Source organism: Pocillopora damicornis, chromosome 14 (assembly GCF_964200805.1).
Source record: "Pocillopora damicornis chromosome 14, jaPocDami1.2, whole genome shotgun sequence".
Classification (NCBI taxonomy): Eukaryota; Metazoa; Cnidaria; class Anthozoa; order Scleractinia; family Pocilloporidae; genus Pocillopora; species Pocillopora damicornis.
In genome coordinates this window covers 19,226,280-19,278,316 of record NC_142683.1, presented here as the reverse complement: position 1 = coordinate 19,278,316, position 52,037 = coordinate 19,226,280, and the positions used below count along the sequence as shown (strand labels likewise).

The 52,037-nt window shown below is 37.9% G+C and overlaps 8 protein-coding genes and 2 long non-coding RNA genes across 18 annotated transcripts; 5 read left to right on the top strand and 5 right to left on the bottom strand.

The window, feature by feature from the left end:
• Window positions 1-366: 366 nt before the first annotated feature.
• On the bottom strand, window positions 367-6,273 carry LOC113681865 (galactosylceramide sulfotransferase). Of its 2 annotated transcripts, XM_089194805.1 has the most exons (3): window positions 5,140-5,277; window positions 4,619-4,922; window positions 367-1,619 (listed from the first exon to the last, which is right to left on the bottom strand). In XM_089194805.1, exons 2-3 carry the CDS (start codon window positions 4,777-4,779, stop codon window positions 482-484), a joined length of 1,299 nt encoding a protein of 432 aa, XP_089050931.1. In that variant the 5' UTR covers window positions 4,780-4,922; window positions 5,140-5,277; the 3' UTR covers window positions 367-481. The 2 variants fall into 2 exon arrangements, with proteins under 2 accessions (XP_089050931.1, XP_089050932.1); XM_089194806.1 differs by lacking the exons at window positions 4,619-4,922; window positions 5,140-5,277 and adding an exon at window positions 6,163-6,273.
• A 616-nt stretch (window positions 6,274-6,889) lies between these two features.
• On the bottom strand, window positions 6,890-13,892 carry LOC113682069 (uncharacterized). Of its 3 annotated transcripts, XM_089194798.1 has the most exons (7): window positions 13,694-13,892; window positions 12,502-12,601; window positions 11,768-11,855; window positions 10,731-11,308; window positions 9,916-10,111; window positions 8,260-9,032; window positions 6,890-7,651 (listed from the first exon to the last, which is right to left on the bottom strand). In XM_089194798.1, exons 1-7 carry the CDS (start codon window positions 13,718-13,720, stop codon window positions 6,948-6,950), a joined length of 2,466 nt encoding a protein of 821 aa, XP_089050924.1. In that variant the 5' UTR covers window positions 13,721-13,892; the 3' UTR covers window positions 6,890-6,947. The 3 variants fall into 3 exon arrangements, with proteins under 3 accessions (XP_089050924.1, XP_089050925.1, XP_089050926.1); XM_089194799.1 differs by lacking the exon at window positions 12,502-12,601 and having other exon boundaries at window positions 13,694-13,870; XM_089194800.1 differs by lacking the exon at window positions 13,694-13,892 and having other exon boundaries at window positions 12,417-12,512.
• On the top strand, window positions 12,439-13,282 carry LOC149034870 (uncharacterized). The gene is made up of 2 exons (XR_016183226.1): window positions 12,439-12,640; window positions 13,120-13,282. It is a non-coding gene; the product is annotated as an uncharacterized LOC149034870 (long non-coding RNA).
• Window positions 13,893-16,396: 2,504 nt separating the features above from the next.
• LOC113681783 (QRFP-like peptide receptor) lies at window positions 16,397-24,164 on the top strand. Of its 4 annotated transcripts, none has more exons than XM_027198904.2 (4): window positions 16,397-16,556; window positions 19,641-20,039; window positions 20,489-20,740; window positions 21,477-24,164. In XM_027198904.2, exons 1-4 carry the CDS (start codon window positions 16,474-16,476, stop codon window positions 22,129-22,131), a joined length of 1,389 nt encoding a protein of 462 aa, XP_027054705.2. In that variant the 5' UTR covers window positions 16,397-16,473; the 3' UTR covers window positions 22,132-24,164. The 4 variants fall into 4 exon arrangements, with proteins under 4 accessions (XP_027054705.2, XP_089050928.1, XP_027054714.1 ...); XM_089194802.1 differs by having other exon boundaries at window positions 16,423-16,556; window positions 19,638-20,039; XM_027198913.2 differs by lacking the exon at window positions 16,397-16,556 and adding an exon at window positions 18,294-18,588.
• Window positions 23,951-27,257, bottom strand: LOC113681691 (melatonin receptor type 1C). Its single transcript, XM_027198805.2, has one exon. The coding sequence runs from the start codon at window positions 26,193-26,195 to the stop codon at window positions 25,020-25,022; it is 1,176 nt and encodes a 391-aa protein (XP_027054606.2). The 5' UTR covers window positions 26,196-27,257; the 3' UTR covers window positions 23,951-25,019.
• Window positions 27,258-27,560: 303 nt separating this feature from the next.
• On the top strand, window positions 27,561-30,681 carry LOC113682046 (uncharacterized). 2 transcript variants are annotated; one of them, XM_027199201.2, is made up of 2 exons: window positions 27,561-28,111; window positions 29,423-30,681. In XM_027199201.2, exons 1-2 carry the CDS (start codon window positions 28,066-28,068, stop codon window positions 30,679-30,681), a joined length of 1,305 nt encoding a protein of 434 aa, XP_027055002.2. In that variant the 5' UTR covers window positions 27,561-28,065. The 2 variants fall into 2 exon arrangements, with proteins under 2 accessions (XP_027055002.2, XP_089050933.1); XM_089194807.1 differs by lacking the exon at window positions 27,561-28,111 and adding an exon at window positions 28,275-28,435.
• Window positions 30,547-33,184, bottom strand: LOC113682058 (haloacid dehalogenase-like hydrolase domain-containing protein 2). The gene is made up of 5 exons (XM_027199211.2): window positions 33,053-33,184; window positions 32,617-32,910; window positions 31,807-32,023; window positions 31,467-31,530; window positions 30,547-31,385 (listed from the first exon to the last, which is right to left on the bottom strand). Exons 1-5 carry the CDS (start codon window positions 33,145-33,147, stop codon window positions 31,285-31,287), a joined length of 771 nt encoding a protein of 256 aa, XP_027055012.2. The 5' UTR covers window positions 33,148-33,184; the 3' UTR covers window positions 30,547-31,284.
• Window positions 33,185-33,504: 320 nt separating this feature from the next.
• Window positions 33,505-40,581, bottom strand: LOC113681969 (DNA replication factor CDC6). Its single transcript, XM_089194801.1, has 13 exons — window positions 40,312-40,581; window positions 39,546-39,665; window positions 39,077-39,190; window positions 38,309-38,508; window positions 37,706-37,872; window positions 37,470-37,576; window positions 37,287-37,349; window positions 36,537-36,613; window positions 36,349-36,452; window positions 35,542-35,606; window positions 35,106-35,320; window positions 34,520-34,660; window positions 33,505-34,297 (listed from the first exon to the last, which is right to left on the bottom strand). The coding sequence occupies exons 1-13, from the start codon at window positions 40,469-40,471 to the stop codon at window positions 34,193-34,195; spliced, it is 1,638 nt and encodes a 545-aa protein (XP_089050927.1). The 5' UTR covers window positions 40,472-40,581; the 3' UTR covers window positions 33,505-34,192.
• On the top strand, window positions 37,756-39,311 carry LOC149034869 (uncharacterized). Its single transcript, XR_016183227.1, has 3 exons — window positions 37,756-37,893; window positions 38,453-38,545; window positions 39,205-39,311. It is a non-coding gene; the product is annotated as an uncharacterized LOC149034869 (long non-coding RNA).
• An 86-nt stretch (window positions 40,582-40,667) lies between the features above and the next one.
• Window positions 40,668-51,386, top strand: LOC113681815 (ubiquitin-like modifier-activating enzyme 5). Of its 2 annotated transcripts, none has more exons than XM_027198953.2 (13): window positions 40,668-40,936; window positions 42,026-42,071; window positions 42,782-42,871; window positions 43,312-43,358; window positions 44,305-44,367; window positions 44,515-44,601; window positions 45,837-45,918; window positions 46,474-46,578; window positions 47,374-47,501; window positions 48,190-48,325; window positions 48,826-48,916; window positions 49,593-49,702; window positions 50,276-51,386. In XM_027198953.2, exons 1-13 carry the CDS (start codon window positions 40,797-40,799, stop codon window positions 50,363-50,365), a joined length of 1,215 nt encoding a protein of 404 aa, XP_027054754.2. In that variant the 5' UTR covers window positions 40,668-40,796; the 3' UTR covers window positions 50,366-51,386. The 2 variants fall into 2 exon arrangements, with proteins under 2 accessions (XP_027054754.2, XP_027054740.2); XM_027198939.2 differs by having other exon boundaries at window positions 50,273-51,386.
• Window positions 51,387-52,037: the final 651 nt, after the last annotated feature.

Here is a 52,037-nt window from a genome sequence, read left to right as displayed (position 1 = left end):
GTTCTCCAAAACCCAACGACTGAGAAGAGAAATGGCCGCCGTACAATACACTATGAAAAAATGCCGACTGGAATCCAGTCTTCACGGCTCACTGAACGCAAATAGAAACCACGTGACAAGCACTTCTCTCTCGTGGACAAATAAATAAAGAAATAAATTTCTCGGGCGTTGACTAAGTGTGGGAAATCCCACACAAAAACGAGTAAACCATGCAAAGTACAGGAAATACAAGGGACTGAGTTGAGATCGGTATTAGTTTTGCATCTGATTGGTTCAGTGGTGCAAGTTTTCTGGACCAATTAGAGAGCAAAGTAATGCAAAATATGTGCAATTCTGGATTACTTTAGACACTCATTTACAAATTTGTCTTTTGTAGGTGTGATAGTATTTAATACATGAATGTCTATAGCATCAGTAATTTCAAACTCGTATCTAATTTAAACTCTATCTTAACAGTATGCACTATACTCTCAATACTAGATTATATTGGTAGAGGATCATACTGAAAATCTTTTGATACACTCCAGCTGATATTAGGTTGGTCATCCTCAATTATTGTTGTGTCAATAGGGCCTGGTGATTTGTACAACTGCTTCTGTCTTAAATAACTTAGGTAGCTGTTTTCCTTTACAATAAGTTTTTTGCATACCTCTCTGTTCACTCCTGATACGTTTGGATTTAAAGACAATGTCTTTGCATACTTGCCAGGATAAACCTCCACAACTGTTGCTTCTCCAAAACAGTTTTTGTGTAAAACCTCTTTCAGTCGACGAAAAGTTGCAAGATCTTCATAAAACTCTTTCCCTTCCATTTCTATTTTATACCAAAATGTTTTATTGAAGTGATCATAAAGTAACATATCTGCTTTGTTCCAGCGTTTTATGTTTTCTCTCAAGTTTCCACTGACCTCTGCTCTTTCTTGGGCAATTCTCTCATTAGTTTTAATGTGAAGAATATCAATGAATGACCAGCAAAGCAAACGCTTCATCAGCACCACAGATTCCTCAAAATACTCTGTTATCATGACTAAGTCAAACTCCTTTTCCAAAAATGCAATGTAGTCTTTCACAGCTGATGCATTCTGGTAAAACTTGTAGTCCAAACCTAAATCAAACATCATTGGATTTCTTGCTAGAACAGATGATCTTGCCCTAAAGATGTCTTTAAACTCTATTCCTTTCCTAAGAAATCCTTTTATAGATTCTGTCGCATCACTCCCTAAATTATATACCTCACCAAACCCCATGTAATTGAAAACAGACTCAAATTGGTCCACAGGATGTCGAAGGATTGTTATGTACTTACTCCTGTCTTTTGGAAATAAGTAATTCATAGTTTTCTTACTAAATCTTGTGTGACTACATAGAAAATTTGGCTGAAATCCATTAGGATGTAGGGTGTGTGAAATTCTGAAAGGACTTGGCCAACCAACCAGTGTGTCTGAACCAAGAATAAATTGAAGACTGCGAGAATCTCCATAACGGAAAAAAATGTTTGATATTGTAGAAGATCCTGTTTTGTGTGTCTTCAGAAAGAGGATGTGTGTTTCTGGAGAACAGTTCTGATGAGTCTTCAGAGTCTCAATATCTATGTCGGTTAACATCTGAAAGGACTGGCGACTGTTGAAACAAAACAAACACCATTTTGTTATATTAAATGTCCAAGAGTGTTGGCTTCAACCATCTCTGTCCATATAAATGCAAAATAAAAACTTAGGCCAATATCCAGCCATCTTGACCTCATGCCTGGTCAAAATATTTCTTTATTACCCAACAGCATTAAGTAGAGTAAAAATATGGGTCAGGGTTAGTCTTAGGATTGATTGATAAGGTTTTGTCACTGTTGATAAATTATTCAAACACTTTTCATTAATAGGAATCTTTTTTGTACTTGCAGTACTTTTAAATGTGTACAATTTGAGAAAAATGGTTGAATTAAATCTTTCTGAAACCTTAATTGACAAGTTGACTTCTGATAAGCCAATCTGATGCTAATGTAATGCAACACCTGTCACACACCGCTTCTCTATTTGATTTGCTTAAACCACTCTGAAAGAAATGCATATAAAATAAAGCAGTTGGATATCAAGTAACTTGTTAGATGTTTTGGTATGTGGTATCGCTGAATATTTTTGAGTTGTGCCATTTATTAAAACAGATTCACTCCACTAGATTACAAATAGTCAATGTATTGAATTAAATTAAACACTGATGCATCATGCTTGGGATAAAACTTAAAACATTCCTTTTAAAGGTTGCCATACCATTTGATTCTCTACTTTGATTAGAGAAAAAAATCTATATTTAAAACCATTAGTTCATCTAAAATTTGGAGCAAGGTCCTGTGTGTCATTTTCACTCAAGTTATTATTTACATTTCTGTTGTTACAAAATTGGAGCTTGTTAGCAATATCTCTATCAATGTCCATCAATTACATTGAACAAAAATGCAACATCTTTCATAAACCTCCTATTGGATAGTGACAACAATTTAAGCTTAGATAATCTAGAATCACAATCATCATTAGGCTCAGTAATCCATCTGGTGGCTCTACGCCAGACAGCCTCTCATTTAACAATGTTACATTTAGTATGAGGGTTCAAAGTATCAATTGAATATTTAAGTAAAGGTCTTATATGAGTAATGATAAGTGTTTTCATAGTATCAATTGAATATTTAAGTAAAGGTCTTATATGAGTAATGATAAGTGTTTTCATAGTATCAATGTCATTTAAGGTTACTTCCCATCTTTGTGGGTGTCTATTGAATTTATCTGGTATCCCATGCTGCAGTGCAGTCACTGCACAGTCTCATTCACAAGGCATCAATCAACAAAAGTGTGTCAGGCTTTTTTGGATATTCTGTTGGGTTGTGTAGATATTGGCATCTAAAGTTGGAGTAGCTAAAAATATCCAAGTCATGTTGTGTAAATAGATGTCACAAGACAACTATTTTAAATATCAAAATTTCCTGACACACTTTTGTTTGTCATTACTCCTAGGATGTTTTGGCAAAATGTAATGAAAATCAGTCAAATCCATATACCCTATAAATTCCCTCAAAGTGGGTGTATTCCTTCTAAAATCAAATGCAAGATTTTAGCTCATAAAGGTTTGCAAATGACTCACACCACATCAGGAGATTATCTTGCCTCCTGAAACCGCAAACCAATAAGACAACAGGACCTCCTGTTGTCAGTGATGAGGGATCAAGATTTCCTGGGAAAAGTAACCTATTGCAGACACTTTTTTCTTTTTTTTTTTTTAAATCTTGATCACTTAGAGGAGCATTGAGGAGGATGACACAATAATGACCATCATGTATAGCAAATTTTGTTTGAAATCTGGATGCCAGTGAAGAGCTCCCCCAGTACCAGTCTCTATCACAAAGGAAGTTTTTTCTTTTCTTGACAGAATGGTACTCTTTCTTTCTTCTTAGGGCTTGTTTTTTTTCCTTTTTTTTTTTTTTTTTTTTTCCCAACGACTTTCTTCTACTTTTGATTTTTCCATGAGCAAAGATTTTTTCCCATAGTCAAAGAGCTTTTAATGTTACTTTCATGTAAATTAAGATGAGAGGTTACCACAATAACTCCCCCAGGAGATTCGCAAAAGTACAAGATTATGACACCTTCCTTATTCATTAACTTTTATTTGAAAATACGTTTTTCTAAATAGCTCGGGTGCTTTTAAAGATTTCAGTCATTCTTTTTAAATAAACGTTAGGTTGAATGTTTGAATACAGTGTAGTAAAATAGAAGAAAAATCGATTTTTTTGGCCTCTGAATGTGGGAAGTAACCTTACATCCCTTCAAGTCCTTTTAACCAGCACTAATACCCTCCAACCCTTAGCAGTTATTTAACCCAAACGTTGGTTCCATGAAAGATCACTAGCGGTAAAAAATCCTAAATCTTTATATACATGAACATTTTAAAAAAGTTGAAGTTGGATATACTATTTTTGGGTATCGATTGCCCTGTACATTTTAACAAGGCCCGCAGGACGAAACTCGTACAAAACTCGGCGACACCAAAACAACAATAACTATAGCATGGGTTATAGTTACACAGACATCTTTCCAAAATGTAAGGCGATTCTCAAATGCCTCTTACTGCCCTTTACTCTAATCGAACCGTATCGTATTTCTCAACGCTCTGACGATGTGCCGCCTTCTTGCCTTTACAATTTTCTGACTGATTTTCTTTCTTACAGAGAATCGAATCGAATGGTTCGTTTGACGAAATGTCCAAACTAACTAAAGTGCCACCAATTTGCAATGCATTTGCTTCCCGACCCACACAACTAATTACGACTGTCAGGTTTTCGTCAGCTGTATCTTCCCTGAAACTGAGTATACTGTCAAAACGAAAATGATTAAATGGAAAGACTTTCTATTCTGAGAATGCAGTGACACGATAATTTTTAACGTGTAACCGGAGCACCTCCATCGTTTTTGGAATCGCTGTTCAAATAAAACAAACATCTTGTGCTGTGAGGAATATTTCTAACTGTCGGACGGGGAATTCGTCCATTTTAAGAAAATTCGTTTTAAGATTCGCGTGGTGTTCCGCTGCTGAGCATAAATACCACTTCAACGAAAAAGAAGACAATAGAGACTTACTATTCAGCTGGTGAAATAATGCGATACGATGTCTTCTTCGTGTAATTCCACTCTCCAAACATTCCCAATAACAACAGAAGAGTCGACGCGCAAATTATCACAATCAAACTTAACCTGGGCTTACGAAGAAGTTTTGAAAGCCACAAACGAACTACCTTCATAGCTGTATGAAAAAAATTTCACAAAAATAGCTTAAACTTCCATCGACGAGGATTTTGTTTCACCCAAGAGGACAGGAACCTCCCGCCATGATGACATCCTGGTCAAAGTTTCTGACATATGCTTTCCCTGGCCCTGTTTGAACCTGCAATTTCAAAAGCATCGGGGCAGTTTTTTTTTTTTAAGGTAGCCTTTGAAAACTTATTTTCGCTGTGAAATTTCAAAGGTCGTACGGAACTTTATTCAAATCAAACCGTGTCGTATTTTTCGACGCTCTAACAATGTGCCGCCGTCTTATCTTTACAATTTTCTGACTTATTTTCATTCTAATAGAAAGCAGTGGCAATTAACATTGTACTTACAATGGCTGAGGCGAGTGCTTCCAGTTCAGCTCACATGCAGTTAACCATGAAGTTTAATTCAGATTTAATTTGGTTCAAATGCGCTGCGTTGCTACGGTTCGTTGGGACAATGGGTGCGAAATCGGATTCCTGTGCTTGCGCAATGGTTTCTGTCATTGCCACGAGGCGGAACATTGCAAGTTGTTATTTGTAAATATTTAGCAAAAGGTCGTTTCGAAGTCCAAAAAAGTATGAAGTATGTTATAAAATATACCGATTAACTTCTCTCCATGGGTAAGGTCGATAATATGATTGTGACATCTTTATCCTGTAATGGTCTCGACTTATTACAAAATTAGCCTTTTTAATGCTTTAAATTTTTGGAAGACGCAATGATATGTTGATTACAAATAAGACCCAAACTTAGTGCTGATTACGTAATGTTTAACTTGAGTACGTAGTTATATTCAGTTGTCCAAGTTATTTAGGTAACCTTCAAGTTTAAGCAAGTTGGTAGATGCGTATTGGATAAACGTGGACAGCGAGTTTCCATGATTCCAGCTCGTAATTTGCCGAAACATTTGAACAATAGATGTTGTTTTGCATAGGACGGCAAATTAAGAGAAATGGATTAAGAAAGGTGCGAAGCTTTTGACTTAGGCGTGATGTGTAGCCAGTCGAATGAACCTTGCATAAAATGGAAGCTAAGATGTAGTGGTATAGTGCGAAAAGCGAAAGTGACACAGATGCTATGTGTAGGGTCTCAATTAAGAAACGTTAACGGTCAAATGAAATAAAAAATGTTCTTTGCGGACAGCGAAATCAGAGTGATTTTCACCAAGTGATTTGCGTCGATGTTTATAAAATTGTATGAAACGTAGCTCAAATAAAGGGCTAAGGAGTAGTAGTAACTGCCAGTCAAAGATGAATATCACAGCACTCTTTCATACAGGTTCACAGTAAAGCTCAGAGAACGAAATAGATGGTGTTTGTATCGATCCTTTAAAACTAAATAACAAAAGCTGCTAAAATTTTATGGCTTACCTTTCTTGGACACAATTACTTTTCAAAAGTCGTTCTGTACTTTCTGAATGGAGCCTTAGTTTGGCTCCAGTTCATCGTAGCAGCGACGTTTTTATGACATCATTAGTAATTGTCTTCAACAGGTATTCATGAAATGAATGATTTGAAAGTGAATTTGTTCACGAAAGGTTTTAGTATCTAGGTAACCGTTTAAATCCGGCATGAATGCGTATTCCTAGAGCATTGAAGGGGAAATGTTTCTAAAGTAACTGTTTGTTGCTGCGTCGACGGAGGGTTTGAGAATATAATTTGCCGGATTTGTCAAGGCGACTGAGTTTCTAAAGCTGACGTTTTGAGCGTCAGCCCTTTGTCAGAGCGAAAGCTTCGAACATCATTCGTCAAACCTAATTCAGAGCAGCAAAAACGAATTTTTAGCTCAGCGGGATTTCAAACAAAGCAATTTGTAATTTATTCATTAAGTTCGATTCAAAGAGAGATCGAAGTTTGTCCCTCAGTCAATCTTCACACGTTCTATTCGTCTGAAGCAGACGGACAAAATGTGTTGGGCAATCCAAAGTCAGTTGAACGAACTCAACTGATTCAAACTTCAAATGTAAAAGGAACTTCATTCTCTCAGTTAAGTTGGTCCCATGAGGAGTTCAACACCTCAACTATGCCTTGGATACCAAACTGACGTCACTATCACATAAGGGTCCGTTGTTTCATGGCGAAAAAAGTAGATAATATATAATCCTCTACAGTATTTTTATTACAACAGTTACTAACGGGAATTCGTAAATTCGGGGTCACAAGACGTCGATTTTGCCCAAATCCTTAAACTCGTCGAAGTTAGCAAACCTGACTTTCACATTTGCATAAAATTTCAAAGAAATAATTTCTGTAGAGGTTTCTCTTTTCACTGATGTCAAGAAATAAAACGTCCTTGGACTTATCTCAAGATTAATAGGCAGTTTATTGGAAGTAACTATTTCTCTTGAAGAGCCGGCTAATTCAGTTTTGTAAGTTCTGTTTAAACACACGTTGGTTACTTCCAGCGCGAAAGAAAATATTCCGTGATTTCGTCTGAGGATTAAGAGACATCTTGAGTGGAGGTCTTTTATGATAGTTTTTGAACCAAACATTTCGGTTGGAATGGCGACATTGACAAGCTTTTCACTGCTGTTCATAGCTTCAGCGGTTTGATGTGTGACGCATGCACACAGCTTAATGTCAACTGACTTATCTGCGCATGACTTAAATTTGCTGTACCTAGAGACCCGGATGAAACTCGTTAACCAAACTTTGTCTTTTGTTTTAGCCTGCTGCTTGACAGAAACCTTAAAAATTTCATCCTCTTTGTGTCCATTCGGAGGGACTACGCGTAAATCCATTGTCGTGGTAACATTGTCTCCTTGAGAGAGTTGTGCAATGTTTGCAAAAGATTTTCCCACCAGACGCTGACAGTTTCCGAATCCATATTTGTTCGATGACAACTGCTTATCAACTTCACCTTAAAGGAAAAATTAAAAACATTGAATCAAAAAGCACCTAACATGGATAACTACAAAAAAAAAAACACAGAAAAAACAGTCAGAAGAGAAATTTTGAGTTGGGTCTCCAAAGTAATCCTGTTTTGCGTTGGTTTGCCTCACTTTGCTCTCTGTTGGCCCCTAAAACCGCGCCACTCTCTCAACCAATCAAATTAAAAACTAACACCAATCGCGACTTGGTTGCCCGCGTTTTCCCGCGCATCGAGCAATTTACTTGATTTTACTATGTGCATCCGCTGGCTTCTTGTCATATTCTACTTTTTGACGCCCACTTTTTTTCTTAGTTTAATGAAACTCAATCGAAAAGCGCTTTGTAAAGTTATTCTACGCCCTTTTCTCCATATTACTTTGTTTATGGTTTGACGAAACTCAATCGGAAAGCGCTGACAAATACAATTTTACATCTTTCTACCACACTACTTTGTTTATGGTTTCATGAAACTCATTCAAAGAGCCCCATGAAAAATTAATTTATATGATCCTTTTCACCACACCACTTTGTTTATGTTTCAATGAAACTCAATCGAAGAGCTTTAAGAAATGTTATTTTGCATCCTTTTTATCATACCTCCCATATGCTGTTTTTGTATGGCTTCGTTTAAAGCTCCAACGGCAAATTCTGCCAACCACTTTAGACTGTCCGAGTTGTCTTCTACCGAATTATAATTTTCGCTGATTTCACACTTGCATCTGGCTTGTGGCATGAGGTCCAAGTCTGAACATGTGCGACTCGCGGGTAAGACTGCAAATATGCCTGCAACCAGAGGATCTCGTGAATGCATTTTCTTCGGATCGTTTAAACTCATAAGTGCTCTGTGTACGTCTAGAAAAGTGAAAAGCCGTCTTTGATTTTCTGCCAAGGCAGCCATCCTCTGCTCGCCCAGACTTCTCGCGACACCATCGGGAATGATCATAAAAGCAATTGGGTCATAAACTTCTCTCTTTCCTACCTCAGTCTTGTAGCTGTACCGCGTATTTTTATTTCCATGGTCAGAAACTAACATAGTGAGAGTGTTCGGCAATTTAGCCATGTTGGTCAAGAACTTTGCTAAATGGGCGTCCGTGTTTCTAATCCGCTGACCAGTATGTTCGTGTCCCGTGTTGAAGTGAATGAACGAAAATAGTGGTTTGGTCCGAGAATCGTTGTTAATGGCGGTGTGAACCGTCTGTATGTAATCCATAAAATATTTACTGAAGAACTGACCATTTAAGCACACTTTGGGGGGACTTTCGAAATGGTTTGTTTCACCGTATCTTAGGTTCAGTAATGGCCCAGAAAAATGCGTCATGCCAAAATCATCGATGTTTTTCTTACTCATCTTTTCTTTGAATTCAGTCCACCTGAGGGGAGAGTTTTTAGAGGCCAGTAAATATTTATCACCTAAGGGGGGTGTGGTGGGGGAGGGCAGGTGGGAGAAGGATTTGTGGGGTAGCTATATCTTATGTTTTTTAGGGGGAAACAGGGGGGGGATCAGTCGGCGCTAACAAAGTATGAAGAGGGAGATTGCCAATTAACTGTCACTGACAGGAGGGGAGGGATAAAAAGAATATTACAGACCCTTAACCCTCTTACTCCCAAGATCTAATTAGCAATTCTCCTTACTGTCTGCAAGACAGTTCTCATGCTGTTAGTATGGAGAATTTGGTATTGGATCAGCTAGCGATCCCTTGATTGATATTTTTCTTTATTCTTATCACCTATCTACTTGATATTGCATTGATATTGAAAGGAGAAATTTTGTTTTGGTCACTCATGGTAGTTGAGGGGTTAATAGGGATCAGGTATTATATTAGTCAGATTTCATCGTGACAGAACAAAAATATTTCATTACTTTTAACCCACCAATCAACAATTTTTTTAATGAGAGTTGAGTAATCAGAATAAAGAGGTTTCGAACGCAGTAGCCAATACAACATTCAACTTTCGCGCCAATTGGATCGTAGTTTACACACATAATCATTTCAAGAAGCTTACAACGCCTCCGGTTTCCAAAACAACCAGCGATAAGGAGTATGGGTATTTCGTCGAGTTTCCTAGAAAGTTCGTAGTCATTCATTTATAACCTCGAGTGGATTACATTGTGGGAACAAGTTTTCTTAATCAAGAACACATGATCCAGCTAGGGCTCAGACCCAGACCTCTCCGCGCGAACATAAGGCTACGTGTCTTCTATTGAGATTCCAATTTGATGGAAAATTAATTAAAAAGCTCTAAAAGCCTCACCTTGCCATGAATCCTGAATCTACAGTCGGCTTTGATCTTAATTCAAGGTCTGTCAGGATGATTCCCCAATAGTCAAACCAAACGAGATCCTCTTGAAAAAGCGTCTGGTAGCCCCATTTCTTAAAAGTCCCATACAAGACCTCTACGCCTAAAGAATACTTTGAGGTCCTGAAGGTGTCAGTAAGAATGTTGTCATCTAAGAAGCAAGCAACTCTAGTGAGCTCCATTGTTTAATGTGAGTTGGTAGGTCAGTTAATGGGCTAGCTAGTCAGCCTGCTCGCAACCTATCAGCCAGCTAGCCAAATAGCCAATCAGTGAGTTAATTTGGCTCTTACTTGGTGTGGAAGACATAGTATACGTCACACTATTGTTTTCACTGTTTTCTTATTTCCGGTTGTGATGAAATTCTACTGTGACGTATACTGTGTTTTCTACACCAAGAGCCGTTAATTTTCAGATCAACATTGTTAGAAAAGATAGTTTGCAGAACAAGCCGTCTTCCTGTCCCAATACCCCCCCCCCCCCCGAGGAACGCCCTGTCGAGAGGACTCTACTGAGACAATTCTCCCCGGACGTTTGGTCGTATCTAGTTTATGACTGACTGTCATACTGAGGTACTGCGTCACAAGCGGCGAAGACCGCAAAATTTAAGTGTGGCACGCCGCTAGGACGGCGGCGGCGTTGGGTGCCCCATCGCTGGGGCATGTTAATGATTTAAATCACAATTTGTAATTGGCCAAGTGAATTTTCAACTAGCGGTTTCCATATCATCAGTCTTCTTAGGGGGATGTAAGTAAGTTCATTTTAGAACTTACCTTTTACAACACCACAAAAAAACGGCCTCAAATTGTCAAAAGTTTGTTCTCCGATAGCCTGGAAATTCTGAAAGTCTAGGGCGGTGGCACTGATTTTAAAATTATTTCTTATCTTGCGTAGAGCCTCGACTGCTCTCGGAAGACTTCGGTAAAAATGTGGCCTGGAGAGAGAATCCATGCTGATCACATTTACACTGATCTGTTTCCTGTTGTCGCCACCTTCAACTTCCTGCAACACTGGAGGAAAGGTTAGGACCTGAAGAATATTTCCACACCTAAGAAACAGAAATCCAAACCCGTTTTTCCTACTCGTTTCCACAGCTTTTTCCATCGTAGTAACTATAGTTTCCTTTGATAAATCCGTCCATTCAGAAATTTTTCCCATATTTGGATTTATGCAGCCCATTTGAACACGTGATGAGCCGCAAATCTTTGAGTCACATGACAGTTTATGTTCTCCAAATTTGGATACATAGAACGCACAGATGTCTGGGAAATGAACGTCGTCGCATCTTCTTTCTTCTTTGTCTGGTTTTCCATAATATTTATAGGCTTGTTCATAATCAACTCTGTCTAACCTGCAGACGGTCAATTAACCAGGTTATTACAATGTCATATGACGCCAGGAGGTAACAAAACTCTGAGTAAAGAAACAATCTAACTGCTACAAGCGCGGGAAAACGCACGTGAACACGTTATGCATCTGAATGGTTGAAACAGTGACACGAGATGTTAAAACTAATCACAAAGTGCAGTAAACCGTGTAAACCAATAAATTCGCGGATTACTTTCTACACTCGGTTGAAAATTTCTCTATTTCTTGAAATAGCAAACGTTAAATAAAAAATATTACGATCGCGCCTATTGTGCGAAGAATAACGAAATAGAAGAACGGTGTTTTGCGTACTGTGTGAGGAAGGAAGCAGAAAAGAGAACCAAATAAAGCTAATTTGATGTCGCCAAATTTGTCCGCACTCCCTGACCTTTACATGTCTCCATCTTTTATTTAATTAATTAATTGTTCCGACATGTTTTACCTGTATGGCTTGCATTTGATTGAAGATAGCGAAGCGTCGAGTTCATCTGAGTTCTCGTTTAAATCCAAAGAAAGATACTCACTGAGATCTGGGAACGTATGAAACAGAATAACTCGTCAGGCATTAAGACCGGTCGTTACTTATCTCCTGTGTCACGATAAAATTTACCCGATCTCCCCCCCACCCCCACCCCCATTAGACTCAGTACTATTCTTACGATCCTCAATCATTGGCTGTAAATAGTTAGTAAGTATTTTCCAATTTATATACGATTGCCTGTTGGTGACGACTGACCTCCCCTCTGTTTCCACTGCAGACCCTACGACTCCCCCCCCCCCAGAAACAAAAATTCTCCACCACCTGGCGATAAGTAAATGACTTGTCCCCTGGGAAAAGTTTAAATACATTTGCAACTGAAAAAAATGGAATGAATAATTGCATTTAGTTTGTGATTCCTAAAATATAAGAGCTCATAAATAAAACAACATTTTAAAGTATGAAAAACATGTTTCGCCAGGCAAGGTTTGAAAGTTTGTGTGGAATTGGTATGTCTCGGTCTAAAAGGGGCTCAGAACTTGAGCAACCAGGCGAAACCCCTTGTGAAAAAATCCGGGATTCCCCCTAATATAATCGCGTATCCAGAACTTACAACCACTTGGCCGTGGAAGGTTTGGGTACGAGACTAAGTTCCTCCTCGATCCCTCTAATCCCTGCTCTTGGGCTTGTAAAATTACCTGATCGTTGGTTTCTAAACATTTGATTAAGAAGGGAAGATAAATCCGTTTTCAGCAGTGTATAAGTAATCGAAGCGGCAGTTACGACGATTAAAAGAGTCTGTTAAATAACATAGAGATGAGATGGATTAATTAAAAGGTGGGATATGTCTTCATGGTGTTGATATTCCAACATAATAAGATCAATTTCTCTATATGTAATTAACAATAGACAATCAATCAGACGCCAAAATGGGCGGCAATGGTGCGTGTACAAAGCTTTGAAGAGACCCTCAGGCAATCCTTTTCAGTGAGTGCTGCTGTAAACAGGTGTTGTCTATTGCCTTTGGGAATACCGAACGAAACCTCACCTTACATCTACAGTGCATCGCTTGTTATCTGAACGTTAACTTGGTTGAGACGAGGCTATTTTAGCGAATTATCCATTTCCAGGTTTCTAGCAGGAAACCTAGAAATGGATAATTCGCTAAAATGATCTCGTTTTAACAAAGTGAGTTAACGAAGTAAGTGTTCAGACAACAAGCGATCCACTGTGGAAGCAGGGTGAGATATTTTTCATGGAGTGTATTTTACTCGTATATTTTCGCCATGACGCTTATTAAGCTTTTCATCTCACAGATCTTGATAAAGAGTTGTTCAACATAGAGAAGCCTTGTCATTTTCAAACCGACGGAATCGGCCTGATAAACTCAGGAATAAAACTATGTACCGATGGCTGCAACTATAAAGGATATAGTCAAAACGTCTGCTTTTACAGGGAATAAAAATCGCTATTAATATTAAAGTGTTTTTCGCTTCTGCTTGTGACTCCGACCAACAAATTTATATCCGAACCTAAGCGTCGAAATTGAAAGTGGAAGAGAAGGAAATCATGAAGTTTCTATCCTCGCAAGAGCGCGTTCGTCCAACCTTGCGAGTCACCCTGTTACAACACGTCACGAAGTTGTAATCTCTCTAACGGCTCCACTCGCTAGAGGAAACTGGCTTCGGCGAGCGACGAGTGAACCTATTTCACTTACATCAGTTCGTGGTTATTTTTGATGTTATTTTAGAGCCAATGCTTTGACCAACATGAAAAAAAAACATCGTCAAAGAAGCATTATCATCTATCCTTGACGCTATTATATTTGCTAAACCAACGAAAACAACGTGCCGAATATCAAATTGACAAAGAGAGCTATTCAGTACTTACAAAGGCTTTCTTGAACGATGGAAACATTTCGTTTACTGGTGACAGCAGTCTTTTCCTATGTTATCATCACCATCAGTTCCATTAAGTGAAAGTTCGACCAGTTCTAGAAATTGAATTAATAGAGAGAGTCGTAGCGAAAGCCAAGTTTGTGTTACTGTCACGGCCGCATCGACCACAAGACCCCTTTCGTGTCTTCCGTATTTGATTGTTTTTTTAACAAATTTCTTCATTCTGATTGGCCACGAGGAAAGCATTTTTGAATGACGATTGTTTAGAGGGCTAAGCACTTTTTCTTAACCGAATGCACAAGAAAATTTGTAGATTTTCATCATATATTTTTGGAAGTGATTTGGGGCTTTGCTTCTACAAACGACCGTCTTGATCTGATTCGAACGAAATTTTTAATCAATTGTTCTTAGAGTCTCCTCCCTTGGGCCAATGAAAAGCTGTGCATACAGCAAGTTTTTACACACTCTCAAGATGACATTAGTCACCAGTTGTTCCTTTTAAATTCGTTGATAAAACTATCGATAGAGATAAACAACCTGTTTACTGAACTGCTGCAAGATGGAGGAATAAACAGCCAATTAACCCCAAGAGATTATAAACTGTTAATAGTCTCTTGACAACTCCGGCTGACCTCTCTTCAAATAAACTGCTGTGTCTGTCTTGTGGGTCATATGTTTGACTAAAATATTTTCTAAGACTTTGTCATGGGCTTCTTTTCATCATAATCATCATAATCTTTCTAAGGTTTCAAATGAACATCACAGTTTCTGTTGGCCCGGCTAGCGCGCTATAGCGGCTGAATAGACAGCTGTGTAACTTACATGCTTGAATCTTTAGCAAGATTTTTGCTCAACATTTGCATTACAAAGATAAAATCCAAAATCGATGAAATTACGTAATAGATGAATGAATTCGGGCTTGGTTGTGTACGCATGAATCAGATCTCAAACTGTATTGTAGCTCTTTAACAGCGCTGCTGGACGAGACGACCGTGTCTCGATCTTCCCGATCGAAGATTGGAGACCACTCTGGAAGAGTTCTGCAGTGCAAGACCCCTTACACGTCTCACACTTGCATTACTCAAAGCGTCATACCTTCCCACGAGCAAAACAAATACTGCTGCCGCAGCACTGATAATGATGGCCTTAACTCACTGGCTAATTAGCAGTGTGCTGCCGGATCAAGGTCAGTCAAACAGTACCTATCTGACGAAGGGGAATTTGATGGTTGGAAAAGAAACATTCCATGCGGCTGGCCGATGACCTTTGGACAACAAAAATATAATGACTTAAAGAAGGTGAAGGAAACTTCACATTTATCGAGGAAAACTCTCAGTATTTTCTTTTGACCAAAACAAAAACTACGCGAAGCAAAATTGTACTTAGTTGCCTTTTTAACAAACAAGAATCGTGAACAGGGAGAACTGAAACCTTTTCTGTACCAGTCGCTCACTCTCTGACTCTTACAGTGAGTGCTGGGAACGAGGAAGTATCAATCTGAGAAGTAACCCGAAAAGTAATATACTCTTCCTGTTTTTAACCAAGTAGTTCTGGGAGCAAGGATGTAGTCATTCCTTGCCATGTTTTCCTCCTTGTGATCGAATTCGTGCAAACATTGCCTCGTGAACAAGTGACATACGTAACAAAAATCAGTAATTTGACTGCCGTCGGTTCCTTCAAACCAACAAAATCGGTCATTTATTACCTCTCTCGCTATTACGAATTCCTCCAAAAGTTACATACATAGCTCGAACTAAACGTAATTGAAACGCAAATTGAAGCAATTTAAGTAATTGAAGCGTAGTTTAAGTATTTTCGTAAGATACTGGGATTAACGGAAAAAAATACTTTCAGAGATTTCATCGTAAAATACCTTATTTATTTTGTTGATTAAAGACGTGACGGCAGACTTTAAGGATGGTGCGACCTCTGAGAATTCCGGGGCTAATGTTTCCTGTTGGACTAAGGTTTCAACCAAAGAACGTGATTTTTGCATTGAATCGAGCGACGGTTAACAATCACTTCTTCCCTATTGTATTTTTTTGTCTGAAAGTTCAAGTGTTTGTGGGTAGGGGGAGGAAGACTGTCTTTACGAGTATTGCGATACTCTCCAGGTTATGGTAGTCTCCTTCGCACCTCTTGTCCCCCAACGCGACAAAAAAGAGCTTTGTGTGACCATCACTTACGTGGGAGACTATTTGGGATGGCGTTACATGGATAAATGACTTTGCTTTTAAAGCAGAGATTTAGAGAAGATCCAACGCCAAACACCGCAGTAATAAGCTGCCTAACCCACCCGTGTTGCTTCAGTGAATTTGCCTACCCCTCCCCCCGGAAGTACAAAGGGCAGGTCATGATTCAAGTTTTAAGATTTTAACCTTACAAATATTTTCCTTCCTTAGCGAGATTGCTGTTTTTGTTGTTCATTTAAAAAGCTTTTAATGTTTAAGGTCATGTCTAATGCCAAACCAGTGGTTTGATGATAAACATTGAAAATGTAGCGCTGTTGAAGATCTTTGATCCGTAACTAGCTTAAACCTTTTCCAATTTAAGATATCATGATTTTCATTGCGTTTTTCTTTTGACGCACAATGAAGAATTATAAATTTCTTACACATTTGTCATGCACGAATTTTTTTAGGACGTCACCTTATGACACTTGACAGGTTTACTGCCTCATCAATGTCTTAGCTTGTTATTTGATCCTGGCGCCGCGCAAATTGAACGCTGCATGCATGCATGGAATTATTTGACGCGTATAGGTACTGATGTATGGTGATAAGAATCTGTAGAAAGTTGGACCTGAATCTCCTCCATACCTCTATTTTTCGAAAACTTTTCGACGCAGGAAAATCGTGAGTACATCTAGTAACATTTTATGTTCAATTTTGGTGTTCCAGTGCCGCGGTAAACAAAAAATTCGAGCGCTTCAGTCAGTTGATGAGTCTGACTCTAATACATCTGTTCTTGAATCTAACAAACTGCGCGCGAAATGAGTATACAATAGTTAAGTTAGTCTTACACTCTCAACATATTTGTATACTTGCCGGGTTTGTTTCGTTGAAGTTAAACTTTATGAGAACATAGGGATTTCTTGGTATTGGATGCTGTGCTCGCAGACAAGTGTCAAGTTTACATTTTTACGAGAAGCTTTCAGAGCAGCAAGCGTTTAGACGTACTTCTCAGTTCAACATAGGTTACGTCGATGCTTTAACCAACGATTATAACAAGGCAATTCTCTTGAGCCTTTGTAAGGTTGGAAATCAGTTGTAAGAAGGAAGTTTCGTTATAAATGAGAACGTAGTTTTCCAGTTGATGTTAATCAGGAACTTACAATTTTTGCTAAAAGCATTTACTCTGGATATGACACCATACAGGTGACAGGTAGTCTCAATGATCAACAATAACCCATTTTGCTGTGCAAAATATTCATCCTGATGCGTAAATGAGATGTTTTATCTCTACACGGTTTGTTTCAAATCTTGAATACAATTTATATGACAGAAAAAAATGGTTTGAAAATATAAACTAGCACACGTAGGCCGGCTACTTGGTGAAGATTAACTTATCGTTCTACATTCTTAAAATTTGTCGCATTTTCCATGTTGTTATTCATGCAGATTGTATTACAAACCGATCTTAGTCCGACAATCACGCAATGTTGTGGAAGCTTATGCGTGCTTTTAGGTGCTACATTTCAACCTTCAGTCGTAAAGTTATGTCATTTTGTGTCAATTTATATAATTGATTTTCGTTGGAAAATCTTTGAAGATTAAAACCATATATTATTTTCGAAATGGCGGCCTTTTTGCTATTGGAAGATGGCAGCTTTTTTATCATTGGAAGACATTTTTGGGGTTTTGTTTAGACGTGCTTCATCGCGTGGTCATAATTTTAGTACCACGGATTCAAGAGAAAACAAACTTGAATGTCCTGCGGTTATACAGACCTTTATCCTTGAGTAGGGGGGGCCACGTCATTTCGGTGTTATGGATTCACGGCAAAGGCTAATAACTAATGTTTGATAACTATGCATTCTGTAAACACCTTTAGAACATCGATATATTAGAACAATATTTACTTTTTGCTTTACACTATGCTATCAAGATAAAGTTAACATCAGCTTTCAAAGAAATTTTATCCTGTAATAGCCAGCAGAGAGACCGTGAAAAGTAGCAAGTTGGATTTCCTGATGTGACAGCGATAAGCGACTTGGATAGGACGACGAAATCTAATAGCGAAATGAGAAGCGCTAGGAGGGCTCAAATCTGGAAATTTTTACAACTCGTGTATTTTGTAATCTTTTCGTAAGCGTAATAAGGAAATAGGAAATTGTAGAGAAGCTTATTTGCGTCCTTATCCTCATTTCGTCCGGTTGTAGACGAGTCTTGGGAAATTGAGAAACTTAAAAGTGAAATAGGTGCATGAGAAAACTCTTGAAACAAGTCACTGTCGCCCTTACATAATTGTTTACTTAGACTTTTTGTGTTTTTTTTGTGCTATACGTGCTCATTGTCGAATCAATTTGACATTTTGACCGGTAAACTGAACCAAATGAATTAAGATAAGTGGACGTGTTGGTTCTTGGTCCTGAATCACCTGGAATTGATTTTGAAAAAGGCGTTCTTGATCGACTGCCAAGTGAAATGAAAAACGTTCATATGCGATATGTAAAATTGCTAACCCTGCGCAGTTTTGAAACCTTTTCAATGGCTCATAGTACATACGTTGTGGTGATTCTAGAGAGTGCCAGCGAACGTGAACTGTGTTTGTGACAATCAGAGTTAAAAATACATTTTTCATTATTCGACTGAAATAGATCGCTCTTTCTACTGTGTTTTTGTGGCGTAGGGACTCGTTAAATTCAAGGTCTACACCTTATCTGAGGTAGGTGGAATAACAGATAATCTTCGGGCCGATGTTTTCCGGAAACTCGCCTATGCTTTATATAACAACAGAAGCGAGGTGTGCTATTTATATAACTTATGATTAAAAACCTTCAACGCGAACGGTTATTTCGTGTTCTTGCTGCTTGTGTGGTCATGACTGCGATTGAGAACCTGATAGAATGATATTTTTTTTCCTATCCAATGATTTAATTTACCACAGATGCCATATATTTTTACAATGATGTATTATTGATCCGAAAGTGGTGATCTATCAAAACACAATGTAGACTTTAGACTCTAACGTTGTCGAGGAGAGAACGATTAAATATTGTATTACATTTAAAGGGAATTATTTCAAAGTGATTTCAGGTGGTTTTTCCGGTTTACTGTAAATCTTATTTTTAGAAGAAGAGTTACTTTTGCACGATAGGTGACCCAACTTTTCTACGGCTCTTTTCCTTCTGTTTGTATGAATTAAATAGTATTTTTATTTCCTTGAAATAGAAAATTGTTTGTTTTAGTTTTTCCATTCATTCGAGATGATTTGAACATCACGACAAGGGCTCGTTGATAAACAGAAGATAAGGAGTCATAAGCCTAGTAATCGTAGTAAACTGACTGATATCCCGTCAAATAAGTCCAATTGCCAGACGAAAAGTAAATAATTCACGTGTATGACCTCCTCAATATTCACTTATCAAACCCTAATTCAGAGGAAGTTGTAAACGGCTAATTAAGTTCAATAACGGAACCAATTGAGACGTAAACCAATTAATTCTGTGGGAAAGGTTTAGCTGAGTGATTTATGAATTGATACTGACAGTTAAACTCCAATAACAGAAATTCCACAAACGGTACAGTCTGTAAATCGAATCAAGGCCTCGAAGGAACAGGAAACTAACTTTCCAATAACCTCTCGTGTGCTGTTACCAACTGAGCTACGAAACATTATGTTGGGAACCTGACAGATTATTTATAGTTGGTTCTTTGTCCCCCTTCGTGGATGAAAATCCCTAAAGAAGCTAATAAACGTCTCCTCTTTCCAAGCAGATCACAGTTCACCATGGTCGTCTCCACAACAGAGCCTCCACCTACTGAGTCAGCCACCGTTAAAGAAGGCCTTCGCGTCTTTAAACTGGTCATGTATATTACGATCTTCATAGTCAGTGTCCTGCTGAATAGTTTTATGCTCTTAGCGCTGTGGAGGAAGTTTCGCCGTCACAGAAGAACTGCCAAAAGTTTTATTATTTTGATGCAGAATCTCGGCGTATCTGGCCTCGTTCTGGTGGTAGCTTCGATTCCATTTGATGCAGTGTCGCAAGACGCGGACAGCTGGCCCTTTGGAGCTGGGGGCTGCAAGATTCTTTACCCGTTACAGACAGTTGCTTTACAGGCTATGGTATTCACGTACGTGGCTCTAGCTTATCATCGATGGTATGGTGTGACAAGGTGAGTTCGTGACTCTCTAAAGGTGGTATACGGGACGAAAATATCCATAATCCTCTAAACGTAGCCCGGTTTGGGGTGTGGTTGGATCACGAGAAGGTAACTTTTGAAGAAAGGCTCCTTTTGGAGAGAATTGCTGACTCAGTTGCGCGTTCTTCACTCACATTAAACGTAAGACACTGAAAAAAACTGCATAAATTTGATCGTCTGCATAGCTACACATCATTAACTACATTCCTGCCAGAGTTCCACTTAATTATTGTACGAAAACATTCGATCCGAATCTCGAAGGCTCTTATTAGTCTTGAGAGAGGGCTACCTTTTTCCAGCCTTGGACCCAGTCGTCTCTCAGCTGAAAAACGATAACCGTGACCGAAAGGGGGAATGGGAATTGGTCTAAAGAATGTCCCGCCACAGCTGCATAGTATTTTGACTTTTCTTCTTTGTTGCAGAGACCTGTTTGGTCAAATGAAGTTCATCCTTGCACTTGTGCTTACATTCGTCATTTGGATCTCCAGCATCATCATTGTGGTCCCTTACGTCCTGAGCTTGGACTACAACTACATCAACAAAACATGTGACGAGATATGGAGTACTGATGGCAGCCGCCAGGGATACACCATCTCTCTGTTCCTCTTGGATTATGCCCTGCCACTTATCGCCCTGTTGGTCATGTACGTGATGGTCTGGGGACGAATGCAAAGGTAAAAACCTGCTGCTTTTCCTTCGGAAAGTTATTTCAGTGTGCATGAATTAAAACGAATTATGAAATCATAACCATCATAATCAAAACTTTAACAAAATTCTCGAACGTGATTGGTTATTACCAGCCCGATTTGAGCACTAATAGGACAGTGTACGCATCATGCTTGTAATTGGACAGAGGAATAGGACAGTTACAGTGACAGTTGACACGTCATGCCTGTGTAAGTGGACAGAAAGCGTCATGTGCGCGCGCTGTTGTCTCGCATTTCGCAGAGTAAACTGTTGGGTTTTTTTTTTTTTTATGAAAACGTGTGTCTAGTTTCTTTCCCAAATTCTGTCACAGTTTTGATTAATTGATAACAGGAATTCGTGTTGTCCAATTTTGTCTGTAATCATACTCGTAATTAAGAAATCACTCGTATGATTACAGACCGAATTGGACTCCACTTGGTCATTATTCACCATTATTTATTTGCTTGCTTAATAGAGTGTTTCTCGATTGAGTGTCTTTACTCCAAAACTAAAGTAATCATTACTGGCCAATCAAAATACAGAAAACTTTACAAGGAGCCAATGAGAGCTCAAATTAAAATCAAGCAAGCCACTTGAGGAATTTGGGCTTTACAGCTCATTGGTTGAGAAAGTGGTGCGACTTTGGTCGGCCAATCACGGAGCGAATTAAATCAAAACTAATGCAGTCCTGGATTTCTGACATGTACCTCTTAAACTTTTTAGTTACAGAGTCGTGGATCCTGAGCGCGCCGCCAGGCGAGAACGTCACTGCAGAATCATCCGCATGATGGTGGCCTACGTCCTCTCGTTCGCCGTCTTTTTACTCCCTCACCAGATCATGTGGCTGATCTTAGATTTCGCAAATGGCGAAAAGAAACTTTACTTCCGAGACGTTTTGAACATCGTGTACATCTTCACGTATGCAATAACGATCATAAATCCCATCTTGTTCTTTATCTACAACCCAGAATTCAAGCGCCATTTGTTACACTACCTCAAATGCCAGTGCTTCGTGAGAAGAGAGTTGTTCAGTATGGAGAATTTGTCCGAGTCGTTTTCGGAAGAGTTCGACCCAAAGAGCCGACGTCCGAATGGGTACCGAACGTCCATGCCGCCAAAGTACGAGATGAATGAAGTGCCCAAGGAGAACAACTATGCATCGACGCCAAGCATGTTACACACGGATGGGGTAACTTTACCTCGTTATGATTCTGGCCTTGGATTGGTCGAAGCTGGGCTGTTTCCGTCGGCAGTGGATCGACTACGTACCGCAGGGAAATACAAGGAATCCACCCCGTCTACCTCCCCGCCGGGTTCAGATGTGGTCAGTTACACGGATAGGAAAGATTCACTTGACCAAGGCAGTGAAATGCTGTAAGTCGACAAATGACCATTAATTTGTAATTCTCCTTCCTGTCAACCATACTATTCGTATAATGTTAGTTCAGAGAATTTAGTATTGGATCATTTAATTATCACCAAATTTATATTTTTCTTTATTCTCATCACTCATCTGGTTGATATTGTATTGATATTGTTAGGAGAAATTCTGTCTTGGTCACTCATGGGAGTTAAGGGGTTAAACAAATAACTTGAACATTGAACATTTGGTGTCTCGCTTTCGGAGTTGCGTTTGTCGCGCCAGGTAAAAATTTTTAAAGTTCTTTTTACGAAGTCTAGGGATATCTCTTAACCATTTCACTTTCAGATGTGACCAACAAGGAATTTCTCCTCAAAATATCCACGCATTTTAAGCAGAAAGGTGACTAAGAGAAAGAAAATATCAACGAGGCGATATGTAACATCAAACTCTCAGAACTTGAATTATAAGCAACATGTGGGAAAACGGTGGAGAGAACTTACATTTAGATCTCGGGAGTGAAAGGGTTAATGTGCATTTAGAAAATCTGATGTTACAAACATACTTTCCAGGTTGTTGTTAGTAATTTTCCTGTAAACTTTGTTCGTATTACTGTACAGTGACTGCACTGATGTACACAATACATTTTGTGGGATAGTAACTCTTTCCTTTACACGTGAAAGAGGAGATGTGACAATCGTAGTTTGGAATTGCAGAATGAATGTTTCCGTCGGAGGAAAGATCCGTAGCTCAGTGTGAAACTAAAGTTGTTCTGAAAATTTAGTCTAAAAAAACTTAGGTGTGACATTTTTCCATAAGCGAGTTCCAATTACTATCTTCTAAAACATCAGTTATTATGATGTATTTGTTCATTTTGAATTTCATTTTTCTGTGCAAAGACTAAACTCACTAAACTTTCGACAAACAAGTACGACCTCATGTCACGTGCAGTATCACCAATTGTTGACTTAAAAATATATTATGATGATGAAAAGATACCACTTATTTAATCAGTGTCGGGAAGGAGTAATGTGAATAGCTTGTGTAGTTTCGAAAGAGGGCACAGTGAAGTTGAAGGTAACTCACTTCGAGAGTGTATTATGACATTTGAAGAGGAAGACAGTCACATTCTTTCTGTCATTCGTCCGGTAGCATTAAGAGTTTGCTTTAAGTGGTTAGAGAGAAAATTTTACTTTAGATAGATGTTACTTAGCTCGGAAAACGTTTCTTCGCTGTAGGCTTTATGTATCAAAAAATCTTTAATTTTAAATTTCGCAACCAGTTGTTAAAAGAAAAACAACAACAAGTCAACGTTTGGTACTCACGAGATATTCCCGTGCGCATGCTTTGCACGAGCCATGCAGAGTTCTTCAAAACAGCGCAAAGTTTTCAACTTCTATTCGAGTGAAAATTGTCTCGTAAAGGTAAACAGAGAAGACAGTTTATCTTGGACATGAAGGTAAGAATAAACATGTTTTCTGTAGAGGAACTCTCAACCATCTTTCATGTAGCAGTTAATTCTGAAGGAGGAACATAAAACACTATGGAAACTCTGCAAAGCATGCCTTCGACTCAACCAGTAATACAGATTAGAGAGGAAAGCACAGAAATATTTACAACGAAAATTGTGTGATAATTATGTTTGCTAACAATTTTTGGTACCATACTCACATCATTTAGTGTTAGGATTGAGGCTCGACTTTTCATGCGAGTCGTTCAGATTACTCAATAGGCCAACGCGACGCGATTGTTACATGCACGTCACGGCTTCGAATGATTTTGAGTTTTAACTTAATCAAATTTCAATTATTAACTGTTAAAGCAAACTGTGCTACCATTTTGCGTAGAGAAATTTATTTAGTGTTTTATTTATATAGCTTTTTGTTCACGAGATGTAAACACCCTTGCTATAACACATTGTTGTGTAAAACTTACAGTCATTTAGCACTGACAAGCGTACAACTTCTCCCTAAAATATCAGTAAATCCTCGACATCACTCACTAGACAGGTGATGAGAACATAAAACTTATCATCCAGAGGGTGTTATATTGATCCAGCAGCAAATTCTCTTAAATGTACAGCACTTAAAAGGCAGAATTTGCCGATCAGAGTAATTTTCAATTGAGGGTTGCAAGACAGCCAGGATTGCTTTGGTGTCACCTTACTTTGCTTTGTGATTGGTTTAGGAAACTTGCGCCGCCGGCCTCTTAGCCAATCAGATACAACACCGAAAACGATTGCGACCTTGTCATTCGCATTTTCCCGCGCTTAAAGCAGTTTCCTTGTTTTCACTTTGAATCCTCATTGGCTGATGACGATGCCAATCTTTGTTCTGATTGGTCGTTGTGGTACACTCGATCAAAAATTGTTATAGTTCTAAGATTTTGCTTCAACTTATTTACTTATACCGTAAAAAAACTACTTCACAGTATGGGTTTTTAAAAACATTTATAGTATTTCGGGGGTGAGGGGAGGATTGTTGCAAACTGTGAAACCGTAGTTTCGCCTCATTACAAGGCGCAGTTTGTATATTTGTTGTTTTTATCTCATTTAAGGAAATATTATCGCTGTTAAATATGTGGACTAACTGCTCCGCTACTGATAATAATTAACTGGTTATGGTTAAAAAGTTTTCTGTTACCAAACAATATTTAATAGTGTGATTTGTAATCTTTTGTATCACGTACTGATTCATAGTGGGTTTAGTAGTAAACCTTATTAACCGCGTGTTTGGGTTGGGTTTGGGTCAAGGACGAGTGAAATAAATAGTTGTGGAAAAAATATTTACACAAAATGTGTTTTCTAGAATTATAATTTCTTTGAAGATTGCTGCTAGCGAGGAAACCACGGATGCATATAATTTTTGTCTCGCAACGTAATACAATGCTTTTTCTACTAAACCTCGTCACTCTAAAGTTGGTGTAGAAGTACGAGAAATATGCGAAAACGAAATCACCCCTGAACAATCTGAAGATCTTCGTAAGCGCTTCAAGAGAGAATCCTCTCTTTCTTCGTGTGACGTTTTCTTACAGTCATTTTGGTTGTTCGACGCGAACGCGACTTTTGCCGTTTCCGTCTTGTTCTCTGTGGCTCGTTTCCAGATCACTGCTGCGCGTGCAGTGTTTGTAAATGTCCGAAGACTTTTGGTGCCATTTTGAGCTACGTCAATCTGGTTCTTGCGACAGAGAAGGATCCTTTTATATTCTACTCTGAAGGAACGATTCATGACGCCGTATATTAGAGGGTTTAAGGCCGCGCTTAGATAGTTGAGGTATGTGCAGAGCAAAGTCCTTTGTCTTGGGGGGGTGGTGTCGGGTGATATACGGTCCATTGTGATAATTACTAAACTTGGCATCCAACAAATTGCAAATCCGAGCACAGTCATGAAAAGAAGCTTGGAAATTTTTATCTCTTCTACGGAGATACTCGAATTCCGTTGTTGGCCGACCAGAGACGAAACAAACGAAAGATGATGTCTTCGTATTCTGTTGAAGACAAGAGTGTAGCTCACAACGATAACTATGAAAGCTAGAACAACAAACACAAATTCCACCAATGTTTGCATAAATCTGTGCGCAACTGCGCAAGTTGCGTAACTAGGTTCGTAACGAATGTAACTCGCTTTGCTCAGAAGCAAAGTTGCGTAAAAGGCGACGATCAATAACCACATCGTCCCAATTAGAAGCAGAGAGTTTCTCTTTGTGAAGAAGCGTCTGTAGATGACAGGTTTCACAACTCGAAAAAAGCGGTTAATAGCCGTTAGCGCCAAAGTGCCTATTGACATGAAAGCCAGAGTGAGGATAGAAAATCCCTGAATATCACAGAGGACACTTGTGTTGATCCAGGCTTCTGATACAAGTATCCCGCAAGTTATAGGGATGCAGATTAATGCCATAAGAATGTCAGCGATGGCTAACGCGAGTATGAACATGTTTGTTGAAGTGCGCAGCTTTGGGCTGCGAATCACAGCCAAAGATACTAACACGTTTCCGAAGAGAGACAACCCATCAATCAGAGCACAAACCAAAACTTCCACAATGATTATTCCAATACTGCGGTTCGAGGTGAAATCTCCAGCCATTTCTGTCAGTTAAATTCATCACTTCATCTTTCGAATAAAAGTTTTTCTGATCCTAATGAGGCATTAACCTTCGCCGCTTAGCATTCAATAAGCAGGGTTAAAGACTGTCTTTTTCTAACCCAAAGGTAAACGCTTTTAGCCAATCAATGCTCGAACCTGCAAATTCAATTTGTGTTTGGATCGTAACACTAGTTTGTTTATACTGTTCATGGAGTGCGGAAAGAAAACATATATGAACGCTCATCTTTTAAATCAGTTGCTTCCTTTACAGAGTTCGGTTTTCCGCTCGAGTTAAAACACACCCACACAGGAGAGAGATTCGCTTTCATTTTATTTGAAAGCGCACTCACTCAAAACGGTAAAATCTTAACAACACACACAGACAAATCTGTTGTGTTCTTACAGCTTAAGCAAGGAATGTTGATGAATTCTCCGACTGTTTTTTGCATTTGGCTCTTTTGCCACTTAGATTAAGAAATATTGATTACTTTGTTTATACATCGTTTACGATATTCTATCAAGCACTTAAAATAAAAAATTAAATCTCGTCGCATCTGTCCCAATCTTTCTAATTGTTCCGCTAAGAATTCAGCTGGTTTGCCTTGACCTCTCCGCTCTGTTTATGTCAAACGTGACTCATCGCTAAAGCTTAGTAACTCAGTGAGACAAGAATGCTTCAACAAACAAACTTAACTCTTCAAAATATTCAAGATTAGCATAGAATAAAGAGGCCTTGAAGAATCATTAGGCATTCATCCAGTCTCCTATGCTCTGTAAAGGACGGAATAAAAGAATTTCGGTAGAAAATTGCAAAGGAAAAATTATGGAATGATTATTCTGTCCGACAAGGAAACAAAACAAAACAAAAAAAAGAAACTCGCACACTCTATGACCGACATATTGACTCCATAATGATACTTCCACGATCCGACCATTGTGGCTTTCCGAACTTGATACGAAAACTAGAAAATTTCGCCAAGGCAATCGTAGCTTTTCGAACCACGTTCGCTAATAAAAGGATGTATTGCGAGTCAATCGAACTGAATAGTTGAATTCGCAGACAAATGGCTACACAATGGACAAATTTGAAATGAAAATTGATCAGAAATTCTGTTATAAAAGCACTCGTAACCTTCCGAAGATGGTCGGGAGTGTCACGAAGACTTGTCGGAAAGAATCGCCTTCTTCGTTCACCGATGAATCCTCGGTACCTCATCACAAGTTGAACTAAAAACATTACAGGACTGAGCGTTAAGTGTCTGTTTCCTTGTTGAACCAATGAGGCCTTCCGAAAATGTTTTTGTTTTGAATACAAAGTGATTGTTTAAAAACAGCGTCAACGAGTCAACTGGTACCATTTACTTTGCTTCGCTTGTCCTTAGAAAACCATGGAGGCACCAGCTGTGGTTTTCCAAGTGAATCGGGAAATATTTCCCGTCAGCGGGTTCTTGATATTCATGGAGACTGTCAGAGAAAACACCAGCAACCAGCATGTTTGTTTGAAGGTAACCACAAACTGTTATGAGAGGAGCAGCTTGCGTCAGGGATGAATATAGGATATAACCACACATCAGCCAAGGGTTGGGGTCGTAGAGACCCCCGTTGTTTTACATAGGGAGTTTTGATAAAATATTCAACAGCCTTTCGTTGTGAATCACAGTGAAACGACATTAAAACCTTCACGGAACGTTTGGCTGTTATCCGCTTGACGAAGCTGGTTTGACAAAGTTGAATTTTTCCTATCTTGTGACGAGTTTTTCATTTGGGAAAACTAACGATGCTTGATACGTTAGAGGCCCTCGGCGGTTCTATGAACAAGTTAAGTTAGCAGAGCTGGCGTTGCTAAGTTAACGGTCAAGGATTCAAACCCATGGAAAAGCATCGACCTGTGATGGATGACAAAAAGTTTAAAACAGGTGAGTGAAATGGGGTGCATAATTTTTTGTCACTGGTGAACACCAAGTGTCTAAAGGCGTCGAAAAATTTTCAAAAAGCATCAACGGTTGTAAAAGGCGCACGGAGTTCGAGAGTTTGATTGCTTCATCTGAGCAAACTATTCAAAAATCATGCATAGTTCAAAGCTTGTTCATAACAAATTTCAAAGCCATGAGTAACCCGTTCAAAGAATTCACCGATCGCCATGAATTTACGCGTCCCTTTAGGATAAATCGGGCTCCGTTTGCTTGAAATTTCTTCGATTGGTTTGATGCCGACACAGAAGATCACGGTGTGTGATGAAGGTATGTTCAGGAAATGATCTGTGAATTATATAGACACACATTTGAATCCGAACATCTAGAATTACCCTGAGACAGTTTAAATTTTAATCAGTTGAACCCGTCTAGCCAAAGATGCAAATTTATGAAACAAATTAATAGTCTTTAAAACATTTTTACAGAGATTTGAGGCGGAAATAACTACTAACATTTATTTCAAACCTGACTGCTCATTCCAACCATACAACGCAAAAGAAGTTAGTCTTGTAAAGAGCGTTGTCTTTGAGTAATTATTGGTAAACATTGCGAAGTTATTAGCCTATTTTTGCAATCACTGCATCGTATTTTGTTTTTCTCCCTCCGAAGTGGTATGAGCCCAAGCTTTAATATTTCGCCATTGCGAAACGAATACAGGCAGTGCAGTAAAATTTTATAGCAATTTAAGCTAGCCATAGAAAATAATTTCAGAGTGTCGGTGGCCATCGAACAGTTTGGAATAAGGTCACTGAATCAACCAATAAGAATTTGTGTGAGAGTGCAACCAACTACAAGCCACCTGGAAACGCGGGAAAATCCGGCGAACCTATGTTCACAAGCGGCCCTCTCGGTTGGCGGCATCATGACTCTGATTGGTCAACACGCGTTCTGTGTGCGTAACGCTAACTAGATTTTCCCGCCTCCTCGTGAAATTTTACGGACAAGTGATGCAACCGAAGGCTCGGACAATTAAAGCTTTACATGGAACAATGCGCGGACGTTTTTGATCAGCGACAAATTTTTCAAATTTCCTTTGGAACGGGTCATTAACTCTTTCTCCTAATAGAAGTGAACGTTTGACTGATAAGTTATGTTCGTTGATAGAGCCCTTTCACTTTCTCTTTTTAAAGAACTACTTTGATCAACTTATATTAAGGAGCAATGGGGAAGTCGGCCCATCATGCAGGATTAAAAATCTAACAGATCGTTTGTACACGGTTTTAATTATTTCCTAACTACGGTTTCTTTCCCTAGGGGAACCCTGGTGTTGCTGTCGTCAGAGTTGCACAGTATTTCTCTTCATCACAACTTTATTATACGTATATTACTTTTCCTGTTACATGAAACATGAACTGCGAACACCCTTCCACCCTCCTCATCCCCAGTCCGCACAATTGCGCTGTCGAGGCGCGTTTAAAACGTTGACTAAAGGAAAATGGGAACGACGAAACGTTAGCGATGATGTGATACGCAACAGACGGAGACACGATATGATGTTAAGAGAACGCAAAGGCTGGCCTGAACGTTTGTTTCACGGCGATCTCCGTTGTGGACCGTTGTTTCCTCTCCCGCGTAGGACAAGAAAGGCAGAAAGGCCTTACGTCTTAGATGTACAAGCACAGTGTGACACTGACAGCCAATACTATTGCTGTCATGGAAACACGGGCTGGTGTGGTCATGGCGATAAATTCTGCAACTGTTCAAGCTGCATAAATTATAGATCATTCATCTCCGCTGAACTTGCGCAGTGGAGGCCACATAATGGTTGCCAAGTAAGGAACTTCACGCAATCTTCGGCTTGTGAGTCATTGTCACGCGGAGTTAGTAGCGTGACTTTCGTTGGCGATTCACTTGTGCGGCATTTTTTCTCAGCTATGGTCATCCTTCTGACCAATGACCCCTTATATGGCGCATTGAAATTCAAAACACCACCTAAAATGCGTGACATTTGTAAAGGTGACAGCCAGTTTGTTGACAGCATCTGTCACGTTCACACAGCTATGACATGGCGTGACATTATGGACAATCCAAACTTCTGTGATGGCTGGGCAAGGTTTCAAATTTCATATGTGAAAGCTTACAAAGTTGAGCTGGCACAACTTGCCTTTCTTGCAATCAGAAAACTCTTGAACAAAGTTGGTTCTATTGTTCTCATGGGAATTGGCATCCACAACAACTTTAATGCATCAGCTGTTATTCAATCCTACCTTGAGCCTGCAGTAAAATTAGTTTCAACATCCAAAAATGGTTGGCCACACCTTATATGGTTATCGACTCATTCTATGGGTCCTTTAAAACCAATAAACTATCACCGTGACCAGGGAAATCCAGCCATTTTGTCTTTCAATGAAAATCTGCAAAAATACTGCAATCACCACAACATCAGTCTGTTTGATAGCTTTAATATGACAATGGGTGTTCACAGTTTTGACGGAACTCACTTTGGAGTTGGTGTAAACACAGTGAAAGTACAAATACTCTTAAACTACCTAGAGGAATATTTTTCAAGATGACAAGCCTCTGCTAAAAGAGATTTGGAGCCTATTCTCAGAAAGTAGACATCATGAGCTAACACTCAGAAATTATGTGAACCACCTAGGGTTATCCCTAACAATTCATTAGGCTTCCCTGACACTTCACCAGTAGCCATTTATATTCCTGGGTGGAAGAGGCACTGTGTTTTAAAGTGTTTTGTCTAAGAACATAACAAAATGAACTGATCAGGTCTCACACCTGAGCCTTTTGAACAGAAGTCCAGCACATCAGCTATTTAGTCACCATATCTTCTAATTTTGTAAAAAGGGATAGTGAAATATGCTGATAATGAAAGTGGAAATGTGATCATCGCAGTAAATTTTCCAATTTAAGCAATTGGAAAGAAGAAGCCTGAAAAAAATCAGGGCTTCAACGTTAATGTTATCCCACTTTTAATATCATTCCACTTTCATGACCCAACAATTGTCAGTCCGTCCTTCACTCCTTTTGTGCTAATAGCAAATTTGCACAAAACCTCTAGAATAGCAGAAACACCTCTAAGAACTTGAATTCTTGTACAATTAGAGTTCAGTCTGCTTGACATGAGTTACGATGCCCTAACTGATTTTCCCTTAGCAGCATCATAACAATGCAAGTATTTGATCCACTGCTGCAGAGAAGTCTTTACAGACTGCAAAGGGAGGCTTTTCAAGGTGATGTTCATCGCCATCTCGGTATTTACCTGAAACATTGATGAAAAAGAATATCAATTTCAACCTTATAAACATTTATTTAAAAAAAAGGGGTTTCATTTTTTGTATACCTGTTTGAACAAGAAATCCTTTGATCCCTATGGATTCTGCTCCACCAATGTCATCCCTTGCATCCTGTTAATTAAGAAGTAATGTGGGATTAAAAGAGAACACAACACAATGACCCAGCCAGAGCTCAATTCCACAAAAATTGATAAAAGAGTTCTTTGTGCTGGCATGCAGACCACTGTGTACTTCAAATTGGACATGAAAAATGAAACAGGTTCATTTTAGATTTTACTCCACAAGGCGATGAAACAAGAATACTTTCAAACATATTGTCAAAAAATTGAGTATGAGGAGCCAATTTATGCTAATCCATTGGCTCATAGTAAAAGCTAAGTAACTTACATCTCCAATCATGACAGCAGATTGTGCATCACAGCCAATTTCACTCAGTGCCTGTCTAAAAAAGGAAGCTTGTGGTTTGCCAACAACTTCAGCCTTGACATCTGTTGCAAATTCAAGAGCAGTGACAAAGGGGCCCGGACCTAGTGCCAGTCCATCTCCTCTTTTGTAGTATCGCACTTTGTGAATTGCGATGAGAGGGCAACCTTCCAGCAAAAGCCTGCAAAAAATTAAATGAGTAACATTGAAGCAGAGTGACAGTGAAAGTATACTAGTTAATTCAACAAGACTATTCAGTGAAAAGGGAGGGGGAAGTCCTATATTAGCATTTTATAACTATACAAGTACACATCACGTTGTTCCATAATAACAATAAAAACTGAAAATTTTGTTCTGGACCTACACTCCCCCCCCCTCCTCCTCCCCCTTCCCTTTATGAGCCACTCTCCAGAATTATTCTGCCAGTAAAGCTTTTGATAACCCAGGTATAATCCCTTAATGGTTCTTACCTTATTATTATTTTTGAGGAAACTGCAAACTAGGTTTGTTTCTAAAATTAAGTAATTTACTAGGACATCATTGAAATCATTAAGTTTTCATAATTTTTTTAAAACTCTTGTACTCATCAGCAACTCAAGAGTACAACTTTGAAATAATTTTTCAACACTTGGGCCATGTAGAATGAGCATACTGAGAGGGGCTATGAAAGGGGGCTTGATTCTCGGCTGGGGGGGGGGGGTTAAGAAGAAATAGGAGGACAGAGGATGGGGTGAGAGGGGGGCACAGTGCCGATTTCCAACAACAAATCTGTACCTGAATGCTTTGTTCAAAATTTCATAATTGAAACAATCAGGAGCAAGTCCTACTACTACAGCATTTGGATCATTCACATCAACGCCTTTAAAGTCTTCAATGGCGTCCGATTGCAACAACAACATTGGACGCAGGCTTCTCTGATCAATTAGTCGACGAGCCGCAGTCAGTGAAGTAAAAACTTCTTCTGCTTTTATATCAAATCCTATGCCAGTCAAACGCTTCAGTAAGGTGCCCTTTGATTCTTTTGTAGTGTTGGTAACAAATCGGACAGTGACGCCAGATTCTCGAAGTCTACGAAAAACAAATAAATAAAATAACAAATTGTGCAAAAAATACGGCGCGTAGTGATGGACAAAATTAACAATGTGATCTATGACTCTAGAAGAAAAATATAACTTCTTATCAACCTAAATGAGTCACAGTTCTACCATACCTTTTTAGAGCTTGTATAGAACCGGGAATTACTGAATTTTCAACGTGAATTGTGCCGCTAAGGTCGATTAGAACTCCACGAATTTTTGCCGCCATTTTGAATTTTGAATTACCAGCTGGTTTCCAGTCTCTCATCCACTCACTTTTATTCCAAATTCCACACAGATACAAGTGAAAGTGGAATGGAGTTTCCTACTTTTGAAACTCGTCTGTACCCAAACTTTCTTCAATTTTATAGAGCAGAACTGGTTGATATAAAGACAGAGGGAACATGTATTTTCCTGTGGATGTTCTGTAGATGTTCTGTAGGTTTACAGAGGTTAATTTAGGATTGAAAATTAAAAAAAATGAAAGAAATGTGGTATCAATCTTAAAACTTGGAGTTCTGATCTTTCAGTTTTTGAATACTTACTAAAGGTTGGGGGAAAAAGGACACAGAGTAAAACACCGTGGCTTCAAAAAACTACTTTATTATTATGTACATTTGAAACTGATATAATTTTAAAATAAATTATATTATAAAATGATATTTCACAAGTATCTTGAACCTACTCATAATAGCTAGGAGAAAATTAGATTTAAAATGGTTTCAATTAAAAACATAAGCCCTATTTGGGTAGACTGAAGAGGCTTTATGAATAAGCTGCTATAAGGAAACAGTCAAGATTTATCACCTAGTGAGGTGGGGGGGGGGGGAGGGGAATCAGAGGATTTTGGGGATCACATGGTTTTCCAGGGGGAACTGAGGGGAGGATCAGTTGTCACTAACAGAGTATAATGGGAGGGCTGTACAAAATTGACAGCTAACAAAGGGGAATCATCAAAATACTACAGAGTCCAATGATGTCCTTGGCAAATCATAATCCTCTGACCCCCCCTCCCCCTGACTATAAATAATGATCAGTCCCTCAGGTCACAGAAATTTTTTACTTGAAAATAAAATTAATGCTTTCTTTACATAGTTACAAAAAATTTTTTACTGGCTCTCAAAGACTCAGTTTAAATAAGGGAAACTTTAAAATAAATCCAAACTGAAGCAAAACATTTGAATGAAATAAAATGGTCTTTCAAGAAAATTATCTAACAAGTTTCTATAAAAAAAAGTGCAAATAACTTCAAATTCAAATTTGCCATCTTAAATTTATTTCTTAGAAGATGTTGGCATTCCTTCCTGTAGAATTGAAGACAGTAATGTTTTGTCTTGTAACGCATAGTCAACCTCTTTTTCATCAATTTTTAGGGTCACCTAAAAGTAATGATAAGAAATATAATTTACTATTACATAATAAGTAAATTGCACAAAGTTTTGTCCCTTAAACTTCTGATAGGTTATCTATTTTTTAACAATGATCCTGGCCAGGTTTGAACACATTAACTCAATGCTCTCTGTTCATTAGCTGCTTGAGTTAAAGGAATTCTTCTGAAGAAACTTTCCATGCTTTTTTTTTTCAATAACTTTCCAACTCACCTTCATCATCCTTGTGTCTTTAGCTCTTTTCATTCCAAGAAGTCCTCTGGTCTCAAGGATGTTACACAGTCCAAGAAAATCCTCCTGACCAAGATGGGAGACTTTTCTCTTGGTACAGATTTTACAGTAAGTGTCGTGAAACTAAAAGGAACAAAATTGAACAAATTCCCTTAAATTTCTATTTACTCTTAAGATGCATGTGATCCCATGTCAAGGTAATACAAATTCTGTGCTTAAAGAAATCAACACTTATTGCAAATATAGGAATGAAGATTTTTATAACAGCTCTTTTTTTAAAACAGCCATTCAAATATGGATTATTTCATAAAATTCTTGATTGGTTTGAATGAAATTTAACTTGAATTAGTATTAATATCAATATTCTCCTTACTGTACAATTCTTATGTGTCTGTGTGGGGAATTTGCTATTGGATCAACCAATAATCCCTTACTTGTTGTCTACTTTAGTTCTCATCACTTGTTGCTTGATATTGTATTGATATTGTAAGGGGAAATTCAGTCTTGGTCACTCATGGGAGTTAAAGGGTTGATCAGAATGAAACCTAAACTGGAGGTTTTTCCTTACCTTGCCTAACACAACTTCTTTTGTGTTGCGTTCTTTTGTCATCAACAAAAACGTGCAGATAAGAAGCTTCTGTTGCAGTGGTATTGTTGGCTGTTCACTTCCGGGGCCAGAGACCAGACGGGATCCATAAACTTCTGCTACAACACTAGCAATCTGAGAAATTCCAACCTTTTTAGGCTTTGGTGGAGTTTCAAGCTTTTTTGAGGGAGATTCAGCTGATGAAACAATATGAAAGAAGAATTTGTGATTTCATAATTCAATGGAAGGAATATCACTAAAATATCAACAATTATTGATAATTATTACTCATCAAATAGTTACTAACAAGAATATTGATTGATTAGCAGCATCACTCTCAATCGAGGGTTTTTTAAAACATAGATAAAGGGATCAAAAGCCAGTCAAGACTTGTGATAAACATAAAATTAAAAGGTACCTTTTCCAACTGGTTGTAAAATCTGTTGCTTTCTTTCTCCAGATTCTACCACTTCAACTGCTCGCCTGAAAAATTAGTTTGGAGTTTTAATTTTGACATGATCAAAAGAAGTTGCATGTATTGATTATCAGAGTTAGATGAATTTAGTTCAAGCAAACAAAGGGGGCTGCCTAAAATTGTCATGTTCAACTTCAGGTAATTTTATGCCACTTATCCACCATATCACTCCCAGAATTGAACAAAACATAATTTTTTTTCTTATCCCAGACAAGCTTATTAAATATAGGGTTTATCTTGGTCTAACATCAAATTCTCCTGTCTGATTTAGGAGGAAATGTATGGTAGTCTGTAATAATAATTACAAATTGGATCTTGGGATGCACATGGTATATCTGTGGACACCTTGTATTTAGTGGACCCAAGCCAGGGTGCCAACAGTGTCTGACTATGAACCTTTTATGCTTTAACATCAGAATACATATTCTTCATACTGTTCTCTATACATAATTATCCTTAGGTGCTGATGAGGAGAATTTGTTAAAGAATCAAGAGCTCCTTTAGTTGATGATAATTTTCTCTATTCTTGTGACCTAAATGTTTGATTCAGAGGTGATGATGTAAGGAGAAATTGGATGCTGGTCACACTTAGGGGTCAAAGGGTTAATGGAAATAAGAACTAATGGATTCCAATTTCCCTTATCATCATATGAGTAGGCTCACACTGTCCTCATAGGGCTTCAATCTGGTGGCTATTTTTGATACAGGTTTGTTACATTTCTTTTGCAGGGAATTTGTAATCCTCATTACCTGCAGATATCTAGGGCTTTTCTCATGTCACCTGCCATGGCCGACACCTTTCTTGCGCAAAACTGCACAGCTGAAGCATCAAGAATGTTATTTCCATCATCCACCTGAAAACAGTAACCAATCACTGTAAGAGTCAAGCCATCTTTGTGTTTAGGAATAGAAAATTCTGTGCAACAGCAATAACTTACCGTTGTCAATCTGTCCTTTATAATTTGTACAATCTGTTCCTTTGTGTAAGGTGCAAAGTGAAGAAGCTCTGGTTTGCCTTGAGGTTGAAACAAAAACAAAGCAATGAGGTCAGTTAATATTTCTGGGAATTTGAGAGGTAATCAAGTACTTTTAATATCTCTTGTTCATTATATGGCAAAACTTCATTTTTTTTTTCACTGCAGAGATATGGTTTGTAATTCTCTCTGAAATCTACAATACATTTCTTTGCAAATCACTTAGGAAAAGAAAGTATTAGATTAGGAAAATTTTCTCTACAGCTGATAAATGTGTCCATTCTCATGACCCATTGGCTACATAATGTAATAATCCAGGAAGGAGAAGTTACATGTTAATCAATTTTGGAGTTCAGAGGGTTAGTGCTTACTTCTTCACTTATTGATTGACAAAGAGAAATTGTTGAGACAATCTCGTGCTTGGCCAAAATCTATATATTGATGAATTTTTTAATTTGAAAAATTTTTTATTGAAATCCAAAGTTATATGTTTAACCCTTTAACTCCCAAGATCTGAATGTTAATTTTCTCCTCTAGCTATTACACATCTCCTGGTAAATTAGTTATGAGAATTTGGTGATAGATCAGAATAAAAACTTCTACCTTTTAGATAAGTTTGAGTAATTTCTCATAACCTGTTTTCTGGATAACGTTTGAATATTATAGGGAGAAGCTACATGTTAATAATTTTAGGAAGTTAAAAGGGTTACTTACATTTAGGTCTAGCTTGTAGTCTTGGAAGAATCCTGTCAGTCAAATCCAAGGCATTTGCAATCCCTACAGATAAAAACCTCCAATCAGTTATCACCATCAATCAGTAGCGATAGATATGCACATCTTCTTTTCTACTTCTTTTACCAATTAAACAAGTTTAAAATGATTGAAATTATTACTTACCAATTAGAATTAGCTTTGATTTTGGCAGAGAGGGCCATTCAAACATAGTGTAAAGAATTTCCTGATGTTTTGATTCAAGTTGATCCATTTCATCTAAGATAAGGATTCTAGAACAAACAATCACAGATCACTCAACAGGACAGTTTGGCCAAAAAAAACTGATGATGAAAACTACCTATTACTGATGAATTTTCAATTCTTTATTTTGGGTTTATTTGTGGGAATAGTTCAGTTACCTTGTTGCAGCTGATGAAGAAAATTCCTCTTCAAGGAATTTTTGTGAAGTTTTTGCTGGACACTGGTCTTCTCCCACTAATTCAACTGCTATCTTCTTGAAAATGTCTTGAGGTTGTTTAAGTGCCATGCAGTTCACAAAGATAACTTGGCATTTTCTGATGTCATCCTAAAGAATCAGCAAATTACAGTAAGTTTCCTTTATCTTCTTCATGAGTCATTTAAAACAAGGTTTTATCCATAACAAATGAGCCTTTTTAAATTTGAGTAGATGGTACCCCCCCTAGATTTAGGGAAGACCCATCTTGAGTAATGTCATGCTAATTTTGTTGAGATTTTTGTTGGTAAGTTTTCAAAGAAACTGTAGTGCTGTGTTGGTAAGGGGGGGGGGGGTATTACCCCTTCATCAGAGCAAGCACATCAGCTTTAGAAACTTTTACGGTGTCTAGTTTACATTTACAACTCAGGGGATAAAAACCAAATTACATTCAAATTCTTATAGTCTACCTGAGACATACAATAGACAAGGTGGCCCCAAGCTTATGATTAATTTGCTGGATTCTGGGTTGAGAGTTCTGCCCCTGGAAATTTAAAGTTCACCTTACCTTCATTTCAAACATAATCTTTGTCAAACAAGCTGTCTTTCCTGTGCCAGGAGCACCTGATATGTACAGACTTCCTGGTTTTCCCTTAAGCAGATGACTCTGTAGAAATTTTCTTATTTCTGTGATCTCTTTCTCTCGACACAGCAAGTTATTAGGATGTGAAGAATGAAGAGCCCTTCTTACTTTTGAATATTGCTGACCTGGTAAAACAGCCATGGTGTGAGCTTTTGATCATAGGTAGAGTACTGTTAACAGTGTTATAACAACGATCAACAATAATTAATATTGGTTATCATAGTGTGGCCCACACTACAGGCTCTGATGAGAATATTGTTTCTCCCCTTCCATGGGATGCTAGTTCACCTTAATTCAACCCCTCCAAAATTTTTCAAGTTTCCTAAACAATTTGGTGATATCTATTGATACTTCTGGGGGGGGGGGGGGGGAGATGCTGTGAGATTGAAGCATCTTGCTTAAGAACACAACACAGTGACTTTGAAAAAAGTCAGGTTTCAAACCTGTATCATGTGCTTTAACCCTTTCACTCTCAAGATCTTATTAATAATTATCCTTACTGTCTGTCATACAATTCTTATGTCAGTATGGAGGATGTGGTATTGGATCAACTAGCAATTCTCTTGTCAATACTTTTCTTTATTATCAACTCTTGTCTGTGTGATATTGTAAGGAGAAATGTTTTCTTGATTGCATATAAGAGTTTAAGGGTAAACAGATACCATTTATGATATTAACAGCATTATTACTTACCATCCTGACGAGCAAGCGAGATTATTTTCCTTGGTACTGACCCCTCTTTAAGACCAGCATTTTTACTCTTGAATCTTGCTTGGTTTCTTGGTGTTGTCTTTGGTGAATCAAGCCCTTAATTTTTGTAGAAATGAAAGGTTTCTTCCATGTTAAAGAATGATACCATTTGGAGAGACCGTCAGGAATACTCAAGAATTTGTCAGATAGAAAAGAGCAAAAAGGTATCCAATATCCATTGTATCTTTACTGATTAATAAGAATTTCCATCGTGTCATGGTAGTTTTATGTGTCAGTAGACCAAATTGGGTATGGTTACAGTTACTATTGTTATAAGAAGGGCAAATAATTGGAGATACCAGGGGTACACAAATAAATCCCCCCCCCCCCAAACATCCGTAAAGAAAAAATCTCAAAGGGTAGCATGATAAATATTTTGATGTTTAGTTCGGTGTTTCTTACAAAACCTTACCTGCAAACGAAAGCTTCTGTTTTGGATCAGAGTTCTCTTCATCGCTGGAAACAACGTCTCTAACCTTTCCATCATTGTTCTTTCTCTTCTTCGGGGATACGGAAACCGGTGTTTGACAAGCTAAAAGAAAATTCAAGCAAATCATTTATATCAACAGAGCAATTAAGACGTTACCCAAGGGTATTGCCAAGGAAATTAAAGCAAGCTTAAAGTTTTGAAATATATATTTAACAAAATGAAGTTGAACGAAGAACCATCGAATTCTGAACGGCATTAATTAACACTTAATGAGGAAAGAGGCTCGAAGAAGCGAACAGAATAAAAAAAATTGCAAAATTGTAATATCTAGCGCTGCCGATAGCTTTGTCAGTAGCGCAGCGTTGTAATGCGTGCATGCAAATGAGTCGCAAACTGTAAATCCGATTAGAGTCTTTGTGCCGAATTGAAGATCGACGGAAGATAAAGCATGGAGAATGAAACTTGAAACAAAATGTTTATATATAAAATATAAATCATAATAAGAAGGCTTCATAGTGCTTACATTTCCAAGGATTTGATTTTTTTTCTTCTGACGTTCGACCTTGCACACGCGCGGGAATAAATGACCAAATGTGCAATTGCAAATAAGTAGATTTCATATTTTAAACACCGTTGTCAGTTTCGCTGAAGTGAAAATTTGACGATCCTTATATCTCTAACAGGGGTCTTTACATTGGCTTACAAAAGAAGTTTAATAAAGAAGCAAAAGATAACATTCTAGGCTTACCCTTCGCGGGATCGCGGCGTTTTCTCGGTGAGATCGAACATTCTCGTGTGTGTTTGCTTCGACTTGCCGCGATCGTTCCTTCGTTCTTCTTCTGCTGTGATCGAGTCTTCTGACAACGAAATTCGATTTGTTTCTGAGCACTGCGAGTAATTCGAGGCATCTTTGTACGACCAAGGTGGAAAAGAAGCCAAAACTCTCGACGATATCGAAGGGGTCAAGCGACAAACTGCAGCCTCGCATATGAAATGAAAAATAGCATCATGCTACCGTGAATATTCGCGCGAAAACTTTTAAGCCAATCACAAAGTATATGAGGATTTCGGCGCCGCGGGTAAATATTTAATGGCCAGCGTGTCACTTTATAAAAGCAGCTGAGCGGCGCCATTTTGTCTTCCAAACAAATTTAGAACGTGAAGAAAGAGGCAAGGCTTCTAATTACAATCTAACATCTGTGGATACGCAGTAAGCGCCCGTAGAAATAAACAATGGCGGAGGAGATCGAAAGGCTGAAAGCTAAGATTAAAGAGCTTGAGATCGCGCTGGAAAATGAGCGTAAAAGAAAGGGACCCGTGAGGGAAAAAATTCAGGAGATGAGCTCTGAAGTCGTGGATAGCAATCCATATAGGTGAGTTGGTTAACGTTTTGCTAAACGGTTTTTCGATCGTGTGAGAATTAGTTTTCGAAGCCAAATGAAACATTTAAGGAGCAACCCACTGTGGTTATTAGCTTTTAATACTGCGCTATTGTTCGTTTTAAATGAATTTTTATATTTAAAATCATAGTCCCCGGTGATCATGGTCCCACGAAAAAATCGGATCGAAAGATCACGAAAAGCGGTGATCACAAGTAGTTGCTGCCTTCCCCTTGTGAAAGACGTGTCTTGAAAGCGCGTTAAATAACTAAGTTGTCTGTCGATTTTCCTGCAGTAGCATGAAAACAAATAATATTTAACGCCCAGTTGACCGTTGTTAGCTTTGTTCAACAAGGTTACAAAACATTCAAACATTTTATGTAAACACCGATATGAAATTTCTGTTACATATTTTCACGTTTGTACGATCGGGTTTGATTCTACCAGAACTCAAGGAAACTTGAACCCTGGTGGTTTCTCTATATCGTTTTGATTCATTGGACGTGTGTTTTGGTGGCAGGATTCTTTAGAAAGTTACACCGGTTGTGTTCAAAGATTAAATACAAATGCTTGGGGTATCATTGATATTGGAAATTGTAGCATCTTTGCGTAAATCATGAGGCAAAGAAAGGTTCATCGTTGTTGTCTCGTATTTTCCTGTTTAAACCATTGCCTTTAATTATCATTGTTGCCACTGTCTAGTAATTGATCAAAGAAAATTGCTCTCAGAGAATTGTGAAAAATCAACAAGTTTTATTGTGACATAGAAAAATTTACATTTTGGAGAAAAGTCAAGAAAAACTGAAGCTCTGGGATTATTTTGAAGCATCATTCATGTGTTTTGGGGAAGTTAATTAATAAATTAAAATTTGATATGCCACTGAACTTTAAGATGTAAATATGTCATTGATACCTGATCGTATTCTTTTCCTTTGCAAATTTGCCCGAGTGCTTTCTTGCAGCTGTAATGTGAAATAAATTTCTCAACTGTCTATAAATAAAATATGCATGGTATCTCTGAAGTTGAGTGAATGTGCAACCAAATAGTGATGTATGTTAATGTTTTTTTTTTTTTTTTAACAGTCGTTTGATGGCCTTGAAAAGAATGGGAATAGTGGATAATTATGAGGTAAGTTTCGGTTGGAAACAGGCAGTTATCATCTTGATATCAAGAATTCATAGTTTATCGTGTAATTGTGTAAAATTTATTTGAGTGGCTAGTTTGGTACTCTTAGCCTTTTAACTTTCTTGAGTGACCAAAACTGAATTTCTCCCTATAATATCAATACAATATCAAGCAGATAAGTGATGAGAGTAAAGAAAAATATCAATGAGGGCATGATTAGTTGATCTATTACCAAATTCTCTGAACAAACATAGTGAGAATGATATGGTAGATAGTAAGGAGAATATTAAGCAATATCTTGGAAGTGAAAATATTAAGGACAATTTTATATACTTTTAGTTATGAGTAATGTGTGCAGAATTGCTGGTAACTTTATATTAAGTTTTTTTACTACACTGCACTTTCTTACTGGCTGAAAATTTTTCAGGCTTTTTTTTTACTTCTTCAAAAGTAGTGTTCTATACTGCAAAGATCACTCTCGTATTTATTTATTTACAGTTCAAATATAGGATATTCATAATTACATAATCACACACTGTACTCTGATAAGTTTGTTATCTTAGTAATGCAATATCAGATCACTGGTATTAAATGATCATGAAGTGATTAACTTGCATGGTAGTCTTCTTCCTTTCCCAACCACCAGAAATGTTTATATTTTTTCTTGTTGTGGACACTAGCTGAATAAGCATTTTCATTTTCTTGTATGTTAGAAAATCCGTGACTTTACTGTGGTAATTGTTGGTGTTGGTGGAGTTGGAAGTGTCACAGCTGAAATGTTAACAAGATGTGGAATAGGAAAGGTGTGAACTGAAGCAATTTGCAGTGCACTTTATTTTTAGTAGACATACCTTGAATCTAAAGATAAACGCCATGATCTGAGTGATCTTACATCACTCAACCAGTCAGATTATTATGTCCCTTGGTTAACTCTTTAACTTCCAGAAGTGATTAACACGTAACTTCTCCTTATAATATCCAAACATTATCCAGGAAACAGGTAGTGAGAATACTCAAACTCATCAGGTACAAGACATATAACTTGATCAAAGACCAAATTCTAGTAGCCAATTTACAAGGAAATTTATAGCAGCTAAAGGGGAGAATTGACAATCAGACCTTGGGAGTTAAAGGGTTAAGGATTTCTGTACAGCAAATTCAAAATTGTGATTGGTGTCATAATGGTACAAGCTGTGCATGTAAAGAATTATTTGATTTATAAAACTGTGTTTCTTGTCTGTAGCTTTTACTTTTTGATTATGACAAAGTGGAACTTGCAAACATGAACAGGTAAAAAATTGACTAATCGAAGTTAGTTTGTAGAATCTTCCCTTGAAGTGTGCATCATTCTGTCTCTCTGTCTTTTAATCAAACACTTTGTCTATGCATGAGTGTCTTTCTTTTCTTCCTTTCTGCATATGATATTCTGTATGCCTAACTATTTCTCTCTGTGTTGCCATCTGCACTTTACACAGTCATCATCATTCTCTTTATTATCAGTAACCAATAACCAATATTACCAATAACATAATCGTTATTGATATTCTATCTTATTGAAACTTATTTGATTTGACCTGTGGATGAAAATTAAGCAAAGAAATTATCCTCTCAGGTTGACTGCAGATAGGAACCCTAAGTAACCATTTAAACCCTGAGTGACGAGCATCTAATTTCTCCTTACTATGATATACTGAATGATTCATTAAGATCATGAGAATAAAGAAAATTATCACCAACCTATGAAGCTCTGATTGTCAAATGAATTCTCCTTGCCAGTACTAAAGGAAATGTATAGAGAAGAGTATGGAGAATATGGATACTGATGTTAGGATGTAAAAGAGTAAAAAACAATTAAGGCTTTGACAGGACAGGAACCCAGGCCTCCCAGATATTAGACAGGTACCACTACCAACTGAGTTATGAGGCCACATGTTTGGAGCATGGCAAATCTTAGAGAGGGTTCAACTTTTCTGCAAAGGAATCTGATCACAATTTTGGTTAACCCTTAAACTCCCATTAACATGTAATTTTTCCCCATAATATCCATACATTACCCTGCAAACAGGTAATGAGAATACTCAAACTTATCAAGTGGATGTTGTTATCATGATCTATTGTTAAATTCTCCTTGTAAATTAACAGGGAAATGTGTAGCTCCTAGAGGGGAGAATTTATTCAACAATCAGGTCTAAGAAGGTCTTTCTATTGATGCATGTTACAATTTGTTTCCTGTCAGGTTATTTTTCCGTCCTGATCAGTCTGGAATGAGTAAAGTTGAAGCTGCAGTGAATACTTTGAGGTAAGTAAACAGGAATGTAATTAATTGTCATGGTGCACTTTGCAAACACACACATTAGGAATTTGTGTCACAGATTTAATTTAATTTTTGCTTTTCTGTGTGCTCTGTAAATGTTGTTTACAACATGACTGGGGATTTTGTTTGCAGAGACATCAATCCTGATGTGGAATTTGAAGCATACAACTACAACATTACATTACTGGAAAATTTTAAACATTTCCTTTGTAGAATAAGGTAAGGGAAGTACTAAATACTTCAGATAATAGTATGTGCTGTTTTACTCTTGCACTCCTAAGATCTCATTTAATTTAATTCTCCTAACCATCTGCTATAAAACTCTTGTGATTTTCTTTGTCCCATGCTTGTGACAAGATGAAAAAAAAACATCTTTCTCTATTTCTTTGCTGAGCTCAAAACTTACCATCTCTCTTATTTCTATCTAAAAACATTACACAATCGACATTGCTGATCCTAGCGGTATGCAGGATGCATGTCATATGAACTTCATAATAGACCTTGTTCACCATGGATTCTGTATGGCTCAGAGGTAGAGCATTAGAGTGCAGAATTCAAAGGTCTGAAGTTTGATTCCTCATGGTGACTCAGAATTTTTTCTTTGTCCCATGTGACAAGACAAAAAAAAAACATCTTTCTCTAACTCTTTTGATGTTAGTTTGGAGAATTTGGTAGTGGATCAACTAATAACCCCCAAATTGATATTTGCTTCTATTCTCCTCACTTGTCTGCTTGAAACTGAACTGATGATGTAAGGAGAAATTCCGTCTTGGTCGATCAGGAAAGTTAAAGGGTTAATGAAATGGAATAATTATATCACTCATATGATTACAGTCCAAATGTACTGTTAGTGGGTATTTTATTTGATTCACCTTATAACTCCCAAAATCTGATCATCAATTCTCTCCTCTAGCCACTACATGTTTCGTTGTAAATAAGTGATAAGAATTTAGTGTTCGATCAAGATAACAACTTCTAACTGATAAGTCTAAGTATTCTCATTACCTGTTTGCTGGATAATGAAGGGATTTTGTAGGGAGAAGTTACATGTGAATCATTTCTGGGAGTTAAAGAGGTTAGGTCCCCTTGGGCGCTTGTTAGTTAAGGTTTTGTACCTTTGAGGGTGGGCCCTCATTTGAGGCTGGGAGCTAATTAAAATTTTCACCATTTTCTGAAAGTACAGTAGTAAGTTAACTTTGCAACAAAGCACTAAGTTATAGATTTAATAGATTTATTAAGCAAACAATTTTACATCGCAGTTAATAAACTGAATTGTGTAATATTTACAATAAATTTTACAAAAAAATGAACAGTATACATAATCCTTAAAGACTACCAGACACTATAAGAAAAAGTGTGATGCATCCAAGGTGGAGTTAGAATAAATCAGCTCTTTCTGCATAGGATTGATTTACTGCATCATTTAGCTAATTGGTTTACTTATCCTCATTTAGTCATGGTGGAAAAGATGGCCAAGCTGTAAATCTTGTGCTAAGTTGTGTGGATAATTTTGAAGCTAGGATGGCAATAAATACAGTAAGATTCATGTTATTTGTACCAGTTGCATTTAAAATCCTCTGCAGCTAAACCAGAGAACCAAAGCAATGCCTGCAACTATGGGAGTTTGAGGGTAAATTCCATCTGTTTCCAGAGATATGTCTACTTGTGGTTTTCCAGAGAAAAGCAATTTTTCAAAAGGATTTGTGGTAGCCACACTACATGTCTCAAACTACAAAATCAACAATAATTTGTTTGGTATGGAGACCTATAATATGAAAAAGACAAATGAAACAGATCTATCAGTTAGTTAGGTTGTTCAAAGGTTGGTGAACACTATCTAAAGGATAAATTGGTATCCAGTGGATAAGGAATACTGTTCCATCCACTGGATAGTGATTTATCCAATACATAGTGTTATCTGACCTTTGAACAACAAGGGCCAGGAGATGTTGGGTGTACCCAAAGGGCTCTAAGAGTATTCCTATCAAAAGCGTGTCCAAGTCAATAGTGTCCTTTATTGCTTGTATTATTGGTAGTTATTTTATTTATTTGGCTTAATTTCCAAACACATAATATTTTTATTTTTTCCAGGCATGTAATGAATTAAAACAACCTTGGATAGAATCTGGTGTCAGTGAAAATGCTGTGTCTGGTCACATTCAGTTCATTGTTCCTGGAAAAACAGCTTGTTTTGCAGTAAGTCTAATTACATTAAATACAAGAATGTATAATTAGCACAGTTATAATTGTGTTTTAATTACTGGATATCTCATTTATTAAGCTGTGATTGGTTTTCTACCCTGCCATACTCTCCTTTATGGTTCATAATAAAAATTAATTAAAAACTAAAGAACTGAAGGCAAAGGAAAGTTTAATTCTTGATTTTGTCAAAACTCGCTAAGGACTTAATGACATTTGGAAATTGACTGATTTTTCCCTCAATTTGGGTCACTCATGTTCCACATGGCTACAGATCATTCTAGAACCTGTCAGACACACAGAGAAGAGATGTAAGGGACTGGTCATTTAATGGAGGGGGGGGGGGTGGGGGCTGCATTTTCTTTTACATAATTTCCAATGTTCTTGTCACTGAATTACTGGTAAGTAATGTGGCAGGTGCACCAGAAAGGTACCTGCCCTACCCTTCCTCACACTAAATGACACATCTCTAAGTTAAATATCCAGTTACCCTTGTTTTCATGGTTTTACTGTAATTTATAGATTCTGGCCCTTTTCCCCTCCAATTAATAGCCTGCATACTTTGTGCATGGGTGGTAAATCACCTAAGGGAAAGCTTGGTGTAGAAGGGTTTTACTAAAGCAATTACTTTATCAGTCTCAAAGTATAAATGTGAAGGGCAAATTGTTGAGAATGTGACAAAATTCTGGGGGTGACCTGATATGAACTAGCTGGCCATCAGAGGGGAGCTGCAGTACTCCCAGCAACTAGCTTTAGGGACAAGGCTCTCAGCTTGTTTTTTTTTTCCTATAGTGTGCCCCTCCTTTGGTTGTAGCCTCTAATATTGACGAGAGAACACTCAAAAGAGAGGGTGTCTGTGCTGCATCTCTTCCAACAACTATGGGAATTGTTGCTGGTTTTCTGGTTCAAAATACACTCAAGTAAGTGCTTCCTACTCTAAAGGGGGTAAGTTTCTAAAGGACTGTGGTGCTGCATCGGTGGGAGAGTATAACAGGGTAATTTAGTGTTATCAACTGAGTTGAAAACGTAAGTTGGCCACTGTAAAGCGTTTTAAGGCTGAGGTTTTGGGCGTTAGCCCTTCGTCAGAGCAATTGGAAAAACTAACCCTAAGCAATTCCTCCAATCGCTCTGACGAAGGGCTAACGCCCAAAACCTCAGCCTTAAAACGCTTTACAGTGGCCAATTTACGTTTTCAACTCAGTTGATAACACTAAATTACCCTGTTTCCTACTCTGGTTAACAGTTAGATTATGAGCGAGAAATTCTTATAGTGTGTTTGTGGATGAGGGTGAAGCTTGAATCAATTATCATACCTACAAACTCAAAAGTGAGTAATATAATTTTTTTAGTATAAATCTACAAGTCACTCAATACTTTAGTAAACAACAAGAAAGGCACAAATATTTGTTTGATTTGGTTTTTAACAACACGGTGGTTGGCCACTTAATTTTATCATTGCATGAAACCATCACACTAAAGACAGCGAGTACGGTAACCAATCAGATCGCAACCTCTTTGATAGAATGCTATATTAGATTTATATAAGTCTCGTTGTGGTATATGTGCATTTGCAAAATTGATATTCCTCTCTTTTTCTTTCTTGTAAAGATATCTGCTTGAATTTGGTTCTGTCTCGTATTATCTTGGCTATAACGCCATGCAAGACTTCTTTCCCAGCATGACGCTAAAACCAAATCCTGCTTGTGAGGAAGTCGTTTGTCACCAAAGACAAAGAGAATACCAGGTATTGATTTTTTTCTGTATGAAAAATCTTACCCCCAGACATTTGAACTTCTGAAGGTTGCTTCGTTCAAATTCCCGCCCCTTTGGGTCCAAATTGTGTTGAAATGCTCCACCCAAGTGTCAGATGTGATCAAGTGCCCGTGGGTTGCCGAGGAAAGGAATTGTTGAAGCTTCGAAGTGATGGGCGCTTTTTGAATCATTTTGTACTGTGAGAGATTAATTTTTTTTTGCATCGTCGGGTTTGTCGGTATGGACTGTTACAGTACCTCTGCTATTCCTGTTGGGTGCGGGGAGGGGTTGATAATTGAAGCTGCTGTAATAAGCTTACCTTCCAACAGAAAAACACAAAACTGATGCGTACCTATTACTGCGCATGCGTAACTACACGCACTAGAAGCGAGTGTAATCCCATAAATTGCAGGTGCTTGATGTGTGTGAGTCTGCTGCAATACACGCGAGCACTGTAAAATGAAATATGATCCGGTGTCTTGAATTTTGCAGGAATCAGACGCAGCTAAAAAAGAAAAAGAAGAAAAAGAAAAAGCAATTGAAGAAGAAAAAGAAGAAGTGAAACACGAGGATAACGAGTGGGGTGGGTGTTTGACTCGTGCATTTTGTTTTTCAATGAAGGTCAATGTATGAGCTTTTGACCTTCTCCCATAAAAGAAGATGTGGATTTCGTCATCCAGGATGGAAATAACTGTATCGGTGGGCTACTTAACTCGTTATTTAACTCGTTATTGAACTCGCCTGCATATACAATAAACTCTCCTCTTCACTCGTCGCCAAACTCTCCTCAATTGTCGCCAGACCTTTCTTAGCTGTCGCCAAACCTTTCTTAGCTGTCGCCAAACCTTTTCTTCGCTGTCGCCAAACCTCTCTTAGCTGTCGCCAAACCTTTTCTTCGCTGTCGCCAAACCTCTTTTAGCTGTCGCCAAACCTTTCTTAGCTGTCGCCAAACCTTTTCTTCGCTGTCGCCAAACCTCTCTTAGCTGTCGCCAAACCTTTCTTCGCTGTTGCCAAACTCTTCTTAGTGGTCGCTAAACTATTCTTAGTTGTCGTAAAACTCTTTTTAATTTTCTCCAAACCCTTCTTAGTTCTGAGGATACCATTTTATATCATTTCGGTTACTGTTTCCATTTCCACTTTCATTATCATCGTCGTTCAGTTATTGGTATTTTCCGGGACATTGTAACTATTAATTGGTTTATTTTGTTATTTTGTTTTGGATGTTTTCTTATCATTGCCGCACCTGCCTTTTGTCTCAGGTATTACTTTAGTTGATGAAGCCAAAGATGATATCGAAGAGGACGAAGCATCCCAAAAGCTTGTAGCAGGAATACAGTATGCATACTCTAAACCAAAAGTTCAAAGAAAGGTACATGTGGGTTTGAATTGCTATATTTTTTATCACTCAATGCAGGGGGGGGGGGGGAGGGCGGGGGGGCCATTCTTTCCGGAGTTGATTTATTTATAAAAAGTTTCTTGGGGTTACCGAATAGAATTTTAAGGGTTACTTGGTTGGAATGTAAAGTCAAATTTCTTCACAACCCTTTTTGGCTCACACCTCGGATTATTTGGTGCAACATTAAGTCGTGTTCTATCAAGGGGAAAAGCGTAGCATTTTTTGAGGGGTACTCAGTATTTTTAAGTGGTAATTGGTGTGTAAGAGATTTAATGGCCTGATCTTAATCACTCTGGAATTAGGACTTAGGATAACGAGGTCTGGGTTCGACCCCTGACTGGCCCCAATGTGCCGTGTTTCTTGTCAAGACTGTTGTCTAACAGTGTCCCTCTCCTCCCAGGAATGTAAATGGGTTATGGAAAGAAAAATTACAGGGTCAGACGTAGTATATTAGCGACAGGAGGGAGGGTAGGGTGGGAGGTAATCTTGATCATTGACTTCAGATGTTCAGGAGTGATTTGAATATTGGTTCCAAATTGTTAGCAGATATCACAGGAGATCAGCAGTGAAGGTCAAATATCAGCTGACGATGAATTAAGTGTGGAAGACCTGATGAAGAAACTCAAGAGTATATAGGGCCAGAATCAAACTAAAGCTTTCTAAAAATTAACTTACACTATGTTCACATTAATATATTATTTAACAAGTTTGAGCGTGATCCTTGCAGCAGTGGCAATGGCAAAAGTCACATAACTTTGAGTTTATACACTTCTTCTTCAGATGCCTTCGTCAGTTCAGTAGAAAAATGTAGGAAAAATTTTTTAAAATTTAAATTTTTGAATTTTCACCTACCATCCGTTTTCAATGTTGTGCTTAACTCCCTATCGAGTAATATGCATTACAGCAATATTCAAGTATGTCCTCCGTTAGTGTGACATACTTTTTGACATGTATTGTGTGACATACCTTTTGTGAAATGTAATGCAACATGCATTGTGTGACTTGAAGCTTTTTCTGCAGCCCAGGTTTACTAAGATTACTAAAACGAATGTTACATCTCATTCTTAAGACAAGTCGCTTCCTTGTTTGCCATTAATATTTTTAACTTAAATTTAGTTTGTATGGCATGCCTTGCGTTATCGGAACCAGTTGGAAAATGTTGTGTCCTCCTATCTAAGAAGTTGTCCATTGTCAAATACCTCGATACTTAAGCAAAACTGAATTCTGGAACATGTAAAATTAAAGGATAGATCAATAGAGACGAGAGTAGCAAGGAAGGTTTTAAAAGCCTTTTTTTAATATTCGACGCTATTATTTATAACAAATTAAACTATTTTATGTTCTTGATGATCAGTTTACTTATGTGTCTAATACCCCATTCACACCAAAGTTTAAGCATGTTTTAGAGTTGTTTTGTTAAACACAATTTACTATTTTTCTTTGTACAAACTACTTAACCTAAATTTTTTACTTAAATTTAGTACAGTGGAAATGAAAGTTAGCAAGTACTTGAATCCTATGGAACATTAAGTTTTTCAGTTCTCTGTTTATGATTTTCATTCAGTAAAAACCGGTTTAACAGAACATGTTTTGCTGGTGTGAATAGGGTATAAGATGTAAAGGTAGTTCAATGCAATAAAAACGAAAGTTTTAAAAACCTGTCGATAACTTTTCTCCAGTCTTTAAAATCCCATTGCCTCCTTCTGAATTTTATATTCAATTATGTTCAGATTATCCCGGGACTGTTTATTATTATTTTTTTTTTAACATTTGGAGGGATATTCTTGACACTTACATGAAATACACGTAAATCAGTTCTTTTATCGAGCCATAAAATGTCCAGAAATTCTCCTTTTTCTCTGAGATATGAGCGCATAAATAATCAAAAAAAAAGAAATTGGTTAATGAACTTCTGGTAACAGGAAAGAACTACAAACAAAACCGAGTTTTCAAACTCATTAACAAACCTCTACTGTTTCCAAATTCAGAGGGGATTTTCTTGGCCCACAAGAGACCTCATACTTTGACACTTGCACACAATACATAGCTAATCAAGCTCTTTCTAACGAGCTATAAAATGTCCAGGAATTTCTCTTTTTCTCTGAGATAGAACGCACGAATATTGAAACAATAGAAAATGGTTAATGAGCTTTTTGGCAATTTGGAAGAACCCCTAGCAAAAACGAGTTTTCAAACTCATCAACAAACTTCTATTGTTTCAATATTCATAGGGGATTTTCTCGGCTAACAAGAGAGCTCTTACTTTGACACTTGTACACAATACACAGCTAATCATGCTCTTTTAATC

Excerpts from the sequence above, each read along its gene's own strand:
- LOC113681783 (XM_089194802.1), top strand. The coding sequence starts at position 16,474 with ATGGTGATAAGAATCTGTAGAAAGTTGGACCTGAATCTCCTCCATACC. Across the intron at positions 16,557-19,637 it reads CTTTTCGACGCAGGAAAATC|CAGATCACAGTTCACCATGG; the intron begins GTGAGTACATCT and ends CCTCTTTCCAAG. Across the intron at positions 20,040-20,488 it reads CGATGGTATGGTGTGACAAG|AGACCTGTTTGGTCAAATGA; the intron begins GTGAGTTCGTGA and ends TCTTTGTTGCAG.
- LOC113681815 (XM_027198939.2), top strand. The coding sequence starts at position 40,797 with ATGGCGGAGGAGATCGAAAGGCTGAAAGCTAAGATTAAAGAGCTTGAG. Across the intron at positions 44,368-44,514 it reads GCTGCAGTGAATACTTTGAG|AGACATCAATCCTGATGTGG; the intron begins GTAAGTAAACAG and ends TTTTGTTTGCAG. Across the intron at positions 49,703-50,272 it reads AACCAAAAGTTCAAAGAAAG|CAGATATCACAGGAGATCAG; the intron begins GTACATGTGGGT and ends CCAAATTGTTAG.
- LOC113681969 (XM_089194801.1), bottom strand. The coding sequence starts at position 40,471 with ATGCCTCGAATTACTCGCAGTGCTCAGAAACAAATCGAATTTCGTTGT. Across the intron at positions 36,453-36,536 it reads TAAAGGACAGATTGACAACG|GTGGATGATGGAAATAACAT; the intron begins GTAAGTTATTGC and ends TACTGTTTTCAG. Across the intron at positions 34,298-34,519 it reads AAGACACAAGGATGATGAAG|GTGACCCTAAAAATTGATGA; the intron begins GTGAGTTGGAAA and ends CATTACTTTTAG.
- LOC113682046 (XM_027199201.2), top strand. The coding sequence starts at position 28,066 with ATGGAAAAGCATCGACCTGTGATGGATGACAAAAAGTTTAAAACAG. Across the intron at positions 28,112-29,422 it reads TGACAAAAAGTTTAAAACAG|GGGAACCCTGGTGTTGCTGT; the intron begins GTGAGTGAAATG and ends TTCTTTCCCTAG.
- LOC113682069 (XM_089194798.1), bottom strand. The coding sequence starts at position 13,720 with ATGTTTCCATCGTTCAAGAAAGCCTTT. Across the intron at positions 11,856-12,501 it reads GTTTAGAAACCAACGATCAG|ATCTCAGTGAGTATCTTTCT; the intron begins GTAATTTTACAA and ends ATACGTTCCCAG. Across the intron at positions 10,112-10,730 it reads TTTTTGTGGTGTTGTAAAAG|ATGACAACATTCTTACTGAC; the intron begins GTAAGTTCTAAA and ends CTTGCTTCTTAG.
- LOC113682058 (XM_027199211.2), bottom strand. The coding sequence starts at position 33,147 with ATGGCGGCAAAAATTCGTGGAGTTCTAATCGACCTTAGCGGCACAATT. Across the intron at positions 32,024-32,616 it reads ATTTTGAACAAAGCATTCAG|GCTTTTGCTGGAAGGTTGCC; the intron begins GTACAGATTTGT and ends AATTTTTTGCAG. Across the intron at positions 31,386-31,466 it reads AGGATTTCTTGTTCAAACAG|GTAAATACCGAGATGGCGAT; the intron begins GTATACAAAAAA and ends TCAATGTTTCAG.
- LOC113681865 (XM_089194805.1), bottom strand. The coding sequence starts at position 4,779 with ATGAAGGTAGTTCGTTTGTGGCTTTCAAAACTTCTTCGTAAGCCCAGG. Across the intron at positions 1,620-4,618 it reads ATTATTTCACCAGCTGAATA|TCGCCAGTCCTTTCAGATGT; the intron begins GTAAGTCTCTAT and ends TTGTTTCAACAG.
- LOC113681691 (XM_027198805.2), bottom strand. The coding sequence starts at position 26,195 with ATGGCTGGAGATTTCACCTCGAACCGCAGTATTGGAATAATCATTGTG.